The sequence below is a fragment of the Cervus elaphus genome, chromosome 19 (genome assembly GCF_910594005.1).
Source record: "Cervus elaphus chromosome 19, mCerEla1.1, whole genome shotgun sequence".
NCBI classification, from domain to species: Eukaryota; Metazoa; Chordata; class Mammalia; order Artiodactyla; family Cervidae; genus Cervus; species Cervus elaphus.
Genome location: NC_057833.1, coordinates 93,145,503 through 93,217,591, shown reverse-complemented (window position 1 = coordinate 93,217,591; position 72,089 = coordinate 93,145,503). Strand labels below are relative to the sequence as shown.

Below are 72,089 nucleotides of genomic sequence, written 5' to 3'. Positions count from 1 at the left end.
GTAACATATGAGAAATCTCTGGGTGGATGAAGCACAAGCTGGAATCAAGATTGCATGGAGAAACATCAATAGCTTCAGATATGCAGATGGCACCACTCTTACAGCAGAAAGTGGAGAAAACTAAAGAGCTTTTTGATGAAAGTGAAAGAGGAGAGTGAAAAAGTTGGCTTAAAGCTCAACATTCAAAAAACTAAGATCGTGGCATCACTTCATGGCAAATAGATGGGGAAACAATGGAAACTGTGAGAGATTTTATTTTCTCAGGCTCCAAAATCACTGCAGATGGTGACTGCAGCCATGATATTAAAAGATGCTTGCTCCTTGGAAGGAAAACTATGACCAACCTAGACAGCATATTAAAAACCAGAGACATTACTTTGCCAACAGAAGCTATGCATTTTTTGCAGACAAAGCTATGGTTTTTCCAGTAGTCATGTATGGATGTAAGAGTTGACTATAAAGAAAGCTGAGCACTGAAGAATTGATGCTTTTGAACTGTGGTGTTGGAGAAGACTCTTGAGAGTCCTTGGACTGCAAGGAGATCCAACCAGTCCATCCTAGAGGAAATCAGTCCTGAATATTCATTGGAAGGACTGATGCTGAGGCTGAAACTCCAATACTTTGGCCACCTGATGGATAGAACTGACTCACTAGTGAAGACCCTGATGCTGGGGAAGATTGAAGGTGGGAGGAGAAGGGGCTGACAGAGGATGAGAAAGTTGGATGGCATTGCTGACTCAATGGACATGAAATTGAGTAAGCTCCCAGGGCTGGTGATAGACAGGGATACCTGGTGTGCTGCAGTCCATGTGGTCGCAGAGTCAGACATGACTGAGCAACTGAACTGATCAATTTCAATTACAGAAAGTCATGGTGACCTCCCTCTATGAAAACCTTGTATTTTTGTTAGTTATGCTTCAGTTTTGTAGAATCTAAGTTGACAGCATTTGTATCCTACTGTGCATAATCAAATTATTTCAACAGTTCACAATAGTCAATAGTCTACCTATTTTTTTTTTTTTTTTGGTATTGAAGTATATTCATTAACGACATTGTGCTAGTTTCAGGTGAACAGCAAAGTGAGTCAGTTATATATATACATGTATCTATTTGTTCAAATTCTTTTCCCATTTAGGTTATTACAGGATATTAAACAGAGTTTGCTGTGCTATACAGTAGGTCCTTGTTGGTTATCTATTTTAAATTAGCAGTGTGTACATATCAGTTCCAATCTCCCAATGTATCCCTTCTCCCCACCAATCTCCCTGCTCTGTCCCAGTAACAATAAATTCATTCTCTAAGTCTGTGAGTCTGTTTCTGTTTTTCAAATAAGTTCATTTGTATCATTTTTTAAAGATTCTGCATATAAGTGATGTCATATATTTGTCTTTTTCTGACTTACTTCACTTAGCATGATAATCTCCAGGTCCATCAATGTTGTTACAAATGGCATTATTTCATTCTTTCTAATTCTACCTAAGTCTTTTGGACCCAGTACTTGTTTTCTTTCTGGTTAATTATGCATGTTTTAATATTTAAATTGTTTCTAGGTTTTTGTGTGTGTGTGTGTGTGTGTGTGTGTGGATTTTTCTCTAACCAGGTAATTACTACTAGTAACAAGAAAAATGTTTGCTTTATAGTTGAACTGTAACTTGTCAGATATGAAATGAGATCACTCTTCATTTCAGGGTTCAGTAGTGATTGTTTTAGTGCATCAGGCATTGAATGTTGCTGAGAAGTGTTTCAGGGGCAGTGTGATTTGATTCTTTCTCTTGAAAGATTTTCTTTCTCTCCATGGATGCCCAAAATATTCTCTTTCTACAGATTTAACAAATCAATTAGAATTAATATTTGATTTAACAAATGTATATGGAATTTTTCTAGAACTAAATATGCTTTTTCATATTGTAGATTAGTTATTTTAGAAAATGTTGCTCATATTATATTTATAAATTTTTATTTTTTTTTTAATTTTTGGTTAATTTGTTATGCTCTCTCTTCTGGGGAAATCAATAATGCTTCAGCGGGATCCATTTTTCTTCTATATGATTTTGCTTCTCACTGATAGATTTAATCTCTGTCTTTTTCATATATGGTTGTTGCAGTTATCTGAAATCTTTAGTCAATGTTAGCAATTTATTTTCAAATGCTGATACATCTCTTGTTATTCTAAATTTTTTTCCAGCATTTTTGTGGTGTGTCTCAGTCCTTTTGTTCACATCTTTAATCTGCCTTTACTTCTCTTTCTTTTGCTTTAACTTACCTATGTATCTTGTTCTGTTGAATTATATTATTGTTTTATATCACAAAGCACTTATGGAAAATTTATTTCTGTTTTCCATGTTTTCATTTCTCCAGACCAGGGTAAATTTTTACTCCCTTTTACAAAATACAGGTTTTTCTCTGATCATTAAAAAAAAAAGAAAAAAAACCTTTCAATTTAGAAAAATCTTGCTCATGGTATTTCTCTTTGCTCTGACATGTGGAGCAGATTCTTCTTTCCCTTATCCCAAAGTTAGAGACTAAGTCCCCTTAACCAAGACAAAGCTTGGTGGCCTGTCATTTTCTCTCTTCTCTATTTCCCTTTCATTTTCAAGACAGTGTCATGGAAGGAGGAAGAGAACTCAGTCAAGGCAGGCTCTGGCATATCTTTTCTCATCTTGTACCATTACTGTGGAAAACATTTTTGGATTTCAGGTTGTACAACTAGGAAACAGTCCTTACACAGATAGACAAGAGAGCAAAATGCTATTCAGTCATTTATTTATTTTTTCTGTTTATTCCTTGTAACTCTTTACCTTAACTTTATCCCAAAAAGCAAAAAAAAAAAAAAAAGGCTATTACTCAGTTTGCTTCACATATTTATAAAACTCATTAAGAATTATCAGTGTTTTGTGAACTTATTAGCATGACTTCTGAGGGCTATTGGTAGAGTTAGGGAAATTGCTACCTCTCAAAAATGTTTTTCTTTCTTCAAAATCTATGGACTGGCTCTGTGAATTGCTGTTAAATGTTTCTATGGTAAATACCTTGTTAAACAGTGGACAGATGTTTCCCAGTGGAAATTATTTGCTAAAAAAAAGAAATAAGGAAGGTGATTAGGAGACTGAAAAATTGCCATGTATTTGAAATTGGACAGTAAATAACCTATTTTATCAAGGGAGTATTTCTCCTAAAAATCATTTTCCATCTATTGCCAGGATTCAGGGACTGTTCTTAGTTCATCTCTTTGATTTTACATAGGACCAGTAATTCTCAACTCTTCTTGCACATTCAACTTACCTAGGGAGGATTAAAAAAGAAAAAGAAAGAAAAAAAAAAAAGTATCTCTACTCAGACCCAAACCTTGACCAAAGGAAAATATAAAATTCTATGGTGAGACTCAGGCATTCATATGTCATTCAGATTAACAGTGAGTGTTGGAATCCACCAGTGTACACAACATTAAAGCTGTTTACATAATTTCAAAATATACCTTTGAACATTAATTTGTTCTACCCAAACTAATGCTTTACTAAGTATTAGTAACTTTCCATTACTAGTATATAAGCTTTTCTTCTAAGATATGAAAAAAAAAAAAAACCCACATATTAGTTGAACCTAGCAGAAGTTCTAAGAAAAGCTAATATTACATGGCAGAGCAATTCTTTCATCGATTAAAAAATCTGGTAAATCAGTCTGTAATGGATTCCAATAATATTTTTCTGTTAGACTTTTACTTAATAATAAAAAAGAGAAAGAAAAATCTTTGATGTGCTTCAGAGAATATCTACCAACATGATATATTACTGTACAGTTTAAATCTGAATAGTGTGCACTAAAGCAATTTAAAATTTCAGTAGGGAGCATACTCTATTAGTTGCTTCTGTTGTATCACTTGGAGCTTGGAAATTATGTAAAAAATGATCCAACATAGTTTCACCCCAAGAGATTTACTAGTGGACAAGGATGTAGTAATAAGTAATAGAACAAGTTGAGAACCATGCTCAAAAGTTTATGTTTGTCAGCTGAAGAGTAATAAATGATTGTATCTGCTTTGGATCAATGGCCAGTACATTTTCTATTCTAAGATAATACTTCCAAACATCCCTTTCCAGATAGCCTAATTTAAGGGCTCAAATATTAAGCCAGAGCATTCATGAAACACACGATTGGGAGGAAACCAGTGAAATATCATAGTTTAGTTCTATGAGACCACTCAGAATCACAATTTCAAATTTATCAAGGGATTTTGACAATTATATTTTGTGAATCCTATGGGCCTATGTACCATTTCTGAAATGGAGAGTAAAGACTTTGCTTCATGACTTTTTCGTTCATAAATCCCTAGATATTGGTAGCTATTCTAGTACTGAAATCTCTTCCTGAGATTTTTTAGGTGTCTAATTAATCATAAGGTCATAGTATTTGACCTTGTCTTACCTAGAACTAGATCCTGTATGTGATACTTATTCATCGCTCAATACTGGATAACTTACTTATTCTTTTGAGACTCGGTGACTCTATGCAACTACAAAGATAAGAATACCTTCCTCACAGGTGTGTTTTCAATGCCTATGTGTTTTCTTTGTGTTTGCTTGTTTTTCTAAATAATTTAATTTATTTATTTATGGCTGTGCTCGGTCTTCATTGCTGTGTGGGTTTTCTCTAGTCATGGTGAATGAGGGCTCCTTGGAAGCTGTCATGCTAAGGCTTCTCATTGTGGTAACCTCTCCTGTTGCAGAGCGTTGGCTCTAGGCCACAGACTTAGTAGCTGCGGCACATGGAGTTAGTTGCTCCAGGGCATGTGGGGTCTTTCGAGATCAGGGATGGAATCCATGCTGCCTGCATTGGCAGGTGGATTCTTTACCACTGAGCCACCAGGGAAGCCCCTTAGGTACTGAGTGACATTATCTGTCACTCAGTAGAGGCAGAGTACCTAAAAAAAATGTAAAGTATGTTATTAACAATGTTATTAGTAATAATTACAATGGTATTGTTCTCAAAATTCACTGACCCTCTACATTAGAATTTAAGACAATTCTAATCATTTCCAAATTAGTCAGCGGGAAAAAGAAATTTATTGCAAAAAGGGAACTTACTTATTTAAAAAGTAGGCATGGTTTTGTGAAATGTTACATTCAAACAAGTGCAACATTTGGACTTTTGTCTGGTTATACTTCTTGTTGGAATCCTACATGTATTTCCATTTGCTTTATACCATTTCGTATAGTTGGTTCAGAAAATTCTTACCTCTGTAGATCAAGTTTAGGGGACGATAAGCCAATATTTTGATTGTGGTCAATTTTAGTATGGATTAAGCAATCCATATGGATCCCTTTGCTACCTGCTATAAGAGTCCCTTAGTAGATTCCAGGATTGAGAAGTATTTCTGTTATGAAGTCTTCTAAAATATCTGAGAAAATTAAACCAATATTGACCTTGTTCTGCAGGAATGCTAAAGTTCTTCTGAACAGAAAATCTCATTAAGACTCCAGCAGCTGCCTTTTGCTGCTATTGTTATTTTAAAATGTGTTTTGTACAATACTTTCTTCCCAATTAAATGGCCTCAAATGTAGAGGAATCTATGCAGTTATCTAAGACTTACATTTGGTAAATAAAAATAACTGTGTGGCAACAAAATGAACCTCACTGCCATACTTTTAGTGACTGACAGGAAGGAATCTTTAATTTGTACTAAAGCATCTGAAAATCTATAAATACAAACTGTACTTAGTTTCTTTTTTCTTTTTGTTTTTAAGGGGCGATGTTTCTGTTCTGTGTATTTTCTTTTTCTGCTCAATATAAATTCACTTAATGGCTGTAAAGCATATTCAAAGTAAAGTTAAAGATTATAAATTTTGATGATTGGAACTTATTTTAAGAAATCAAAAAAACCTAACTTTTTAGGCCAAATGTACTTTTAAATGATCTATTATTATAAGAGACAACCAAAGCCCTAAGAAGCTACAGAGGCTTAATTAATTTTCTTTTATGGATATAATTAGAATTACAGTCCTCTATACATGCAAATAGGGCTTCCCTGGCAGCTTAGCTGGTAGAGAATCTGCCTGCAATGCAGGAGACTCTGGTTTGATTCCTGGGAGGGGAAGATCCCCTGGAGAAGGGACACACTACCCATTCCAGGATTCTTGGGCTTCCCTGGTGGCTTAAATGGTAAAGAATCCACCTATAGTGTGGGAGACCCTGGGTTTAACCCCTGAGTTGGGACAATCTCCTGGAGGAGGGCAGGGCAACCTGCCTGGAGAATCTCCATGGACAGAGGAGCCTGGCAGGCTACAGGCCATGGGGTCACAAAGAGTTGGACATGACTGAGAGACTAAGCACAGCACACAGCATACATTAAAATACTGTCTTTAACTGTCATACTTAAGACTATTTTGCTATTTGTTCTTTTTAATTGTCAGGACATACGGTAGCCCTGAGGAAAAACTCATCTGAAGGGGAGACCCTATATGAGAGCCCAAAGGAACAGCTTCCCGTATGGGGTTAGTTTAGCATGAGGTGTCACTCTTTTTTGAGTTTGGGGCTACTCTTAAAAATAAACAAACAAACAAGCAAAAAGATACTATAATCTTGCCTTTCTAGGCACAGCTGCAATTCATCTGCACTGAGTAACTACTAGGAAGCATCACTTGGAGCTGACAGGGGCAACGATGAAAATGCCAACACCTCCTGGGTACCACGGGGACAGCATGCTACCCGGTTCAGCAGTCCCCCCACTTGGTGCTATGGAGCTGCACATGCACCAATCTCTATCATGTGATGAGGCACTGAGGAAGTGACAAGGTAATGGCTGTCAGTGTTTTTTCCTCTCTAGAGTAACTTTGGATTGGGGAGTGCTCATTGTAAATATTTATATCCACAGAGCCTAGCAAAGTGTCTAGTACACATCTAACTTCACTAATCTACTTAACAACTGAGTATTAAACACAAACGAGAATTCTGAGACACCAAAAAATGGGCCTTCGTGTGTTGTGTGTATGCACGTGTGTGTACGTAGGCATATGAGCTCATACATAAGAAAGACAGACAAAATGACTGACCAAAGTGATAAAAAAAAGATCGAGTTCATACTTATAGACTTCCTCATTCTTTTTTGTTTTGTTTCTTTTTTATTTTTTTAAATTATGAAAGTATGATAGGATATTTGCAGGAGACTTGGAAAATAATGAACAAAGTTACAAATAGTTCCACCATATGTTACTATTATTTTTAAGTAGGCAAATTAAGATTTATGGTTGACATTTCAATATCAAAATCTCAAAAATTAATAGAATGAACAGATAGGAAAGTAGAAGAACACAGAAAACCTGAAAAGCACTATGAGCCAATTCAGTATAATTGAGATTTATACAGTTTTCACACAACAGCAGGATACAAATTCTATCCAAATTCCCATAGTAGACTTGCTTATTTTTGCTTTGAATCATACAATAAAGCACAGAAATGGTATGGACCTAACAAAAGCAGAAGATATTAAGAAGATGTGGCAAGTATACACAGAAAAATTGCACAAAAAAGATCTTTATGAACCAGATAACCACTATGGTGTGATCACTCACCTAGAGCTAGACATTCTGAAATGCGAAGTCAAGTGGGCCTTAGGAAGCATCACTGCAAACAAAGCTAGTGGAGGTCATGGAATTCCAGTTGAGCTATTTCAAATCCTAAAAGATGATGCTGTGAAAGTGCTCTACCCAAAATGCCAATAAATTTGGAAAACTCAGCAGTGGGCACAGGACTGGAAAAGCTCAGTTTCATTCCAATCCCAAAGAAGGGCAATGCCAAAGAATGTTCAAACTACTGCAAAATTGCACTCATCTCACATAGCAGCAAAGTAATGCTCAAAATTCTCCAAGCAAGGCTTCAGCAGTATGTGAACTGAGAAATTCCAGATGTTCAAGCTGAATTTAGGAAAGACAGAGAAGCCCAAGATCAAATTGCCAACTTCCATTGGATCATCAAAAAAGCAAGAGAGTTCCAGAAAAAAGCAAGAGAGTTCCTGAGTTCTACTTCTGCTTTACTGACTATACCAAAGACTTTGACCATGTGGATCATAACAAACTGTGGAAAATTCTTAAAGAGATGGGAATACCAGACCACCTGATCTGCCTCCTGAGAAATCTGCATGCAGATCAAGAAGCAACAGTTAGAACTGGTTCCAAATTAGGAAAGGAGTATGTCAAGGCTATATATTATCATCCTGTGTATTTAACTTATATGCAGAGTACATCATGTGAAATGCCAGGCTGGATGAAGAACAAAGTGGAATCAAGATTGCCAGGAGAAATATTAAAAACCTCAGATACACAGATGATGCCACCCTTATGGCAGAAAGTGAAGAATAACTAAAGAGCCTCTTGATGAAAGTGAAAGAGGAGAGTGAAAAAGTTGGCTTAAAACTCAACATTCAGAAAATTAAGATCATGGCATCTGGTCCCATCACTTCATGGCAAATAGACAGGGAAGCAATGGAAACACTGAAAGACTTTATTTTTGGGGGCTCCAAAATCATTGCAGATGGTGACTGTAACCATGAAATTAGAAGATGCTTGCTCCTTGGAAGAAAAGCTATGACCAAACTAGACAGAATATTAAAAAGCAGAGACATCACTTTGCCAACAAAGGTCCGTCTAATCAAAACTATGGTTTTTCCAGTGGTCATGTATGGATGTGACAGCTGGACTATAAAGAAAGCTGAGTGCCTAAGAATGGATGCTTTTGAACTGTGGTGTTGGAGAAGACTCTTGAGAGTCCCTTGGACTGCAAGGAGATCCAACCAGTCCATCCTAAAGGAAATCAGTACTGATGTTCATTGGTAGGACTGATGCTGAAGCTGAAACTCCAATATTTGGCTACCTGATGTGAAGAACTGACTCATTGGAAAAGACACTGAGCTAGGCAAGATTGATGGCAGGAGGAGATGGGGCCGACAGAGGATGAGATTGTTGGATGGCATCACCGACTCAATGGACATGAGTTTGAGCAAGCTCCAGGAGTTGGTGATGGACAGGGAAGCCTGGTGTGCTGTAATCCATGGGTCACAAAGTGTCAGACACGACTGAGAAACTGTACTGAACTGATGCTTTTATATTATTTTCTTCAGAATAATATATAAGATGTTATTAATGGAAAGCAGATGTGCAAAGTGTCACTGATTGTTTTTTTTTTTGAACTGTTATAAAGCAGTGGGCTTCAAAATTAGGAACCTAAACACCCAAGGATGCACAAAGATTTTCTAGCAGGTATGTGAGCAGGACATAGAAAGCTTCTTAAAAAAATCAATTTCCAGAACCTTAACTTCACTATGTGTCCTTTCCAGAAATCAATCATCCGGAGAACATCTGTGATTTTCCCTTTGTTTTTTTTTACCTCCCCTTTCAAAATTATCCTTTACCACTGTACAAAGGGAAAAGGTACATCTCATGCACCCCACATAATGTGGAACGTTGCCACAGGTTGAAAATGCACATAGGTACCAAAAGACTATTCTATTTAATGCAATAGCTACATTGCTTTTGTAGGGAGCATCCTGATGGCAAAATAAGGAAAAAATATTGAACGGGAAACATCTTATTTCACCCAGGTAACACAGTAAGGGTACAGCTTTCTATACGTTTGATCTAACCTATTTATCTTAGAATTAAATAGCAAGGTTCCTGCTATGGAAATTAAAAAAATGATTGCATGTAAATTAAAGTTCAAATTAACATAAAGACAGATGTTTGCATGGAAATCCAGACTGATTGTAGCTAAGAGCTGCTTTTATTATTTAGGTTATATGATGGCTTTTCCCCAAATTTGAAAAGACTAAATCTGAATATTTACAGTTTTGATAACAAACACAGTAAAATCTCACCTTGCCATTATAAGTGAAGTTCAAATATTTAAGTTGCACTAAATGCAGAATTGAATTAATGCAAGCTCAACTAAATGACCAGAAGGAAGCCACTGTGAATTATGGAAACCAACAACATTCCCTCTGAGTTTGTGCTATCAGTTGGTTTCATTGTCTGTTTAAAGGAGAATCTACTCAACAAAATGTCAGAAACTTTTACTCTATATAAAATTAAGGTAATAAATTATTGATAAGTTTAAAATGTTCAAGGGCATACAGAGCTTTTTTCAAAATTCTTTTAGGAGATAAAACAAAAAAGTTTGAATATCACAGCATTATCTTCTGTCTGGTTTATAACACCATTCTTAATCTGTGTGAAAGTCTTGTGAGCTTTTATAATTGCATGGAAAGTCTTAAGTAAAATATAGCGTTGATAGCACCCTTTCCATTCCTCTCCATCTTTTGGAATTCAAGTTAGTAGGAAGTAAGGTAGTGACATCTACATTTAAAAGGGGATCTCTAAAAATTAGTGATAAATAAATTAAAGAGGTTCTCTTTGTTTCAAAATGTTTGGCAGAGTATATCAGTTGGTCTCCGTTAACTTCTGACTCAATTAAATCATTTACATCTTATGTAATTTTTTATATAGTAGGGTTTAAGTCTACATATTCCTGTTTGCTTCTGGTTGCCACACATATTTCCCCCCTTCCTTTATTCTCTCTTTCACGCCTTCTTTTAGATTTTTTTTTTTCATATACCATTTCATTTAATACATCCATTGACATTTGAGCCATGCTTCTTTGCATAACTAAGTAGTTGCTTTAGGATAGTGTTTCTCAATAGGAGTACTATGGACATTTAAGGCTGGATAATTCATCATTATGAGGAGCCATCTTGGATGTAATATATTCAGAAGCATCCTTGACCTTTGCCCTTTAGATGTCAATAGCACCACCATTGCAGGGGACCAATAGTATTTTCAGATTTTCCAAAAGTCCTGTGAGGGGAAAAAAAATCACATGTTTAGATCTAGTTGGTTACAGGGTACAAAACGTAATGATAGTTTGAAACCAGCAACTCAACGATAATATTGGCATGGCCAGAAAATTCATTTGCATTTTTCTGTAAGCTATTATGAAAAGCCTGGATGACCTTTTTGATCAGTCCAATACTCTACCCCTGTATTGACTACATTGACTACAAGAATTCCTTGAAATAAATATGATTGTTATCCCCATCCTTAAAATGAGGGAAGTAAGATACTGAGAGGTTTAATAACTTGCCCAAAGCTACAAAACTAGAATCACTATAAAGTTTTGTTCTTATAAAAATGGCATACTTTTATTTTCAATTTTCTTTTTCTCTTGAATTTTTTATAATTTGTTCAAGAATCTGTGAACTAATTCCCCAACTCCACTTTTTATTGTTTTTACAATTAACACCTTATTAACTGTGGACAGGTGTTTCCCAATGGGGGATTCAGTTCCAACCAGGTGTTAATGAAAAGAAACAAGGAAGTCTGTAATAAGACATGGGAAAATTGCCATGTATCTAAAATAGGACTGCAAATTAGCTTGTTCTATCAAGGGAGAGATGTATTTCCTTTTAAAATTGCTCCTTGCTTTCTGTCAAATTTCAATAACCTTTAGAAATTCTTTGATTTTTTACTTTAGTTAAGACAACATAAAATTTACTGATTTGATTTATATAAATATAGCCTTGATTAATGATTTTGTATCAAAATGAATGCTTTGTGAACTTCCTTTGAATATACATTGTTAAATAATATACTTTAGAGTGAAAAAATTAGCATGGAAGAAACATGAGAGGATGGAGAGACATATTAATAATGTTTCATGACAGAACTAATGACTTTTTCACAGGATATACATGTTATTTCAGTCTTTTGCTATATGCAGTCATGGAAATATGTAATATCCATCATGACCCTCAGTGAAACCAAATTCTTATGTTCAGAATTTTATGAAGGGGTTGTACTGGAATTTTCTTTGAACTATCCAAGTTAATGGAAAATTGTTAGGCATCTTTTCACAAAGATGGTGAGAGCAAGTAGGTAGAATATTTCTCCCAAACTGATTTTGATTAATTTAAACATGAGCAGCTATCTGATTTAAAATGAAAATAATGATATAGAATTTTATGCCTATATGCTTAATAAAAATGAGAAATATCTACCAATTATATAGAAGATAAAATGAGTTGTGTACCTCTACATACATCTGATGGAAAATAAATTGCTTAAAATACACCAAGGAAAGTGTTGGATATGATAGTCAAGAAAAGGGAGGGCATGATGATGCTTTAGTACATATCAAGAGATAAAATCACACATGGATGTATTTTGTTACATAATTGCATGCTTCTTAAGTAATCACAGATTTTGACAAGTTCATATTCTAATGTGTTATAAAAAGTAAAGGTAAGTAGTTGCAGTTTAAAGGAGGGTGGTCAAAATAGATCTCACTGAAAAGATAACATTCAAATGAAGACCTGAAGGAAGTAAATATTTTTTGGTTTTCTTTTTAATGGTCAGACTAATTCATTTGAAATTTGCAAAGACCAGGAGGTAAGATTCTTTTTCCCTCCTCAAAAATGGATGGTCAATACTGTCAAACCCAAAGCTAAACGTCATCTATTGTATTGCTATGCCAACATTATCCTATATCAAATACCCATATTCATGAACCTATTTCTGGGATTCTTTCACAATGCCATTGATATTTTTTTTTTCTATTGCTGACTTAAGAGCACATGGTTTTAGTTATACTATAATTTTTAATTACATGTAAATATGATTTATAATTTACAGATTTATATTATAATGCACAACATAATTATATTTTGAGGCTTGAAAAGATGCCTCAAACTTTATGTTCTTTTACTTATATATGACTTGGCTTAGATTCTTATTTGCCTATGCTTATCAGAAACATGTGTGTTAGAAATAACCTGTGTTAGGAATAATCTATAGAAGAAGGGAGATTTTTATTATATGAAACTTATAGATGACTTTTGGGAGAGCTGACATTTTATACATTAAATATATAACATACTATGTCATTTAATCTGATTTTCATTAATGTTAACTTCAAGTTTTATTCATTTATTTTTAGACATACTCTTTGCTAGTTTTAATTTTTTTGCTATTATAAATACAGTTTTGTCTATTATTTATTAATTCATTATTGCAGGCTTATTACACATGTATATTGATGTGTGTCTAACCATGTTGCTAAAACGTCTTATTAGTTACAATAATTTGTCAATTTATTTACAATCTCTGGAGAGATATTTTTATTGCCCATAAATAATGACAGCTTTCCTTTTCCTTTCTTTCTTTTGAAATATTATAGGACTGAGTATAAATGCTACAATAGTGGTAGAATTTTGTCCTGTTCTTGATTTTAATGGGAATATTTACATTGTTTAACAGTTATATATGATAATGGCTGTGTTTATAATTGAATATTTTTATCAAATATGATAAATTTTCCTTTTCATGATTTGAAAAGATATTTTGTGAAAAATATGTGTAGAATTTCATCAAAAGTTTTTCCTGTAATTGTGTTTTTGTAATTTTTATCTGTTAATGTAAAGGGCATTAATAGATTTTTAAGAGTTACACAATTTTTATCCTAGTTGGTTGTGCTTTCTTTTTATTCAATGGTAGATAAATTTGATAATATAAAAAACATTTTGTTTTCATATTTACAAGAATTTCCACCTGCTTTTTTCTATATTGAAGAAATGAATTCAGTCATCTCTCGGCTTTTTGATAGTGTATAATAACTATATTTAAGAAGCATCTACTCTTTGAAGCCTTTGAAAATGCAGATCACAACAAACTGTTGAAAATTCTAAAAGAGATGGGAATACCAGACCACCTTACCTACCTCATGAGAAACCTGTATGCAGGTCAAGAATCAACAGTTAGAACTGGACGTGGAAAAAAGGACTAGTTCAAAATTGGAAAAGGAGTAAGTCAAGGCTGCATATTGTTACCATGCTTGTTTAACTTATATGCAGAGTATATCATGAGAAATGCTGGGCTGGATGAAGCTCACACTGGAATCAAGATTGCCAGGAGAAATATCAATAGCCTCAGATATGCAGATGACATCAACCCTCTTGGCAGAAAGCAAAGAGAAGCAAAATAGCCTCTTGATGAAAGTGAAAGAGGAGGGTGAAAAAGCTGGCTTAAAACTCAGCTTTCAAAAATCAAAGATCATGGCATCTGGTCCCATCACTTCATGGCAAATAGAAGGGGAAACAATGGAAACAGTGAAAGACTTTATTTTCTTGGGTTTCAAAATCACTGTGGAGTGTGACTGCAGCAATGAAATTAAAAGACACTTGCTCCTTGGAAGAAAAGCTATGATGAGACTAGACAATGTATTAAAAAGCAGAGACATTACTTTGCTGACAAAGGTCTGTAGTCAAAGCTATGGTTTTTTCAGTAGTCATGTACAGATGTGAGCGTTGAATCATAAAGAAGGCTGATGATTTTGAATTGTGGTGCTGGGGAAAACTCTTCGAGAGTCCCTTGGACAGCAAGGAGATCAAACCAGTCAATCCTAAAGGAAAGCAGTCCTGATATTCATTGGAAGGACTGATGCTGAAGCTGAAGCTGTAATACTTTGGCCACATGATGTGAAGAGCAGACTCATTGGAAAAGACCTATATGCTGGGAAAAATTGACGGCAAGAGGAGAAGAGAGCGACAGAAGATGAGATGACTGGATGATATCATCAATTCAATGGACATGAGTTTGAGCAAACTCTGGGAGATAGTGAAGGACAGGGAAGCTTGGCATGCTGCAGCTCATGTGGTCACAAAGAGTTGGACACAACTGAACAACAGCAATTCCTTGAAGATTCAGTACAATTTATCAATGCAAATATCTGAGGCTGGTATGTAATTTTGAAGTTAAATATCAATTTTTAAATGTGTGGGTATTGGTCATTTCAGGTTTTCTAATTCATGGGATGCATTTGCTGATTACATTTTTTCTTTAAATTGATCCAGTTTACCTTATTTTCAAAGGTACTATTTCAGAGATATATATATATATATATATATATAGATAGATAGATAGATATAAATACACCTGTAAATATACATACATATATATATTTAGAGTTATTTAAGTAGATACATAGATAGACAGAAGGTAGATAGATACTGTTGACCTTGAAATAATCTAGGGTGAGGGGTCAGTTGAAAATACAAGTATAACTTGTAGCCAGACCACATACACAGAGGTGCTCCGTATCACTGGTTCCTCTGTATCTGTGGTCCTGCATCCTGGATTCTGCCAATCGTTGATTATGGAGTACTATAGTATTTACTTCTGAAAAAAAAAAATCTACATTTAAGTAGACCCATGCAGTTTAAACACATGTTGTTCAAGTATGTGAAGTTGCTCAGTTGTGTCCGACTCTTTGTGATCCCACAGACTGTAGCCTAGCAGGCTCCTCCGTCCATGGAATTCTCTAGGCAAGAGTACAGCAGTGGGTTGCCATTAAGAGTCAACTATATTTTCAAATTTTTAAATTTTATCTGTATCTCTAATTCAATTCAACTCTCAGACTAGTATATGACTTATTTGAGCATTCTAGCTTTTGTTTTGTCCACATTTGCAAAAAATGCTGTCTACTTTGGTAACAGTTTGGTCTTTTGGAATGACCAGATTTGAAGTGTGTTGATCAGTTGCATTACTGTGTTCACTTTTAAAAATGATGTCTGCTTTATTAACTTCTTTTCTTTTAGTTATTAGAGAAATTCAAAGAGATGAAAAGAGAGATTTGGGCTAGAGATCTAAGATCCAGGTGGTTCACAGAACAAAAAAGAAGTGCGTAAGTCTCAAAGGGAGTCTTAGTGGCCAGAGATTCCTTATGGCAACCCATGATGAAGCATGAGCAAAGTGATTAATGAAAGTCAGCATTGTTATTTCATTCAGTAGGCACTGGGGAGTTAGAACCAATGGCTTTTGGCCACTGCCTATCTTGTTTGGTCAGTTGTCTCTCATGCCTATGCCAGAAGGATTTGATCATTATTTGCATTATTACTCCCACTCACAAAATTAACAGTGAAAACTGGATTTTAATAAGGCAAAATAATGGATGTAGGAATTACATTTTAAAACCATCAAAAAATTAAGTTTAAATATAGTCAAATATATGTCGTGTAACTTTCACTTAATCTGAGGACAGACACATGAGTGGGTCTTTGATGTCTCCAGAAAAATAAACTATGTGAATATGATTACCATACTGAAAATATTCCTCCAAAGTTTTAATTCCCTATCACTTCTCCTCCATTTGTCTGAAGCTGCTATTTGGAATTTATAATCATTCATCTATATAAAAATCCTTTTCTTAGTTCCAGACAGTGTGAATATTTTTATTCAGAATAAAAGTGTACTCCTATGAAAATTTTAGAGGGAAAAAACTCAGAAAACAATAAAAAAAAAAAATTCCCTGAAGCCGAAAATCAGATTATAGAACTAATAAGCTTCAGTGAATTCATATGTGCTACAACTGCTGCAGAAATGTGAAAATGTCATCAGGTAAAATGCAATTTAGAAAATATTTCTACTGTCTATGTGTTTATTATTTCTCTTATATTGCATATATCTCCCCAAATTATTATGTACTGGGTAAAACTCTGAAGACCAGATTGCACAAAGATCATCATAAAAAGTATGAACTATCAAGCATAGAAAAATGCATGCAATTTCCCTCCTGCCTAACATCCCACTAGCCAGATATAAGAAAATGTATAATAAATTTGAAAATAAGAAGCTAATACATTCTACTCCCTAAAGGACTCTAAATCTTCTAATGAACGAGACATCTCCTGCTGAGTTTCTTGTCAGAAATCCAACAAAGTTTTTGTAAAAATGAACAGACCCAGAAAAGGAAATTTTCAGGTAAATTCTTTGTGTGGTTTAGTAAGATATTTTCCTCATAAGCAGCACTTAAGTCCTTCATTAAAAAGATCAATAAGGTACTCGAAGATATAGTTTAGTGCAACAGCCATTAATTAGGCCTTGAAAAATACTGTATGGCTAGAAGAAATCATCAATACAAAAGCAAAATGAAAATGAATGTCACTGGAAAATAACTTGAAAATGAATAATGGTTTCATTATGCACTTTAAAGCACGCAACACTATGGACTGAACATGTGTGATCAAAAAGTTATCAAGGAACTATGAATGAAAGATTTGTCAGATACTTTTTAGCAAGAAGTTATTTTATTCATTAGCTAGTGAAGGCTCCTCCACTATGACAAACATTAAGAATCAAACTTGAGTTTGAATAAACCAAAAATTGTTAGCATGAAGCAGAAGGGTCACATTTTCATCTGCAGCAATTAACTCAGAGCCCCACTCACACCATCCTATAGGTGAGAATTTGGAGAATACTTTCACACCCTCTTTTGAGTAAAACAAAGGAACTCTGTAATTGTAAACACATTTATTAACAATGGTTAGTTTTTATCTACAAAATAAATATGAAGCAATTGAACTAGTTTGATAAACATGCATATTCTACTTTCCTTTATTAATGTTGGAGATTTTTCAATAAAAATTGAATCTTTCAGTTAATTGTTGTTTTGTATAATTTTAACAACCTATAAGCATTTTATGTGAGGTCTAAAGGAGAGAAGCATTAAGTATGTTCTTAAATAATCTTTACACATGACTTAGCACATAATTAGATTTTTTAAATTTAGGCTTTGAATTTTAAATGTCATTTACCTAAAGTAAAATATATCCCTTACATACCTACAATGGGATCATGTGTCACACTTACCTGTTTCTAAAGTGTTTCATAAAATGACCTGTTATAAGCATTACTGGGTATAGTGATCATACCTTAAACTGATTAAATGTTTAAAATGTATCTTTTTTGACATAGCCTCCAGTAATAACTTTCTTAACACTGAGGGAAGATACACAGATAATATGAACACAATGTGAAGCTCACAGTCACAAAAGAACACAATAAGAAATCAATAGCTTTTCCCTTCTCACAGAAGAGAATTATTTTTGCTTAAAAGCTTTGAATCTAAGGAATGTTCAATACACGCACCAACCACTTCCTATGCCTGCCATTCCTTCTGTCTTAACCATCCTTGCATGGCTTGATGACTCTCAATTATAGGCAAAGAACCAAAAACAAACAAATAATAAAAACATATGAGTCTTTTGGAATTTTCTTTGTTTCTTTTTGGCATAGAAAGAACTTTTTGACGAGAAGGTCCTATACCTATCGCCTCTTTCTTTAAGAAAATGAAAGTGAATTTCTTATAATTTATTGAATTACATACCTGAACAGAACAGAGCTGAGATTCAACTATATGATAAACTGTTTAGAAAATCATGAACAGTTAGTTGCTAGGAGGAACAGTAGACATTCTCAATCCTGATTCCTTCATTTGTCATGGAAGAATTCTGAATTTCATCATGGTTAGAAGGTCTCACAGCTTTTCTGGGCAGAAAGAACTTAGGATCTAGGTGTGATGCCAAACTCAGAAGTTTTTACACAGTGCAATTTAATAAAGAAAATAAGGGATAGATAAATGAAAGCAGGATTTATAGAAAAGTTTAAACTCTCTGTATAACAAGTAGAGTCCATGATTTTGTTTTTATTTATACTAAACCATTTATTAAAAAAAAAGATCTTCATGACCCAGATAATCACAATGGTGTGATCACCAACCTAGAGCCAGACATCCTGGAATGTGAAGTCAAGTGGGCCTTAGGAAGCATCACTATGGACAAAGCTAGTGGAGGTGATGGAATTCCAGTTGAGCTATTTCAAATACTAAAAGATGATGCTGTGAAAGTGCTGCATTCAAAGTGCCAGCAAATTTGGAAAACTCAGCAGTGGCCACAGGACTGGAAAAGGTCAGTTTTCATTCCAATCCCAAACAGAGCAATGTCCAAGAATGCTCAAACTACCACACAGTTGTACTCATCTCACTCTCTAGTAAAGGAATGCTCAAAATTCTCCAAGTCATGCTTCACCAGTACATGAATTATGAACTTCCAGATGTTCAAGCTGGATTTACAAAGGGCAGAGGAACCAGAGATCAAATTGCCAACATCCGTTGGATCATCAAAAAAGCAAGAGAGTTCCAGAAAAACATCTACTTCTTCTTTATTGACTATACCAAAGCTTTGACTGTGTGGATCACAACAAACTGTGGAAAATTCTTCAAGAGATGGGAATACCAGACCAACTGAGCTGCCTCTTGAGAAATCTATATGCAAGTCAGGAAGCAACAGTTAGACCTGGACATGGAACAACAGACTGGTTCCAAATAGGAAAAGGAGTACGTTAAGGCTGTATATTGTCACCCTGCTTATTTAACTTATATGCAGAGTACATCATGAGACACTCCAGGCTGGATGAAGCACAAGCTGAAATGAAGATTGCTGGGAGAAATATTAAAAACCTCAGATACACAGATGACACCACCCTTATGGCAGAAAGTGGAGAAGAACTAAAGAGTCTCTTGATGAAAGTGAAAGAGGAGAGTGAAAAAGTTGGCTTAAAGCTCAACATTCAGAAAAGTAAGATCATGGCATCTGGTCCCATCACTTCATGGCAAGTAGATGGGGAAAGAGTGGAAACAGTGACAGACTTTATTTTCTCGGGGTCCAAAATCACTGCAGCCATGAAATTAAAAGACGCTTACTCCTTGGAAGGAAACTTATGACCAACCTAGACAGCATATTAAAAAGCAGAGTCATTACTTTGCCAACAAAGGTCCATCTAATCAAAGCTATGGTTTACCAGTAGTCATGTATGGATGTAAGAGTTGGACTATAAAGAAAGCTGAGCGCCAAGGAACTGATGATTTTGAACTGTGCTGACTCTTGAGAGTCCCTTGGACTGCAAGGAGATCCAACCAGTCCATCATAAAGGAAATCAGTCCTGAATATTCATTGGAAGAACTGATGTTGAAGCTGGAACTGCAATACTTTGGCCACCTGAATCGAAGAAATGATGCTCAAAAAGACCCTGATGCTGGGAAAGATTGAAGGCAGGAGGCGAAAGGGACAACAGAGGATGAAATGGTTGGATGGCATCACTGACACGATGGACATGAGTCCGAGTAAACCCTGGGAATTGGTGATGGACAGGGAGGTCTGGCGTGCTGCAGTCCATGGGGTCGCAAAGAGTCAGACACGACTGAGAGACTGAACTGAACTGAACTGAAACCATTTATTGTTATTAATTTTATATATGTTATATAAAATTCTTCCTCAGAGAATTTGATGACTTGGCAAGTCTACCCACTTTGCCTCACAGAATTTTGGAATTCTCCATGCCACCTATCATCAACTTTAGCTCATTTCAAGTGTAAAAAGAAATGTCAAAATAAAAAGAAATGTCAAAATTCTGAATCTTGGTTGGGTGAAGATTAAAAGCAGAAGTAGTGACGCCAAAAGATTAAACAATTTGTGAATGCACCACTCAAGACAAAAGGAGCATGTGCTGGAAAACCACCAACTCCATGTCCTCAGCATTGTGGCTAACAAATACCCAACGTGTAAATTAAAAAGAAGAAAAATCCCCTTGCAACTGAAAAGTTAAAAATTACTATCACATGTGTATCCTCAGGAAGTTTTAAAGATTTTATGAAGGAACACTATAACCCAACATGTTTAAATGAATCAAAATGTAATTACATTCAGATTGAAATGAATGTTTTTTTCTGTGCTATGCAATTGTATGGATTAAGCTGTTAGGTTTCTAATGAAATCAATTTGGTAATTACAATAGAGAGAAAACTTTTATCATGTTATGGACTGAATGATTGTGTCCCACCAAAATGTATGCATTGAAGCTCTAACCTCCAGTGAAATGGTTATTGGAGATGGGGTTCTTAAGAAGTAACTAGGGTTTTGTGAGGTCATGGGGATAGGTCCTTCTTAAAAAGAAAGGTGGGGCCCTTATAAGAAGCAACAGTAGAGAGCTGCTTCTGTCTTTCTCCTTGTGTACACATAAAGAAGTCAGTGAGCACACAATGGAATGATAGCCACCTCAAGCCAAGAGAAGAGACCTCATGATGAAACGTACCTTATAGTCACTTTCATGTTGGGCTCTCTGGCCTCCAGAAGCCTGAGAAACAAATTTCTGTTGGTTAAGCCACCCGGTCTCCTATATATTGTTATGGAAGCCCAAGGAGACTATCACATACCATATGATCAACTGCCAAGAACATATAAAATTATGAATATTCTTCATTTGCTTCTAGAGTCAGAAAATAGTTTAAAAAATAAATTAGCAAGCTTGAAATAGCTTCATTTCAATCTTTATTAATTTTATATGCTTATTTTTTTACTAATCCTATACTTATATTCACAGTTACAAGTTCTTTAACTTGAAGAATATTTTCAAATTACCTTCTGCTGACACAGATGGGAAGAAATAGCTGTTCCATTTAAAATTTTGAAACTGATCTCTGTGAAACCAATGAATTAGTCTTCCTTTTAGTGGGCACTCCCAACTCCTATGAAAAAGTCTAGTATGTTTAACTTTAGTCTGAATTTTATAGGATATATGTATATAAATACAAGAAGATTTTTTAAAATACATGGAAATGTAGCACGTGCAAAAAAAATGGCATCATCTTTCCAATAAGTCTATTTATTTATCTATTCATCATCTGTTTGTTTTAAATAGAAAACACTTGTGAAATTGCCACAAATGTATGATGTAAAATCACAATGGAAAAATTATAATAGAATGTGTTTGCAATTGAAACAGTAAATGAAACTGCAAGAAACTTAGCAGAATTCTCTACCCACAATTATTCTCTACACATAATTCTCCTTCCACAGTTATTACATCTAAATATCTGGAGAAGTTCAATAAATTTTCTACTAAATTTCAGATTTTCTGAGTCTTTTACTCTAAAACTCTAAATCAATACCTGTAAGTTAATTATTGTATTTACACTTGCTTTTCATTATATAACGTCCAAGGACAAGAACAGAGTTGTGCTAATTAGTAGGGAGCTTGCTCAACTTACCATGGGGTTACTTTCTGATAAACCCATCATAAATTGAAAATAAGTGAAAAATGCACTTAAATAAACATAATCTACTGAACATCACTGCTTAATTAGCCTAGCTTAACTTAAATATGCTCTGAACACTTACATTATCTTAAAGTTAGGCAAAATCATCTAACACAAAGCCTTTTTTATAATGAAGTATTGAAAATCTCATACAAATTATTGATTATTTTCCTGAAAGTGAAAAACTGGATGACTTTGGGTGCAGAATGGTTGTAAGCTTATCAGTTGCTCACCCTCGTGATTGTATGACTGACTGGGAACTGTCAATCAGCTGAGCTGGCTCTGCCCAGCCTCACAAGAGAGTTTTATCAAATATTGCTAGCCCAGGAAAAGACCAAAATTCAAAACTCAATGTACAGTTTCTAACAATGCAATGTGCCACTTTCACACCATTGTAAAGTAAAAAAGTCCGAAGTTGAAACATCATATGTTTGAGCACAGCCTGTTTTAAGAACTCAATATATATGTTATACAAGATTAATCTCTATAACAGTTAGAAATATATGTTACAATAAGTGAACCAAGTTAGTATTAATTCAGCCTTATAACAAGGATTTCCCTGGTGGCTCAGATGGTAAAGCGTCTGCCTACAACGCGGGAGAACCAGGTGAATCCCTGATTTGGGAAAATCCTCTGGAGAAGGAAATGGCAACCCACTCCAGTACTCTTGCCTGGAAAATCCCATGGATGGAGGAACGTGGTAGGTTCATGGGGTTGCAAAGAGTCGGACACGACTGAGCACCTTGACTTCACTTCAGCCTCATAACAAGCTTTGTCTTTTTCATGCAGTAAATAGCTCATAGTAAGTATTGGTTTGGTGAAGCAAAAATATCAAAGCCAAGGGATCTCTGATTCCCTAGACTTTCTCTTGTAGACATAAAATGACTGACTCATTTTCAAAGATCACAAATAATGTCCTGGCAGAAGGAACTAAATACGAAGACAAAGACAGGCATCAACTGAGTTTGTCCAATTTCTAGGTAGTTTCATGTAAATCAGTTCAGTTCAGTTGCTCAGTCATATCCAACTTTTTGTGACCCCATGGACTGCAGCATGCCAGGCCTCTCTGTCCATCACCAACTCCGGGAGTTTACCCAAACTTATATCCATTGAGTCAGTGGTGCCATCCAACCATCTCATCCTCTGTTGTCCCCTTCTCCTCCGGCCCTCAATCTTTCCCAGCATCAGGGTCTTTTCAAATGAGTCAGCTCTTCACATCAGGTGGTCAAAGTATTGCAGTTCCAGCTTCAACATCAGTCCTTCCAATGAATATTCAGGGCTGATCTCTTTAGGATGGACTTGTTGGATCTCCTTGCTGTCCAAGGGACTCTCAAGAGTCTTCTCCAACACCACAGTTCAAAAGCATCAATTCTTCAGCGCTCAGCTTTCTTTACGGTCCAACTTTCACATCCATACATGACTACTGGAAAAACCATAGCTTTGACTAGATGGACCTTTGTTGGCAAAGTAATGACTCTGCTTTTTAATATGCTATCTAGGTTGGTCATAACTTTCCTTCCAAGGAGTAAGCATCTTTTATTTTCACGGCTGCAACCATCTGCAGTGATTTTGGAGCCCCCCAAAATAAAAACTCTCACTGTCTCCACTCTTTCTCCATCTATTTGCCATGAAGTGACAGGCTTGGATGCCATGATCTTAGTTTTCTGAATGTTGAGCTTTAAGCCAACTTTTCACTCTCCTCTTTCACTTTCATCAAGAGGCACTTTAGTTCTTCTTCACTTTCTGCCATAAGGGTGGTGTCATCTGCATACCTGAGGTTATTGATATTTCTCCCGGCAATCTTGATTCCAGCTTGTGCTTCTTCCAGCCCAGCATTTCTCATAATGTACTCTGCATATAAGTTAAATAAGCAGGGTGACAATACATACAGCCTTGATGTACTCCTTTACCTATTTTGGAACTAGTCTGTTGTTCATTGTCCAGTTCTAACTGTTGCTTCCTGACCTGCATACAGGTTTCTGAGGAGGCAGGTCAGGTGGTCTGGTATTCCCATGTCTTTCAGAATTTTCCACAGTTTATTGTGATCCACACAGTCAAAGGCTTTGGCATAGTCAATAAAGCAGAAATAGATTTTTCTGGAATGCTCTTCTTTTTCGATGACCCAGCGAATGTTGGCAATTTGATCTCTGGTTCCTTTGCCTTTTCTAAAACCAACTTGAACATCTGTTCAACATCATGATTCATGTACTGGTGAAGCCTGGCTTGGAGAATTTTAAGCATTACTTTACTAGCATGTGAGATGATTGCAATTGTGTGGTAGTTTGAGAATTCTTTGGCATTGCCTTTCTTTGGGATTGGAATGAAAACTGACCTTTTCCAGTCCTGTGGCCACTGCTGAGTTTTCCAAATTTGCTGGCATATTGAGTGCAGCACTTTCACAGCATCATCTTTTGGGATTTGAAATAGCTCAACTGGAATTCCATCACCTCCGCTAGCTTTGTTCATAGTGATGCTTCCTAAGGCCCACTTGACTTCACATTCCAGGATGTCTGGCCCTAGGTGAGTGATCACACCATCATGATTATCTGGGTTGTGAAGCTCTTTTTTTGTACAGTTCTTCTGTGTATTCTTGCCACCTCTTCTTAATATGTTCTGCTTCTGTTAGGTTCATACCATTTCTGTCCTTTATTGAGCCTATCTTTATAAAATGTATTTCCCTTGGAATCTCTGATTTTCTTGAAAAGATCTCTAATCTTTCTCATTCTATTGTTTTCCTATTTCTTTGCATTGATTGCTAAGGAAGGCTTTCTTCTCTCTCCTTGCTATTCTTTGGAACTCTGCACTTAAATGTAAATAATGCTACATAAATTCTAGTTGCAGTGGATTGACCAGAACTAGGTCTAATATTTGTCATTGCTTGGCACTAATGGTGGCTGCAAAAAATAGTTTTGTTTCTGAGAACCTTGCTGTTTTCAATAAAATTGAGATTCTGTCAATTAAGGAGAAGAGTAGATTGGCAATTGGAAAGGCAACTCATATTAAGTCTCTTTCTCAACCACAGTGGAATGAAACTAGGAATCTGTAGCAGTAAGAAAATTGAAAGCTTTATGAATGTGTGGAAATTAAACAACATATTCCTGAACAACCAATAGGTCTAGCAAGTCAAAATGGAAGTTAAAAAATCCTGAGATGAATGAAAATGAAAACACAACATATCAAAACTTAGGAGACACATAAAAAGTAGTTATAAAAGGAATGTTTATAGCAATAAACACATTCAGACAAAAGAAAGATCTTTGGGATTTCCCTGGTGGTCCAGTGGTTAAGAAGCTGCCCTTCAATGCAGGGGACATGGGTTCTATCGCTAGTTGAGGAACTAAGATCCTGCATGAATCTGAGACTGCACTACAACAAGAGATCACGCCTGCTGCAACTAAGGATAGATGGAGCCAAAGAAAGAAAGAAGGAAAGAAAGAGATCTCCAACAAGAAACAAAACTTTGTGTTTTAAGGAACTAGAAAAAGAAGACTAAACCCAAGGTTAGCAGAAGACAGGAAATGATTAAGGTCAGAGCTGAAATACACGCCATACAAACTCCAAAAAAAAAAAAAAATTAAAAAAATCAGTGAAACTAAGAATTGGTTCTTGAAAGAGACACATGCACCCCAATGTTCATTGCAGCACTGTTTATAATAGCCAGGACATGGAAGCAACCTAGATGCCCATCAGCAGATGAATGGATAAGGAAGCTGTGGTACATATACACCATGGAATATTACTCAGCTGTTAAAAAGAATTCATTTGAACCAGTCCTAATGAGATGGATGAAGCTGGAGCCCCTTATACAGAGTGAAGTAAGCCAGAAAGATAAAGAACATTACAGCATACTAACGCATATATATGGAATTTAGAAAGATGGTAACGATAACCCTATATGCAAAACAGAAAAAGAGACACAGAAATACAGAACAGACTATTGAACTATGTGGGAGAATGTGAGGGTGGGATGTTTCGAGAGAACAGCATGTATACTATCTATGGTGAAACAGATCACCAGCCCAGGTGGGATGCATGAGACAAGTGCTCGGGCCTGGTGCACTGGGAAGACCCAGAGGAATTGGGTGGAGAGGGAGGTGGGAGGGGGGATCGGGATGGGGAATACGTGTAAATCTATGGCTGATTAATATCAATGTATGACAAAACCCACTGAAATGTTGTGAAGTAATTAGCCTCCAACTAATAAAAAATTAAAAAAAAAAAAATGACAAATCTGCAGTTAGGTTAACTAATTTTTAAAAAGAGAAGACTCAAATCAGATTATAAACAAAAAAGAAAACATTAAAATGATACCACATAAATACAAAAAGGATTATAAGAAACAAATATGCACATATATATGCCAACAAATTAGCTAACCTAGAAGAAACAGATAATTTCCTAGAAATATACATAGCCACTCTTAACAAGTCTAAGGAGGCACTTGCAATTCAAATGCTATAGAATTTCTTTTAATTTCCTCAAAATTTCTCCAGCCTCTTCAAGGCAATGCTACAAGTTCAAGGTTTTTGTTATGGAAGCCCTCTCACTCTATGAACCAATTTCTGAATCAGTGAGATTTTTCCTGCCTAACAGAGAACACCATGATCTAGCAGCTTATGACAGCAGCCATTTATTTGACTCATGATTTTGCGAGTCTGCAGTTTGGTACGGACTGAGCAATTCTTCTGTTAGTATCATCTATATATCTGCAGTCATCTGTCAATCATCTAAGAGACTCTCCTTTTCAGGGTTTGAAAAGCTATCAACTAATCAGCTGGACAAGTCTTCCAGTCTGGAGAAGACTAGTCTCACCTCAGTTCACATATCCATCAGTTTTGAGTTGGCTGTTGACTGTCACTTATGATAGCTTCACCTGGACAAGGACTTCATGTAATTTTTTACGCTCCAGAAATGTCCATAGGGTAATTGGGAAATACCAAAACCAGCAGGAGTGGAAATTATAAGCTCTTTTTTATGAATAAACTTGGAACTGTCACAGCAGCAGTTCTGCTAAGTCCCATTAGTCAAAACAAGTCAGAAACATAGCCTAGAGTCAAGGATTTGGAAAATGGATTGCACATCTTAATCAAAGGAAATGAAAAGCAATGTGGCATTTATGGAAAGTTATATAGACCAAAAAGAAAGTTGTGAACTCAGCCTGAATTTTTTCCAATTCAGAGCCTAAGGAAGGGGCTTTGCCTGCAGATAGTTTATTCTCAAAATGTTCATGAAAACAGTCATTTAAAAGATTGTATGAGGGAAAAACAGAAAGTTAATCCAAAGGTGCATTAGCAAACCAATCATTGCTGTAACTGAGGCTACCATTTGGGTAAGTTTATAATGGTATACCATAATCTGCCATGAAAAGTGAAGTCATTCAGTCGTGTGTGACTCCTTATGAACCCACGGACTGTAGCCTATCAGGGTCTTCTGTCCATGGGATTTTCCAGGCAAGAGTACTGGAGTGGGTTGCCATTTTCTTCTCCAAGGGATCTTCCCGACCTAAGGTATCAAACCCCAGGTCTCCCACATTGCAGGCAGACACTTTATTGTCTGAGCCACCAGGGAAGACATCATCTGCCATGGTCTATCTGAATTGTCCAGGAGCCACACAGATGAAGTCAAAAGAGATAGGCATACATCACTTTTGTATCCTGTGAGTTTCTGAAAAGTGCTGCGAATCTCTAATTCCTCTGAGATGCACATTTCCTGCCAACTTACTATGGAACTTGTGAGAGATTTGCTTGAACATTTCTGCAATAATGGTCTGACACCCATGATTGGGGAACCAGTGTGAGACTTCTGGCAACTGTATATACTAATTGGGGAAATAATCCGAAGTTGAGTCTTGGAATCCACTGAACTCATTGGCTAGGACTCCATACTTCTACATGGCTTCTGAAAACCTCCACTCTGAGCAGGACTCTGATGGCATATAGAAAGTGAAAGTGATAGTCCCTTAGTCGTGTCTGATTCTTTGTGACCCAATGGATTGTAAGCCACCAGGTTCCTCTGTTCATGGAATTCTCCAGGCAAGAATATTGGAGTGGATATCCATTCCCTTCTCCAGAAGATCTTCCCTACCTAGGGATCAAACCCCAGTCTCCTGAATTGCAGGCAAATTCTTTACCATTTGAGCCGCCAGGGTAGACAACTCATATCCTGTATTCAACAGCTTCAGAAAAGTCTGAGTATTCTCCTTTCCCCCAGTGTACAGTTAGATTGGCAACTGGCCACTGATCACCTTGGGAAAAAATTAGGGTGATAATTGGCTGATATATATATATATATTTTATATACCTACTGTAGCATTTTTCCTTAGGGGGTCCTTATCAAAGTTAAATTGATGTACACTGAGAATGAGAATTGGATAAAATCATGAGACTGAAGAAGGAGAGATGGAATATTTTCCGTTGTAATGGCTGACATCAGCCTTCTGCTAGTCAGTGCTTTTCCTAGTTATATAGAAAAACATATATAACTTTTTAATTTTCCTTGTTAAATAGCCTAGTTTGGCATCTTACTTCTGAGAATACAATGATGTGTTAGCCATGATATAGACTCCTACAAGTTAAAGAAACTCGGTTGCAACATTGACTTGGCTACTGATTAGTATAACTGTACCTTCATTTAAGTAATTTCACGTGGCCTCTAATAGTCTGGAATTCCAACATTCTCATTGTTGCCAAGGAGCCTAGTTACTCCCAACCTTACTCTATAGAGTGTCACCATTAATCTTTAAAATAGAGTTCTTATTTATAGTTCTTTAAAAAATATTCCTCATTGACTGGGATTCATTCTGAGTTCTTCTGAGGAATTTATCTGGGGTGTGGATACTCTGATCTGAAATAGGAAGCCTATTATAGCATCTCTGCTTCCATGACATCTTGTCAATTCTGTGTCAAAACACTCCTGGCATCTCTTCTATAAGCTATTGACCTACCTACCCAAGCTTCACTAAGTTATCCCAGCAGCATATTAGGACTAGTTCCAACAGTCCTTGCAAGGACTTTAACTCATGAGAAAATGCTCCCATATAAAAAAAAATTTTTCCCCCACTTTTAGCCTTGTAGTAACATCTCCCTGATCTAATACCCAAAAGAACCACTCCTATTTGTTTTTCCAAGTAATTAACAAGTGCAGTGAGGTCCTATAATTCTTTCTGGGTATAAACTGTTTAGTTCTAGAGTAGAGACTACATTTCCTTTGCTCAAGTTGTGCTGTAACTTCTCTCTGGTTATTCACTGGGAGATAATGAAAGGTTGAGGACACCCCCTTTGAAAAGGAAAAGCATAATCTTATGAGACACCTTCTTGAGATGATAGTTCTTTAGTGTCTCTGGTCAAAAGGAAACCCTTCCTCTATCTGGGGGTGGGAATGTTCCCACTGGCTTAGAGTATTCAGGAATGAGAGATTCTCACACTTGTCCACCGAAAATGACTTAGTATGTGACTCTTTCCCTGTAAGGTCCATAATTTTGGCATAGGAAGCCCATAGATGTAATTGATAAGTCTCTTTTGTAACTATGGTTAGTAATACTGTGTTGCATATTTGGAAGTTGCTAAGAGAGTAGATCTTCAAAGTTCTTATCACAGGAAAAAAAAAAAAAGGTCACTTCTCTGTAGGGTTTCTCTGGTGGCTCAGTGGTAGAGAATCCGCCTGCCAATACAGGAGACAAGCCCTGATCCAGGAAGATACCACATGCCACGGAGTAACTAAGCCTATGTGCCACAGATACGGAGCCTGTGCTGTAGAGTCCGGGAGCAGTGACTACTGAGGCCACGTGCCACAGCTGCTGACATCTGAGCGCCCTAAAGCCCGCGCTCTGCAACAAGAGAAACCATTACAATGAGAAGCCCACACACCACAGCTAAAGAGTAGCCCCTCCTCACCACAGCTAGAGAAAAGCCTGCACAGCGACAAAGACCCAGCACAGTCAAAAATAAATAAATTAATTAAGTTATTGAAAAGGAACTATGTATGGAGATGAACATTAACTAGACTTGAGATCATTTGACAGTAGGTGCAAATATGGAATTATTTTGTTGTACACCTGAAGCTAAGCTCATGCTATATGTCTATTATACCTTAACAAAAGCAAATGGACATTAATTTACCTAGTGATTCAAACATTTGTTTTCCATTTATTCATTCCCAGGAAGATGTTGTAGAATATGTTTCAGAAAATGAGAAAGTAAAAAAAAGAAAAAAATATTTCATGAGATCCTGGAAATGGGAAGACCAACATGGAAGAGAGAGGAAGAGAACTCTTTAAACTGATGATAAAGTGAAGACCCAGAACAGGGGCTCTGCAGCTGGCCAAGTGTATGCATTCATGCTAAGTCGCTTCAGTCTTTTCTAATTCTTTGTGACCCTATCGACAGCAGCCTGCCAGGCTCCTCTGTCCATGGGATTCTCTAGTCAAGAACACTGAAGTTGGCCGACCTGCCCTCCTCCAGGGGATCTTCCCGACCTAGGGATCGAACTTGAGTCTCTTATGTCTACCTGCATTGGCAGGTGGATTCTTTACCACTAGTGCCACCTGGGAGGCCTGCAGCAGGCCAAGTGGTCAAGTCCAATTTGAAGAAAGATAGAGGATCCTATTTGATCAGATTAGATCGATCAAACACAATAATAGTTTCAGACAGTTGGAGATAGGGTTATATATAAAGTTAACAAAATATTAGCAACTATTGACTGCAGGGAAAAAAAACTTACTAGAAATGAAATTCAGTTATAGTACCCAGGTGACTGAATTGTGAACAATATTTACCTAGTTATACTCATGAAAACACTGAGTATTTATAAGGGCAAAAATTATATCATGACTATATTAGAAGTACAAGAGGACAAACATATATGTTTGAGGGGACCAGAGAGGAGGGTCAAGTTCTCATATTTGTCCACAGAAAGTCGATAGATAAGATTTTAAATTAAAAATAAGAATGTAAGTAGTAGGATAATCATTTTATCTAAAAATACAAAAGTAAATACTAGAAGTGTCAACTAAGAATACTAAATATATTTATTTCCGTAAAGCAGGAATCTGATGAGGAGGTTTCAGGTAGGGATTTGATCTTTACATTTGTTATAAGACATACAGAAATATTATAATGCTATGCACATTATTATTGTGATAAATTAAAGTTTTAAAATTAAAAAAAAAAGAGGAAAAGGTAAGGGAAGAACATGTCTTTGCTTCAGTGAAGAATACAGTATGACTATAGTTCACAGAACAATTCTTTTATAATTAACCAGATTACCAAAATAATGTCTATGTCTTGGTCACGGAAACCATAAAAGTAGTAGTGTTAAAGAATCAACTATAGTCACATCTATGAAACATAACATGAGTTTTATTCTCAACTGTGATACTTAATGTCTGTGCGGCCTTGGCTGAGTTCCCTAGATTACTGAACCTCAGTTTCCATGTCTATGAAAAGATCACAGGACTACTGTAAGTATTTAATCAAATAATCCATTTAAAATACCGTCTGTCCCTCCCTACATTTGATAGCTACATGAGAAAATATAACCAGTTACTATTCCCTAGAAATCCATTTTTTAATTGTCAAAAATATAATCTATAAGTGAAGTTACTATGTTCATTGTATTAATGGAATTATAGTTAATCTAAAAAACTCACACATACAGCTGACTACATTGAAGTTGTTCTCATGATTTCCCAAAGTGACATCAATCACTGCATTAGTCATTTTGATGCTTTTAGCTAAGTAAGGCATTGATTCATACATGAGACTAACAATAATGAATGAAATTATTTGGTGGTAGTCTCTTAAATGTAATGAAAACTAGAGAATTCCTTCAATTCATAGAAGAGACAGAATATCTAAAGATTTCACTAAACAAATTGATGTTTCATTCGTACCTAGTTGTCACTCTCAGTGGGTATCATATGTCAGTGTTCAGCAGGTGTCAAATAGAATCAAATAGAAATACAGTTCTGTGCTTTGGACTTCTTCAATGCAGGCAAGATACCAGGAAAAATGCGTTCAATGTCAGTGTTCCAATGTAAGTGAGAAGCTGGAAACATAAAAACGCTAGTAGGAAATATAATATATGGAAATTGGTTTGCCTAACCCTACTTTCTGACAGAGAGTGATGGCTCCCCTCTATTTATCTATTTGATATCATAAACTGCTTATCTCAGCTCCAGGGCTGATACCGCTTTTCATGAAGCAGATGGTGAATCACAGTTAAATCAAAAACTGCAACTGTTTTAAATGTAAGGAAGTGCAGTTTGTTTGTCTCACAATGAGGACATTCCAGCAAATGATTTTTCCGTTCCTGTAACATCTGAGTGAAACTATTTCAAAATGCATCTAGTCAAGGGCAGATTTTTCATTATTTCTTCATCAAAGTGATTTCTATTATATTCAATTCAAAAAGAAAAATGAACCTCAGCTATATAAAGCAAATAACTGGGAATTTACATTTTACATCTATCAAATATGCCAATTTTATAGGCCTAATGGATGAGTTTTAATAGTTTTACTTTTTAAAAACTTTTTATTTTGTGTTGGGGTACAGCTGATTAATAGTGTCTTTACTGATAGCTGTTTAAAGGAATACACATGGTTTTGAGAAACACTATTTCTCTTTCTTATAGATCACTGAAATAATTTTTCTAACACTAAAAATGTCATATTGAGAGACAATACAGAATTAAGAAGAGTACTCAAAGCACGATTTTTAGCTTAGAAAATTTATTATTATTTTACAAATTTATTTGTTTTTAATTAGAGGATTACTTCAATATTGTATTGGTTTCTGCCATACATCAACATGAATCAGGCATAGGTATACATATGTCCCTCCCTCTTGAACTTCCTTCTCACCTTCAACCCCATCCCACCCCTCTAGGTTGTCACAGAGCATTGTATTTGAACTCCATGCATCATGCAGCAAATTCCCACTGGCTATCTATTTTACATATGGTAATGTATGCATTTCCACACTACTTTCTCAGTTCATCCCACCCTCTCCTTCCCCTGCTGTGTGCACAAATCTCTTCTTTATGTCTGCATCTCTTTTGTTTCCCTGCAAATAGGTTCATCGGTATCATCTTTCTAGATTCTATATATATATGTGTTAATACATGATATTCATTTTTCTCTTTCTGACTCATTCCATTGTGTATAATAAGCTCTAAGTTCATCCACCTTATTAGAACTGACTCAAATATGTTACTTTTTAGAGCTGAGTAATATTCCTTTGTATTTATGTACAACAATTCATTGCTGATGGACATCTAGGTTGCTTCCAATAGTCCTAGCTATTGTAAATAGTTCTGAAATAAGCATTGGGATACATGGGTCTTTTTTAATTATGATTTCCTCAGGGTATGTGACCACTAGTGGAATTGTTGGGTCATATGATAGTTTTATTCCTAGTTTTTTAAAGGGATTTCTGTACTGTTCTCTATGGTGGCTGTATCAATTAACATTACCACCAACAGTGGAAAATTCATTATTTTAAAGAATGGACACAAGAAACACACAGTCAAGTAAAAGAAATTGCTGCAAGTTAATAAGAAGCAAGATTTTTGATAGGTGACATAAGCAATATAAATAAAAACTAAAGAAATCAAAGTGAGAAGATGACAACCAGGTGCAGTTATCTAGTTCTTAAAAGAAGTATACAACACAGTAGTAGATGGAATGAATATTTTTCAAACATATTTTTCCATATATTTACTTATGAAAAGATTAAAAATCACTATGAATGTGGAGTGATTAGTGGCACATTTTTTTAAAATTTGAGTCCATCACTGACTATCTATTTGATTGGGCTATGTATTTACCATATTAGTTGTAAATATTAATGATTTAATTCACAGTCATAGACTTTGATTATAAAACACATATTTGTTCAAGTAAAAATGTGACAAATCTTATACAAGGTAGATAGCAATTATGTTTTGCTAATTTCCTCACTTTTATTATCTCCTCAAATTGCCTTCAGAAGTGGCATATTCTGAATTTATGCTTAAAAATGTTTTGAAGATATTTATATATGAAAAAGGAACTTATATTAGCAAACAGGTCTATAAATGTTAGACTTCCATCTATGTTCATGAATGGTTCTCCAGTCAAAGAAGTTTATCCCAGGGGAATTTGGAAATTATTGGAGACATTTTTGGTTAACCTAATGTGTAGGTGCTGGTAGCACCTAGTGAGTAAAGGACAGCAAGCAAGCTGAACATCCTAAATGACACAAAATACCCAGGAGAATCCTCTCACACAAAGAATTACCCAACTCAAAAAGTCAGCAGTGTTGAGGATGAGAAACTCTGATCCATGTAACAAAAATGGTCCCTCAGGTTTAATAAAATATTTTAAATGTAGAAACAATCCATTCATTTTTGAGAATTAGAGTTCCCTTGTAAAGTTTAGGACAGAAGAAGACAAGAATGTAAGGAAAAAGAAAAAAAAAAAACAGCATCAGGAAGTATAAAGAGAACTCAGATATTTCCTACTGAGAGACATGGGTTTACATAATCAATTCCAATGAGTGCAAAATCTATGATGGAAGTCAGCGTGTTATCTCAATGTCCCTGAGATTCTATTTCCTCAGCTAAAAAATAAGGATAAACAATGATTTCCTTTTATGGTGATAAAAATTAAATAAAAACATATATAAAATTTCTGGCTGAATTATAAGGCAAAAAAAAATGTTCAAAGAATAAAGGTTCTGATCATATAGAGATAAGGCAAAGAATAAACTGTACTCTAAAATTCATAAACTTGTCCAACATAATATGATTTTGAATTATTGTAGAAGTTAGGATTCTAACCTCAAAACTAAACAATTGAACATTTTTATGTTAGATCAAAGGGCAATGCAAGCATATTGCTAAACACTCTGAATCTCTCCTTGTCAATCACCCAACAGGGCTGGCATTTTTTTGTGACTATTTTTAATTCCTGTAACTAATATTTAAATTTCTAAGATTAATGCTATGTAGAAATTTTAGCATTGTTGACTTTCTTCATTCTGATTTTCAATTACTTCATTCATCATTTTAAGATACTGTCTACCTGCTTTCTGTTGATACACTGACTTAAAGAAGCTGACAAGGAAAATAGGAGAATTCACCAGGGAGCACCAAGCCACAGTTTAAAAAAAAAGTAAAATGCTAAAACCTCAATTCTCAATAAGCAAGAGCTAATTAAAACAAGTTCAGGTTATATTTTGTTCTAAAGAAATCTCATATGAAAATTGAAATCCATGAAGTATATCAGTGCCTTTAAAATTTCAAATTGTTCCATAGTATATGAGTCAGAGATATGTAATGAATCCAAAGAATGCAATGGAATTGGGGACCCTATTGCATATTACAGTAAATTTTCAATGATAGCTCATTACTAATAAATAGAAAATATGAACAGTTGCTACATCAGAATCCAAATACTAGTCAAAATCCTATATTATTATATTTTCTTTTATTAATATTGCATTACATGCCCAGTAATGGACACATCATAAGATGTTAAAAATCTACTTACGTAATGTAGAATAAAAATAGAATTTTCCCCCCTGTGTCTTGATTGTAACCAGAAAATATATTTGAGATGAACATACAGTATATCTGGTTATTGGGAACCTACTGTTGTGTGTGAATGTGTATAGAGTAGGTACACTTTTTAAAAATGTCTTAAAATTGCTTTTTAGATAAATGAAACCTCAGTGAATTTGAGAGATTTCATTTGGAATTCTTATAATCCTGTCAACAATAAAAATAAGACTTAGATCTACTTTATAGTTATAACCTAGAGTGAGAAATGTAACATGTGCCTATACGTAACATTGTCTTAATAAAATATTTCTTTGGTAAGTACTGAATGCTATAGGAGCTTTTAAAAGAGAAAAACATCTCTACTAGATAAACTAAGTAGAAATATTCTTCAAATTTTAAATATTGGTCTCATAAATGAGAATAGGGGCAGACAATGATTTATTCTTCTATCTGACAAAAACATTCATAGATAATCCAGAAAAGATGGGTTCAAATTTTCTCAAAGTTTAGCAATTGCAAACTAAAAATTACAAAGAAGTGAAAAATAGTCATGAGGTTTGGTTTTTTTAAGAGAATAAAAAATATCAAACTTCGTTATCTTCAAATTTACATTCTACTGGTAAGTAGTGTAGTTTATTAAGTTCTGAGAGATTGTTCTGCATGCAAAATTATTTACTCTGACAAAGTATCAGTCTCATTTAATAGCAAATAAATACTGACTTGGGATTTCCCTGGTGGCTCTGTGGTAAGGAATCTGCCTGTAATTCAGGAGCCACAGGAGACACGGGTTCGATCCCTGTATCAGGAAGATTCCCTGGAGGAGGACATGGCAACCTGCTCCAGTATTCTTTCCTGGAGAATCCCATGGACAGAGGAGCTTGGCTGGCTACAGTCCATAGGGTTGCAAAGAGTTGGACAGGACTAAAGCAACTTAGCACACAGATACTGACTTACAAGTTTAAGAACTCAGAAAATTCCATCCCCAGACCTTCTTTCAGGGAAAAATAAAAATATAGATAGATAGATAGAGATAGAGAGTATATTGTAGCAAAGCAAAAAATAGAAACAATTGAATCTAAAAATGATATGAGATAAAAGAAATAAAGAAAAAATTAATGATTTGAATTTTCTCAACTTGGAATTAAAGATCAATGATTATTTCACAGAGAGCACAATAAATGTTCCTGCACAGCATAATACAAAACAAATTAAAACCAACAAGTAAAAATAGCTTACTAAAAATAACCATTCAAAGCCCATCGGTTATATGATTTATCATCAGTACAAAAGAGATGGGGCTTCTAGCTTTCGCTTACAATATGGGGAGCTAAAAGGAGCACTCCTCCCCACTCTACAATGAAAAAGATCTGAGTTAATTTCAGATTAACTATTAATTAATTATTGTCTCAAACCCTTCAAATTTCTAAGGTCAGAGAACAGCCAACTTGCATCAACTCTTGGGAGAGACAATAGATGCAGAGAAGGAAGCACAAGGACATGGCCAGCAATGTTGATGGAACTGGACACTGGTGAAAAGAGAAGCTAGAATAGCTGACAAATTAGTAAAAACTGTGTAGCAACATGAAACCTCTGGGAGATAAGAAACTGGGGAGTCACAGGCTCTTATTCTATTAAAGGCGTCAGTTGTTCCCAGAAAAGATTGGAAACAGACCCAAGAAGTGAGGCATCCCTGACAGAAGAGAACAGCTATGTGAGAGGTCAGACAGTATGACAAAGCCTTGTCTTCTCTGTATTCGTTTGTTAGGACTCTCATAGCAACACGAAGCATATGGAATGGCTTAAATAAAAGGTTTTCTGTTTTATTTTTCTTCCTCACAGTTCTGGAGGCTAGAGGCTAGAAGTCTGAGATCTAAGTAAGTTCCTACTTTCTGCCTCTCTCTTAGCTTCTAGTGGTTGGCTGGCTGAGTTTGGCTTCCTTGGAATGTAAATTCACCACCTTGTTCTCTGCCTTCATGGAGTTCTCCCTTTGTGAATCTGTGTTTTGTATCTAAAGTTTTTCCTTCTTAAAAGGATGTGAGGACTTCTCTGATAGTCCAGTGGTTAAGAATCTGCCTACCAATGAAAGGGACATAGATTCCATCCCTGGTCCAGGAAGATCTCACATGCTGCAAAGCAATTAAGCCTATGTGCTGCAACTGCTGAGCCCAAGCTCTAAAGCCAGTGCTCTGCAACAAGAGAAGCCACCTCAATGAGAATCCCGTGCACCACAATTAAAAACTAGTTCCCACTCACTACAACTCCAGAAAGCCTTTGTGCAGCAACAAATACCCAGGACATCAAAAATAAAATTTAAAAACAAGCAAATAAATACATAAAAATTTTTTAAAAGGACATGAGTCATATTGAATTAGGGCACATTCCAATAACCACATTAACTTTTTTTTAACCTTAATAAAGATTCTATCTCCAAACACAGTCACATTCTGAGCTGCTGGGAGATAGGACCCCAACATGTTTTCTGAGGGACAAATCCAACCTACAACCTTCTCTATCTACAGCAGACAGCACAAGTCTTGATCAGTGGGAAAGGTGAGAACTGCAATCCTTAGGTCATTAGTGAAAATTCATTATGAATGGCAAAGGGAACAGGAAGCAAATCCTACTGTGGATGAGAGACATCCATGCTGAATCCACAAACATGCTAAATCCACAAACATGGCTAAGAGAGGGACAAGAGAACTGGGTAGCCCACAACTCATAGACCCAGTGACGCAATTGCATGCACAAGTCTGAGGCTTTGTCAGAAAAACAAGGAACACACCACTCATCACAAGATAACAAGAAACAGATAACAAGTAGAAACATAATATTGCTGACGAAGGGGCAAGAGAGGAACAAGAACATGTAGAGATACTGTGTTAAAGGCACTGCAAACTGAAAATCAAAACCTCAGAATCCAGCATTTCTTTGGTAAACCATCCTCTGCCCTGCCTACAAGCTATCTCTACAGAATTTTGAAATCTGATGTGCAATGATAGTAACCATAGCAACAAAAATATCAATCCTAACCCAAGTCCTAAGTCTATTAAATGAAATCCTGCTATAAAGGTCTAGTGGAAGGAAAAGTGTACACATACCCAGATATGAACATTATCTCAGTCTAAGCTGCTCCCCTAGAAAATGTCTGCCTGTCATCAAAAAATTCTGGCATAAGAAAACCAAAATAAAACAGATTCTGAAGAGACAAAATGATCATAAGAATGAGACTCATACATGACACAGACATAAAAGAATCAATAGGAAATTTCAAATAATCATGGTTAATAAGTTTAAGGCACTAATGGAAAAGGTTGACAATATGCTGTTTGTTATGCAAATTGCCACAAAAAATTAAATACTATTTCAATATATAAGAGATGAACAATTGGAATTTAAGTCTTTTTTAAAGAAAATAATACCCTTTACATTAGTACTAAAGAAGAAAAAGAAAGGAGGGCAGGCAGGGAGGAAGGAAGTTTTCCTGACTGAATTCTATCACTCTACAAATCCACATATCCAAACGCTAACTCCCAGTTCCTAGAGTACTTGGAGATAAAGGCCTTTTAAAGAGGTTCCTTGGTTAAAATGCAGTCCTGGGTTGGGCCCTAACCCAAGCTGACTGGTGTCCTTACAAAAAGAGGAAATGAGGATACAAAGGAAGGATGCATGTTTACAGAGAAAAGACCATATGAGGACACAGCTAGGAGGCAGCCATCTGCAAGCCAAGAAGAAAGGCCTCAGAAGAAACTAAACCTGCTGATACTTTGATTTTAGACTTATAGCTTCCAGAACTACGAATGAATAAGTTTCTGTTATTTTAAGCCATCTAGTTTGTGGTATTCGGTTGTGGTATCTAGAAAAACTAACACAGAGGGAAGGAAGAAAAACAGAAAAGTAAAAACAAAAGAAATGTTGAGATATAACTCCAAAAAATTATCTATAGAATGTGTACAAAGAATGATGAAACATTAAGGAAGAAATTAGAGAATATGTAAATTTATGGCAAGAGATATTGTGTTCATGAAATGGAAGGCTCAATATGATCAAGAGGTCATTTCTACCCAATTTGATTTATAGATTCAACACAATCCCAATAAAAATTCCGAGGGACAGAGAAAAAGTCCCTCACTGAATGAGTTTTAAAAGTTCAGTGGAAAAAAAAAAAAAAAAAAAAGTTCAGTGGAAATGAAAATATGTTTAATTCTGTCAGGATTGCTTGTTTAAATAATCAGTCATTTTGTCATTTAGTATTTATATTGATATAAATACTATAAATGAAACCAAAGAAAAAATTAAAAAATAGCCACTGCTTACAAGAGAAAATTAAAATTCATTCAAATTCATTACATCAAAAACATAAATTTTTTGAAGATATGTTAAATGGTAAATTCTATAGTAATGAAAATTAAGCTTAATTTAAAATACCCCCTAAAACTGCCTAGACACATAATAGAAGTTGATTAAGACATAGCTCATTAAATGAGCATGCTACCTTTGGAAATATGAGAAGGAGTCAAGGAATTCCTCAGATAGATAACCTGTATCTCCCTAGGAAAGAATACTTTGGTTCCCTCCTTTGTATCCCTTGTGCAACTCATAAGAAGGGAGATTCTACTTGTAGGGGAAAAAAGTGAAGAGAATTCCAGGACAAAGCCATGGTTATCTAAGGGTGAAACACTTAAAAAAAAAATTGGGGGGAATGGAAAATAATGCAATGAGCTAGGAATTGGAGTTTGGAAAGTGAAGTAGTAAGAGAAGAGCTGACCTTCAAAAAATAAAGAATACCACAAAGATGGGGGCTAAATGAATTATATGTATTCAGAATGCAACTGACTCCTAAGGGCATATTGAATTAGAGTGAAAATAGAGACTGAATTCCAGTCAAGGTTAATAAACTGTCAAGTTTTCCAAAATGACACGATCATGAAGAAAAACAAAATCCATAGATAAAAAAATGGAAATGTGGATTTGATGTTCAAGATACAGATCTTAGGCTAGGAAAGTAGGTATCAGTTATAACTGAAGCAATAAAAATAGCTGTCATTAACAAGTACATTTTATAGACGTAAAGGGAACGGCACATAAGTAGAACTTGGGGGCACACCAGCATATGAAGTACTGTCAGGACAAGGGAAGACAGATTAAGAAATGAAACTGAGAGAAAGCAATCAGCACAAAAGCCAAATGTGAGAACATCAAAGAAGGTCGGATTCAACTAAAAGATCAAGCAGAGGAGAGATAGACCAGGTCACTGAATTTGGCAATTCAAAGCTCAAGTGTAATTTTAAAGAGAATATTTACAAGGACTTAATATCCTCAATTTAAACTAGATGAACTGGGACTAGTTGAACTTTAGTGTTCTTTCCAGAAATAACAATTCTGTTATCTTGGATCTTGGTTCTGAATCTGGAATGTCTTAGTTATATTGTTTTCCTTCAGTTGCAAAAGTGATATATTTGAACATTCATTCATTCTAACTACAGTAATTGACGGTATGTGCATGTCTATATCTATGTACCTTCAGAAAGTTTAGTTTACATAAAATTATTTGGGGGAGTTTCGAGGATAAAGCAAGTCACAGTGTCACTATTTTTATTCAAAAGATCTCAACCAATAATCTACTTGGCATTCACTATTTGTCATTTTTTGGAACACAGAGATTGGTAAGGAATAAGAAGTATGGTTAGTTTTACTTAAGATAATCTTTAGTAACTTTTATAAAATTCGTTGTTCCTAATAATATCTAACTGTAGAGAAACAAGTTCATCTAAAAAAAAAAGCATTTACTTTATTTCCCAAATTACATCTGTGTAGTTATCATGATTTTGAAGACTGTGAAACTATAATTTAAGCAGTAACTTACTGTGTCAGGAATTGGTTATACCATTCTGTATTAATAATCTGATGCTTCCTACTCAATTCATTTCAACAATAAATAGTTATTTTCCATTACAAACAGCTAATTATAATTACTTATTAGTATCCTTTGCTAATCTCATAAACATATTTGTGGTACTTACCATAGCTATTAAGCATATTTAGCAAAAGCAAGATGGATTTTAAATGTTTCACATAGAAAAACTCTGAGAATTGGACAATCTCTTTATTCTTGGAATGATTAATTATAGAGTTTGTGTGTGCTAAGTCACTTTACTCCTGTCTGACTCTTTGTGACCCTTCGAACTGGAGCCCACCAGGCTCCTCTGTCCATGGGATTCTTCAAGCAAGAATACTAGAGTTTGTAGCCATGCCCTCCTCCAGGGAGTCTTCCCAATCCAGGGATTAAACCCATGCTTCTTTTGTCTCTTGCATTGGTAGGTGGGTTCTTTACCACCAGTACCAGCTGGGAAGCCCATTATAGAGTTTACTCTGGGATAATTACCTTCGGCATTTTCTGGTATATTTCTCATTTATATGTGTAGATTTTTAGTAGGTTGCTGCTACTGCTGCTAAGTCGCTTCAGTCCGACTCTGTGCAACCCCATAGACGGCAGGCAGCCCACCAGGCTCCCCCGTACCTGGGATTCTCCAGGCAAGAGTACTGGAGTGGGGTGCCTTTGTCTTCTCCATTTAGTAAGTTATCCTACCATAAATAAATGAATGTTTTAACAAACTATAAAACCTACTGTATGTATGAGAACTGTTTTTCTCCTGTTGTCATCTCAATTGAAGGATTATGAAATCTACAGTATTTTTTTAACTACTTTGAAGTATGACAGATTTTCATAATAGTATTTCTAATAAGTGTAGTTCCTTGATAAGGCTTAATATAGAAAAATTCCCTGGCAACCTTTTCACTAAAATAATTATGGACATTATTGCTTCTTGGAAAACAAGTTTATAGTGGAAATTTATTTTAGAGATACAGAAGTAAACATGTAAAATTCCTTCCAAGTAAGAGCAAAGAATAAAGATTTCAAAATAAGCTTTGAAATCTCATGTAAAACAACAGTATCAGTTCATAGTTCTAATTTTCAAGAAATAATATATTCTTATATGTGACATGATATATTCTTTTTATATACAAATTTTGATCTACAAAAATCTGTTAAAATTATACAAATAAACCCCAAAGGTAAGGTTTGCTACTAAAATATGATCAAATTTTAGCACTTAGGCTATTTTTCCTTTAGTTTAAATTTTAAATCAGCTGAATTCTTTTATACATCTGAAAATAAAATTTTTTATTATTTTAATGTATCTACACATAACAAACATCAGAGAGATTTTTAGAACATATTTGAGGTTCTCTTGCATGCTAGAAAGAATGTAATATTGGTTTGAAGAACTTCTGCTTCTACAACTAAATGGTTGTGTGATATCTAGGAATGTGTTCACACTTTCTGAGAGTTTCTGTGTTATTAAATGAAGTGATGATAAAGATACTTATCTGATAAATCACATAAAAGGATTAAAATGACATAACATTTAAACATGCTTTGTAAAGTACAAAATGCCAAATAAAGTACTAAAAATTTTATACTCAAGTCCAGTATGGAATCTTTTAAATGGAAAAAAATGTATCTGAAATTTGGAATATTCAGAAATGTATAGCTATAGATTGGTGAGTTAACAGAAATCTGTGGAGGAGTCGGACCAACAACTGAGCAAACAAAAAAAAATTCAGAATGAAAGAATTGCACTTAATTATGGAACATAAACCTCTAGGGGCTCAGACAGTAAAGAATCCACCTGCACTTCAGGAGACCTGGGTCCGATCCTTGTGTCAAGAAGATCCTCTTGAGGAGGACAAGGCAACCCACTCCAGTATTCATGCCTGGAGAATCCCACAGGCACATGAGTCTGCCAATCTACAGTCCATGGGTTGCAAAGAGTCAGACAAAACTGAAGCAGATTAGCATGCATGCAATTTTTATATGGTAAGTTACAGTTTTCTTTAGGCATCACAATAATGGATGAGTAAAAGAAGATGATCTTCTTTTAAGACGCCATCTATCATCTTCACTCAATAATCAGGACAAAACAACATTGGAAATGTATGCCCATGAAATAGCCATAATCAAGAATATTTCAAACAAAGCCTAATGGCTGTGCCTAGATTCAAAATCATGTGACATACAGGGCTAGATGAAGCACAAACTGGAATCAAGATTGCCAGGAGAAAGATCAATAAACTCAGATATGCAAATGACACCACCTTTACAGCAGAATGGAGAAGGAAATGGCAACCCATTCCAGTATTCTTGCCTGGAGAATCCCATGGATAGAGGAGCCTGGTGGGCTACAGTCCACAGGGTTGCAAAGAGTCGGACACGACTGAGTGACTACACTTACTTACACTTACCTACAGAAGAAATCTATTGCTGATTCATGTCAATGTATGACAAAACCCGCTGAAAAAATAAATAAATAAATAAAAAATAAGAAAGCAAAGAGGAATTAAAGAGCCTCTTGATGAAGGTGAAAGAAGAGAGTGAAAAAGTTGGCTTAAAGCTCAACATTCAAAACATGAAGATCATGGCATCTGGTCCTATCACTTCATGGCAAACAGATGGGGGAAACAACAGAAACAGTGACAGACTTTATTTTGGGGGCTCCAAAATCACTGCAGATGGTGATTGCAACCATGAAATTAAAAGACGCTTGCTCCTTGGAAGAAAAGCTATGACCAACCTAGACACCATATTAAAAAGCAGAGACATTACTTGTCAACAAAGGTCCATCTAGTCACATCTATGGTTTTTTCCAGTAGTCCTATGGATGTGAGAGTTGGACTATAAAGAAAGCTGAGCACTGAAGAATTGACATTTTTAAACTGTGGTGTTGGAGAAGACTCCTGAGAGTCCCTTGAACTGCAAGGAGATCCAACCAGTCAATCCTAAAGGAAATCAGTCCTGGATGTTCACTGGAAGGACTGATGCTGAAGCTGAAACTTTGGCCATCCAGTCAATCCTAAAGGAAATCAGTCCTGGGTGTTCACTGGAAGGACTGATGCTGAAGCTGAAACTTTGGCCACCTGATGGGAAGAACTGACTCACTAGTAAAGATCCTGAGCTGGAAAAGATTGAAGGCAGAAGTAGAAGGGGATGACAGAGAATGATGAGATGGTTGTATGGCATCACCGACTCAATGGACGTGAGTTTGAGCAAATTCCAGAAGATGGTGAAGTACAGGGAAACCTGGCATGCTGCGGTCCACGGGATCACCAACAGTCAGACATGACGGAGCGACTGAACAACAAAAGCATATTCAAAGTAGGATCAGACCCTGATTCTCCATTGTCTGGTAAGGAAGAGGAAGAATTTGATTTGTAAGCATTTTTTCAAGCCACACTGTCTCTTTAAAATATTTTAATTGGGAACATGAGAGAAACTGACACCTTTTGTAAAAAAGGTGAAATGCCAGTTTGAAATTTATTTGAAAAATCATAAGGTCTAGTGTGGTCACACTGAGACTACTCTGCTCGCAGCTGGAGTTGAGAAGGCAGGGAGTCTCCAGCTGAAGATCCCCACCCAACCTAGTCTGTTTACTTTACCCATGTAAACTGCCAGTGTAAACATTTAAGTTTTATGTTTGTGAACCTTGATCAAAATTCATTTATGTTTACTTTGAATCTGACTTTATCCTTGAAAATTTACTCCTATTTTAACTTGAGAGAGAATTTGTAGTTTGAAAGTCTTTGAGAAAATATGTACTCAGACCTAATATATGCTGCTATTAGATAAATTTTACCTGAATTCTGCCCTTCTCACTAACCCTATAATAAATGTACCTTCTTTTGTTTCATGAGATGTCCTTGAATTCCTCTGAAACGCAGTTTTTCTTGCCACCTTGTATTAATAGACCTATATTTAACTTGCTTCAAGAGGTATTTATTATGAACCTATTGAACAAGTGTATGATGAATTGTTGGACGAACGTAACTGGGCAGTAATCAAGTCAAATAATTTTGCTGTTAGTGTATACCAACACATGGAGAAAAAAGTACTTGAAGACAACAGCAAAAGAAACTGACAGATTGTGATCATATATTAAAATCTCCTGCAGTGAAACTATATTTAATCTATTTGCCACATCCTATCTATAGGCTGGTGAAAAAGTTCCATTTGAAATTTTCATAAAACATTTTGCTACAATATAGGCATAAAAGTTACATAATCATCACCATAATAATAAATTCCCAGTTGTTGAAGGGTTTCTTACATTGCCTTAAATTTTTACTACAAATTTTAATCTTCTGTGATTCAGTGGACTCCCTTATTAAAAGCACTTTCAATCAAAGTCAATACATCTCTCAAAGGACATTTGGAAATGTACAGAATATTTAGGAATTCTGCTGGGTGAGCAAGGGGCACAGATACATAATACATGCAATGAGTAGGACAATGCCCAAAAGAAAGCAGTATCATAACTCAAATGCCAGAATACCTTCCTATATAAAACACTGAACTGAAAAGGCATGGGCTTGTCTTCTGATACCAGCTTTGTAATGTGGCAAGTCACTTTCTCTCTGAGTTTTAGCTTTCTTCTGTGTCCTAAGGAGGCTGGAGTTAAGAGAATCATTTCTAAGCCATCTTTCTACTCTTACAGTCCTTAATTGGCTTTTCCAGCAAACACTGATCCCCATTTCTAAAGGCCTATAATAGAGTTATAGCAACACTGCTTAGCATTCAATTATAAATCCCAAACTAGATTTTTTGACATCTTGGGTATATAGATATAGAAAGCCATATATATATTATTTTTTAAATACCTTAGGGGCAAAAATTGTTGGCAACCCTAAGTCCATAAATAGTCAAGTGATCTATTTATGCATTCTCATATTTAATATCATATGAGTATTATCTGTTCCTTTAATGGAGAAAACCATATAATTTTATATAATATCACATTTTCATTATTTCTTCATAGTTTTTCTAAGTGTTAAAATAATTATTACTTGGAAAATGATTTATGTTTATAAATCTGTTATTTCTATAAAATGATAGTGTACTGAGATTGGAAATTCTTTGTTCCAAGATTAGCAAGAAAAGACAATTTTTCATTAGATGATGAAGAATCCATCTTCAATGCAGGAGACACCAGTGTGATCCTTGGGTCCAGAAGAACCCCTGGATAATGGAATGGCTACACACTCCAGTATTTTTGCCTAAAGAATTCCATGGACAGAGGTGCCTGGAAGGCTACAGTCCATGGGGACGCAAAGAGCTGGACAAAACTGAGTGACTAACACTTTCACGTTTTCTCTATGGGAGTATAGTTTAAAAAATCCTTTTAGTCCATGAGTCATATAAATACTGAAGAAGGCAATGGCAACCAGCTCCGGTACTCTTGCCTGGGAAATCCTGTGGATGGAAGGGCCTGGTAGGCTACGGTCTATGGGGTCGCAAAGAGTCAGACACAACTGAGTGACTTCACTTTCACTTTTCACTTTCATGCACTGGAGAAGGAAATGGCAACCCACTCCAGTATTCTTGCCTGGAGAATCCCAGGGACCAGAGCCTGGTGGACTGCTGTCTATGGGATTGCGCAGAGTCGGACACGACTGACTTGACTTAGCAGCAGCATATAAATACAAAACCCATTTAGTTAATTTTTTAACCCATGTTATCATTATGATATTCTCATTTTGTAAAGACACCACAATATCCTAAGAGATTAGATCCATTGATATATGCTTCTTGTAAACTTCTACCATCTGATTAAATTCAACACGAAATTTTCTCTCCTCAAAACTCTTACTTAGATGTGGTCTACTTATATAAACAAAGTTGTAATCTTTATATTATTTTATTGTTTTTTTTCATTTATTTTTATTAGTTGGAGGCTAATTACTTTACAGTATTGTAGTGGTTTTTGCCATACATTGACATGAATCAGCCATGGATTTACATGTGTTCCCCATCCTGATCCCGCCTCCCCCCTCCCTCCCCACCCGATCCCTCTGGGTCTTCCCAGTGCACCAGGCCTGAGCACTTGTCTCATGCATTCAACCTGGGCTGGTGATCTGTTTAACCCTTGATAATATACATGCTTTGATGCTGTTCTCTCAAAACATCCCACCCTCGCCTTCTCCCACAGAGTCCAAAAGTCTGTTCTGTACATCTGTGTCTCTTTTTCTGTCTTGCATATAGGATTATCATTACCATCTTTTAAATCCCATATATATGCATTAGTATACTGTATTGGTCTTTATCTTTCTGGCTTACTTTACTCTGTATAATGGGCTCAGTTTCATCCATCTCATTAGAACTGATTCAGACGAATTCTTTTTAATGGCTGAGTAATATTCCATGGTGTATATGTACCACAGCTTCCTTATCCATTCGTCTGCTAATGGGCATCTAGGTTGCTTCCATGTCCTGGCTATTATAAACAGTGCTGCGATGAACATTGGGGTGCATGTGTCTCTTTCAGATCTGGTTTCCTCAGTGTGTATGCCCAGAAGTGGGATTGCTGGGTCATATGGCAGTTCTATTTCCAGTTTTTTAAGAAATCTCCACACTGTTCTCCATAGTGGCTGTACTAGTTTGCATTCCCACCAACTGTGTAAGAGGGTTCCCTTTTCTCCACACCCTCTCCAGCATTTATTGCTTGTAGACTTTTGATAGCAGACATCCTGACTGGCATGTAATGGTACCTCATTGTGGTTTTGATTTGCATTTCTCTGATAATGAGTGATGTTGAGCATCTTTTCATGTGTTTGTTAGCCATCTGTATGTCTTCTTTGGAGAAATGTCTGTTTAGTTCTTTGGCCCATTTTTTGATTGGGTCATTTATTTTTCTGGAATTGAGCTTCAGGAGTTGCTTGTATATTTTTGAGATTAATCCTTTGTCCATTGCTTCATTTGCTATTATTTTCTCCCAATCTGAGGGCTGTCTTTTCACCTTGCTTATAGTTTCCTTTGTTGTGCAAAAGCTTTTAAGTTTCATTAGGTCCCATTTGTTTATTTTTGCTTTTATTTCCAATATTCACAACTGGTGCTGGGAAAACTGGCCAACCACTTGTAAAAGAATGAAACTAGAACACTTTCTAACACCATACACAAAAATAAACTCAAAATATATTAAAGATCTAAATGTAAGACCAGAAACTATAAAACTCCTAGAGGAGAACATAGGCAAAACACTCTGACATAAATCACAGCAGGATCCTCTGTGACCCACCTCCCAGAATATTGGAAATAAAAGCAAAAATAAACAATGTTAATTTAGATATTTCTGGCAGGGTGGGAATAAATATAGCTTAGATATGTTATTTAAAAATATATGTATATATATTTTAAACAAACTCATAACTTTGATCATTACTCATTTCTTTCATTTTTTATTTTGTTTGTTTTTTTGGTGGAAGGGCTTTAGGTGTAATTCCATTAGGATCTTTAGTCCTGAAGATTAACAACACTCAAATTATTCTAGACTGCTCTTAATGAGCCTATTGAAACACCTCTTGATCCAAGAAGCATTAAAAAATTATTACCTAGTTATTTTGTTTTTGACTTATTCAGAAGAATGTTAAGCTGTTTAAAATAACATTTGTTTGAGTTATAATTTAGCCTTCCACTAAATTTGAGCAATGAACTGTGTAACAACACTGTAGCAATAAATAGAGAACAAATACATAATTTCTGACAAAGCCTATCAACATGTCCTTTAATTGTCAATTGGACTTTCCTGGGCAGCATGGATTATGCCATTATTGCTTTTTTCCTTAACATAACATGCTGTCTTTCTTGAATGAACTGTCTGAGAGAACTTAATATTTAAGCCAAGTACAGAGAAGTATACAGATTAGAGGTGGCTGCAATATTATTGTGAATCGTTTCAAAAGCATTAAGAAGTACTGAATGTAGAGGTCCTTCTAGAAGCAGCTAGCTAATGATTAACCTGGAGGAAAATTCCTTGAGCAGAGTTTTTTTTTTTTTTTCTTTAAGAAATAAGTTTAGGGTCATCCCTGTTGGTTCAGTGGTCAAGGCTCTCTGCTTCCAATGCAAGGGGCATGGGTTCAATTCCAGATTGGGGAACTAAGATCACACATACAGTTTGCAATGCCAAACATAAGTAAATATTTTTTTTAATTAAAACGCTTTGATTAAAAAAAGAAAAGAAGAAGTTTAAAACAAGAAAATCCTGGAATCATTATTTTAACAGAATGATTGGTATAATAAAAATTCACTTTGATAGGCCATCATATAGGAAAAGTAATTATTATTCTTTAGCTAGTGCATGCAGTAAATAGAAAAGAAAATGCTTCACTAATGCCTCTGTTTTTAAAGGATGCCATTCTATCTTGAAATTTAAACCCGGGGGTAAAAATAGTATTGAGACTAAGGACCTTTATGTTGGCAATCCATTAGAAGCTTTTAATTTCAATTTTGTTGCAATATCCCACTATATCTGACACCTTTTATAAATTCCATCTTGATAAAGACCACCACGAACTAACCTGTAAAAATTTATAATGTTAAGCTAACAGGTACTGAACTCATCCTAAATCCCAAATAGCTCACTATATCCTGACAACTACCATGAGATAGATACAGTTCCTATTTTATCAGTGAGAAAACCATATTACAGAATATGTGATATTAATTTAACAACTAAGCACTTCTTGTTGGTGAATTAACTTTTTTCTTTTTTTTCACTTTGAGAGGGTAGGTACAGCTGAATTGACAAATAAGGTGAACAAAACTACCCATCACTATACATTAAGGCAGGCAAATTGGCTGTCTCACTTCCAGGTATGGATTAACAACTGGTGACTTACTCATGTGAACTAAATGACTAAATGATGACATATCATTAGTGAAACCTAATGACCCAAAAAGAAAAAAAATCTACTTTAATATCAAAATGTACTGTTGTCCATTAAGTAAAAGATTATAAGGGAAAATGTGAAGGATGAATTTAAAATTTGTGGAGTACAGCTTGAGTTTGTGATTATAAAGATCTTTCATGTTGGAAATTTAGTATTTAATGGGAAATCCTTCTCACATCTTATAATTTTACATATTACAGAATAATAATCAGAAAACAAATGGGATAATTTAATATCAATCAGTGTCTTGACAATTAAGGAATACAAGATTTTTACAGTCCATTGAGAGTTGCATTACTAGATTTATTTCACAAAGTCTGCTGTGAGTAACTTATTCAACCACTCTAATCAGTCTAGATGGAACTGGATTAATCTGCATTCTAGTAGCAAAAGAAAAAAAAATGGAAGACAAAGTAGCAAAAACCAGTTAAAGCTTCAACACAAGCACACTAAAAAGATATTGAATTAAACAGCCCCCAAATAGGTAATAATGTGCAGCTATTTAGCATGATGCTCTGGTTTCTAAAAATCTCTCTCAAGGAAAGCACTTCTGTTACCTATGGGTCAAATATAAGAAGGAATACACAAGAATTAAAGCATTATAAAATTCAACAAAATGGATAAGCCTTTATGTACTATTTATCTGCATTTCCCTCTCTTTCCTCCTTTCATAAATTATTTTAAAAGATTATTTGACATTAATTATTTACAAAAATATTTTCTTCTTTGTAAATTTACCAACACTACTGCTCCTTCCTTCTTTATGCAATTTTAAAGCATTTCAAACTATCATTGCCTATTGAAAATTTTAAGTTTTGCTTTTGTTGAATAATCTACTATGTTAGGCAGTATTGCATAAGCTGTCACAGTGCTTGGCTAGTTTAGAAGCAGAATTTAAGCCTATGGTGTAAGAACTTTGTTGCTTTCCTCTGCGTAACATCTAGAAAAATGCCTAACACATAGTGTGAGTTCACTGAGTATGTACGGCTTAAATAAATGATGAGGAAGAGAATAAATAATACTGGAGATTAAGGAAACAGAAAAAGAGTTAATATAAGAGCAGAAAATTGGGTAGGGTAAGGTCATGGGAAGCTATATAGATCTTGATAAAAAAATATGGATTTTTACTACAAATTAACTGGTAAATTGTGGTAAAAATAATGCCAACAAGTCTGGCCAAAAACAAACAGAAAGAGTGAGGTTGAAATTAAATAGGAAAGTAAATTTTTATGGTGTTTATATTGGATGTGAGAGCTGGACTGTGAAGAAAGCTGAGCGCCAAAGAATTGATGCTTTTGAACTGTGGTGTTGGAGAAGACTCTTGAGAGTCCCTTGGACTGCAAGGAGATCCAACCAGTCCATCCTAAAGGAGATCAGTCCTGGGTGTTCACTGGAAGGACTGATGCTGAAGCTGAAACTCAGGTACTTTGTCCACCTGATGCGAAGAGTTGACTCATTGGAAAAGACCCTGATGCTGGGAAGGATTGGGGACAGGAGGAGAAGGGGATGACAGAGGATGACATGGCTGGATGGCATCACCGACTCGATGGACATGAGTTTGAGTAAACTCTGGGAGTTGGTGAGGGACAGGGAGGCCTGGCGTGCTGCGATTCATGGGGCCGCAAAGAGTCAGACACAACTGAGCGACTGAACTGAACTGAACTGTTATTAGCCAATGTTTTTAATACTAACACTTACATCGACAAGTATGCATGGTAACAAGCTTGTTTGTAAAGTTCTGATGCACTTTAAGAAAAATCTATTTCTAACTCTGACATTCAGGATAAGTCAAAACTACAGAGAGAGTAAAAAGATCAGCGATTGCCAGAATCTTTCAGGGAGGGAGAGGTGAATAGATGAAGCACACTGGATGAATTTTTAGCACAGCGAAATTTTTCTGTATGATATTATAGTGGTAGTTCCATAATATTACATATTTGCCAAAACTCATAGAAAATTCAATGCCTTGAGGGAACCCTGATGGAAACTGTGGACTTTGGGTGATAATTATGTGTCAATGTTGGTTCATTGATTGTAACAAATGTACCACTTTGGTGGGAGATTCCATGGTGAACTGTGTAGGGGGAGGAGTAAATGGAACTTTCTGCTTATTTTTGTTGTGAACCCAAAAATCCTCTTTGAAAAAAGTCTCTCTAAAGAAAAAAAAATTGCAACCTTTTTATAGTTGTCAATTTGGCATCAAGTTGATAAAGTCCTTAAAATATTCATTTATTTTTATTTGGGAAATTTACTTCTACATCACCCTCCCACAAAATAATCAAAGAGTTTTTGTTAGAAGTTTTTATCTTATCTGTTGGTGGTGTTCAATCACTCAGTCATGTCTGACTCTGTGACTCCATGGACTGCAGCACACCAGGCTTCCCTGTCCTTCACTATCTCCCAGAGTTTGCTCAAACTCACATCCATTGAATCGATAATGCTATCCGGCCTTCTCATTCATCCCCTGTTGCCCCCTTCTCTTCCTGCCCTTAATCTTTCCCAGCATTACGGTCTTTTCTAAAGAGTTGGCTAGGGTGGCTAAAGTAATGGAGCTTCACCTTAAACATCAGTCCTTTCAGGGAGTATTCAGGACTGATTTCCTTTAGGATTGACTGGTTCGATCTCCTTCTGTCCAAGGGACTCACAGGAGAGAGTCCAGCACCACCCTTGTACAGTCTTCTCTGTAAGTAGAAACTAGAACTTGCTTCTATCCAGTAGTCATGGCAAAGATAAAGGGATGTCATTCCCCTGGTCATATTTTGTTATACAAAAGATTTTGTCTTGCTAGCTGACTCATTCTAGAATCATGCTTTCCATGGCTGGCTTCAAGGAACACTAACCCAATATGAATTCACCAAAAAATGAATTTCTAACAACCTGAGTGAGTTTGGAAACAAAATCTCCCCAGTAAAATCTCCAGAGAAGAACCCAGAGTAGGCTAACTCTAATTGCAGTTTTACAGGGGACCTGGATAACTCTGTGATTGTAACCTCACAGAGCACTCAGTCATGCTGTGCCCGACTCCTGACTCACAAAAACTTTAAGATAATAATTCAGGCTATTTAAAAGCTGTGATGCTTGTGGTAATTTGTTACACAGCATAGAAAACTAATATACTTGCCAAACTTTCCTTTTATTAACAAGTTAATTCTGATATAGTCTCATAGATTTTTTTATTCCTAATTTATTCAATGAGTTATAATTTACTACTATCTATATTGATTTTGATATTCATATAGTGATTGATAGATAGGTCTGGCCAGTGGCATTCACTTTCACTTTAATATGTCCCCATTCATCTTTCAGCACTTTCTTATTTTCTGGTAGAGCATTGTATTTTAGACTCAGCTTGCATGTTCTTGCCCCAGCCTTAGGAATGAGCCATCTTCCCATTCAACACCAGTTTATTTTACTGGAGAATATTTAGAAGACAAGATCTGTTTTCTAGATGTGATTATTGCTAGAGGGTGTTCCTCACTACAAAGCATAGCGAGGGACACACATACATATCTATATAAAATATGCACTGCAGTTGTTGTTGAGTCAGTAAGTCATATCCAACTCTTTGCAACCCCAAGACTGTAGCCTTCCAGGCTCCTCTGTCCATGCAATTTCCCAGGCAAGAATACTGGAGAGGGTTGCCGTTTCTTTCTCCAGGGGATCTCCCTGACCCAGGGATCGAACCCATGTCTTCTGTTTGGCAGGCAGATTTTTTACCACTGAGCCAGCTAGGAAGCCCCAAAATATGCATATGTGTATATATTTTATTCATTGTTGTTGTTCAAATACATAAATACATGTATATCACTGGAGAAGGAAATGGCAACCCACTCCAGTATTCTTGCTTGGAGAATCCCATGGACAGAGGAGCCTGGCAGGCTACAGTCCATAGCGTCGCAAGAGTCGGACACGACTGAGCGACCAAGAACATGGATACCAGTAATGCATTCTGTATCTTTTTTTTTAATTGTCTTAAATTTTATTTTTTTTCATTTATTTTTATCAGTTGGAGGCTAATTACTTTACAATACATGTAAATCCATGGCTGATTCATGTCAATGTATGACAAAAACCACTACAATATTGTAAAGCATTCTGTATCTTTTAAAAGACATGTTTGCTCACATGCTTCTAACACAGTCCCACACCACAGAGTTCATGCTAACTTTATCCCTTTTTATATTTATAGTTCCCTTCTTAGACAATTAGAAAACTAGTATCTGTTATTCTTCATGTGTTTACTTATTTGTGCAAATTCCAGTAAGAGAACAATTTCTATTCCCTACTAAACAACTCCTCCTACTTCAGACAGGTGCCCTCTTCCTCTACTTTGGACTAAGAAATTTCATGATGAGCCACTGTCATTATCCCACTGTTTAAGGAACCTCTCTTCATCCTGCTTAGGCTTTAGTAGTCCCTGCCAGTTAGTTCTCTCATACAAAGACTCTCCCCTTGCTGGTGGGCTCTGATACCATACAAAGCTGTGCTTCTCTAAAATTTGCCACCCCATGGTGGATGACCCCCACCTTGGATATCCTCTTCAACCTGCTTGAGTTCTGTCATCCTGCATTAAGCTGCATTTTCAGGGGGACTTCTCTCTTATTTGTCTCTGGCTCACATACTCTGTGTGGGAAGCCTTTCAATACGGCTGCTTTCCTTACCACACTCAGACTCTGACGCCCCCGTGCCAGGCTGCGTACAGTCTCTGAATCTCAAGGCAATGTGGCCAACTATTCAAACTGAATTATACTAGCTCTACTCTTCTAAAAAAAAATAGGAGGTTGAGAGACTAAAAGAGGCAGAGAGAAAGAAAAAGAAAAAAAAAAACAAAACAGAAACGCACAGTGACATTTTTAAAATGAACTAATGGAAATCATATGGTGTACCATACAATGTACAGGAGGAAAATTGATCATAGCTTCAAAATGTAAAGTCACATAACTTGCTCTAGAAAGCAATGCTTTTTGATGCAGCATGTTGTAAAGTTTCAGCTGTCATATTTTTCACATTTTGCAATTATAACATTTTATATGTGTGTGCATATATAAACATCTATACATACTCAGTTCTCTCCATGTTAACAATTTAAAGTCTTGCTAAATATGAAATTATTAAGCATTAAAGGAAAGTTATGACCAACCAAGACAGCATATTAAAAAGCAGAGACATTATTTTGTCAACAAAGCTCCATCTAGTAAAGGCTATGGTTTTTCCAGCAGTCATGTATGGATGTGAGAGTTGGACTGCGAGGAAAGCTGAGCGCCGAAAAACTCATGCTTTTGAACTGTGGTGTTGAAGACTCTTGAGCATCCCTTGGACTGCAGAGATCCAACCAGTCCATCCTAAAGGAGATCAGTCCTGGGTGTTCATTGGAAGGACTGATGTTGAAGCTGAAACTCCAATACTTTGGCCACCTGATGCTAAGAGCTGACTCATTTTAAAAGACCCTGATTCTGGGAAAGATTGAGGGCAGGAGGAGAAGGGGACGACAGAGGATAAGATTATTGTATGGCATCACCAACTCGATGGACATGGGTTTGGGTGGACTCTGGGAGTTGGTGATGGACAGGGAGGCCTGGTGTGTTGTGGTTCATGGGGTCGCAAAGAGTCGGACACGATTGAGCGACTGAACTGACTGAACTGAAACTTAAATTTCTTTTTTATTAAGGTTTAAGGATGTATATTTGACTAACACTCTAAAGAGAAAAAACAATAGACACATATGCACAACAATAAGTTTATGTAAAAGAAAGTAGCTTTGCATAAGTTTAGAAATATGAGCAAAGCCTCTTTAGAGAAGTTTTTAAATTTATATTTATGTGTCTAAGGACTAGTTCCAGGATCCTTATTAAGAAATAGCAAAGAATATATAAACTGATTCACCAGTGGAACTAGGTGGGACTGGTTGGATCATTTGTTTCACCACTGAATTTGTGAATTCCTGTTTTTACATCATCTCTTTCTAGAAGTTATTCTGCTCTGGCTCTGAGTCGCCGCAGTCATTTGACTTAGAAAGTGCCCTTTGATGGACCTTGTTCACTACTGCATTTTTCAATGAATTAAAGTTTGTCTGTTCTTAAAAAAATAAATAAAAATAAAAACACCTCTGTTCCTCCTTGTGAGATCATAATTTCAAACAATATGCAGTCTTACTGTTACACTAATAAATATTAATTTGCTAAATATCTATAAATTTACATTTATAAGTGTAAATTATGTATTTAAATCATTATGAAAACCAACAAAATACATTTTGAAGTACTTTGAAAGTTGCAAATGAACTTAGAATTCAGTGATAATGTGATATATACATTAAGTCCCTGCTCTCCAGAATTCAAATTTTGTTCAGTGAGGCAGAAAGTAAATAGTAGATGATTACAAAGCAATACAAGACTTTGAAAAATTACAATAAAATAAGGTATTGAGAAGAAAATAGGAAAGGAATAATCATGACTTTGGAAATAATCTTTCAGTGAGTCTAAGAATGAGAAAAATCTAAATGACTTCCCCAAATATTCAGTGCTAGAGATGAGACTGGAATGATCAATTTCCTTATATGTCCTGGGTTCTTTTTCCTTACTTTCCAATATGTCCTAGGAAGTTTAATGTCAGACACATTTAGGTGTGGAATATCTTAGAATATAGTTATTTTTATACTAGATAAAACTACTTCATAAACAAAATTATCTAATGTTCAGTAAATTATTCTGTACCTAATAGTCTTATTCTTCATATTGTGACTCACATAAATGATGGAGATATAAATTACATGCATAACTATAAAACATTTTATTTAACACACACAATGACACACACACACACACACACACTGAGGACAGTAGAGAACTGGTTTGCAGCAAAGCGTTTAATAATAAAGACATGTAACTTCTGCAGAGCCAGCATATCCATATCTAAGATGCTAATGAGGTGGAAAATTAAAAGAAATAACAGCACTTGGGTCTTGCAATGTTTTCTAAGCCCTTTAGTCCTTTGGTGCTTTCTTTCTCCCTTTTTTGCTGGATGATGTTTATTGTGGTGTTGATATAAACATTTATCATTGTGTATGTGAGAAGGTATAAATTCCTACTGATTCCTTAGTTCAACTGATACCCACTGGGAAGATTAACAGAGATTGATTTTTCCTTTTTCTTTTTACAAATGTCTTTCATTCAAGTTTTCAGAACTGATTTAAAAAAAAAATCTCTATTAAACTTCTCTAAGTTTTAAAATTAATTAAAGTATTTATTTATTAATATTTTTGCCTTCATTAAATGGTCTATAAGGTTTTAGCTCAATGTCAACTAGATTTTTTTAAAAAATGGGGCAGGAAAAGAAGCCAAATTGAGAATAAAAAAATGTTGGTAAGTAGGATGAGAGGACTTAAGTAGTTTCTACTGAATTAAGCCTTTCTAAAATAATTATGTTGCAATAAATTCCATCACCAAATTCTAGACTGAATAAATACAAACGTGAAAATCTTCTGCAAAGCTCTGGATACTGACCGCTACACTGAGCAGAGGATAATGATGCATACAGATTAACATCATTTAGAATCAGATTTTAGATTTATTAAAGCCAGAGCTGAGTTTTCATTGCTTAGTTGTTTACCTTTTCAGCATCATAATTGCCTAAGTAGCTCATGTAACCTAAAAGAGGCAATCATAAAAATATAAGAAAAATAGACTGGCAACATTTAAAAGATAAATTATGTTTCCTTCAAACAACAAAAACAGAGAAAGATAAATTTTCCTTAAAATTTTAACAGATTGTTTCTTAATTTCCATTACAGAACTAAATAATAAAACAGAAAATACTTTATATTCAATTTAATTTATGACCCCAGATCCACCACATACTAAAAAACAGTTAACAAAGTATCATACATAATAACAATGCGTTTTATGAAGAGTATACACACAACACCCTGTATGTGAGTGTATGGATTATATGTAAGTCTATGAAAACATGTAAGTATATGAAAAATATCTAAGTGTATCTATGATCTATGATTGTATGAATAGCATATATAAGTTGACTCTCTAGCAAAATTGAAGTTGACCATCATTTTTTGTTTAATTTTATGGCAAATTTGGAAATTGTTTAAGCTAAAATGATATTTATTTCTTCCTTCTTTCCTCACTTGGAACTCAGGGAGGTTAATCGTACACTTTTTTTAAGGATGCACTCTCATTTCTGCATGACTGTCATCCAATTCTACTTTCCCTGACCCAGATAACCATTATCCCAAATTCCATTTTTATCTGTATTCTTCATTTTTTACTTTTTATTGAAGTATAGCTGATTTACCATATTTTGTCAGTCTCTGCTACACAGCAAAGTGACTCAGCTATACACATATAGACATTCTTTTTTTTAATGTTATATTCCATTATGCTTTATAATAGAATATTGAATATAGTTCCCTGTGCTTTATAGCTGAGCCTTGCTGTTTGTCTGTTCTGTATATAATAGTTTGTAGCTACTAATTCTGAACTCCCAGTCCTTTCCTCCTTTCCCTCCCTTCCCCCTTGCCATTCAGCAACCTTATTCCTGGGCATATACCTGGACAAAATTATAGTTCAAAAAGATACAGGCACCCCTATTTTCATAGTAGTGATTTAATTTCGAATTTACACTGAACCTGCTTCTGTGACTTTAACCCTTGAAAAATGAAAGTGTTAGTCATTCAGTCATGTCCAACTTTGTGATCCCACAGCCTGCAGCCCACCAGGTTACTCTGTCCATGAAACCCTCCAGGCAATGATCCTGGACTGGGTGGCCATTTTCTTCTCCAGACTTAAACCCTTATCTTGCCACTTTGTAGGCCTACATTATGGCCTGCTTCAGGGAGATAACGTGACCCCAGCCACCTGGGAAGGATTGTGAGATTTCTTGATCTGTGTGGCAAATGGTGCAGCCCTTGGTGCCCCTTGTCTGCTGCTTACAGGCGCAGCCCAGAAGTTCACATTTGGGGAGGCTGGAATCACAAATAAATGTGACATATTTGTTTGTTGATATGACAGGAGACATTCCATTTAGCAGTACCAAGGAAATGACTGTAAGGAACTGAAACTAACACTTCTCCCTACCTGAGGCTTGCCGTTCTAGGAGATATTTGCAGGAATTAAATGGTCTTTTTACTTTTTTCCTCACCTCTCCCCACCTCTGATCCATAAGAGAATCTGACATCCAGGCCCCAGCAGCATGGTTATTTTGAAGAAATAGCCTGCCATCTTATCAGTCAGCTGGCTCCCAAATAAAGTCCCTTCATAGCCTCAACACCTTGTCTTGGATTCACTGACTTATTGTGTGGCAAGCAAAGTGAACTTGGGCTCAGTAACAAGTTGTGGAAATAATTTAAATGTCCATCAACAAATGAATGGGTAAAGAAGATGTGGTACACATATACAATGGGCTATGACTTAGCCATCATAAAAAGAATGAAATAATGACACTTTAGCAACATAGAGATCATACTAAGTGAAGTAAGTCATAAAAACAAACAAATACCCTAAGTTATTACCTATATGTGGAATCTAAATTATAGCACAAGTGAACCTATCTACAAATAGAAACAGACTCACAGACATAAAGAACAGACTTCTGGTTATATACCTTTTTACATAGTACATAATTTCAATCTTTTGCGGGTAATGATATTTATTTATTTTTATTTTGCTATATGTTACTTTTGGGACTTAACTTTGGTCATTCAACCACACATTACTGATGAGAAATACTCTGTAATGGCAAAATAAGGACCTCTAAAAATCAACTCCCCCAGAAAAGCAATGAGAGCACTAAAATGTCAAAATCAGCATTTTCTGAATCCATAAAGTGTTATTGAAGGGAAGAAACTGAATGTTGTTTAAAACAAAACAAGTCTATGGCAGTTTTAACTAGTCTTGTTCCTATACCCTCACCCCAGCTCATCATGAACCTTGAAAACACACTTGCAACCATGGCAGTCACAGTCAAAAGCAGCCTAGTAGTACTGGAGGGGGAATAATGGGTTTGGAGCTCCCCAAAGCCCTATCCCTACAGAATTGTCATTTGTATCCCTGGCAGCTTCCTAGAAAAAAATCCCATTCACAGAGCATGTCTTTATTTCTTTTGAATCTGAACATACTTGATGAAAAATGCCCCATCCCCAGGGCATTTGACAAAAAAATAAAATCAGCAGCAATTCTTTGACATCACAGATGCCTACAGTGTCAATAAGAATTGATGCAAACAAGAGGCTGGCTTGAAAATGTAAAAATAACTCTGGGGTATAAGTTGTCTTTAGAGGACTTCCAGTTTCTGGTCTGGCATGTAAGAAGCTTAGAAGCTGCCACTCCATCCTAGTAAAAAGTAAAAACCTGAACAAACTGAAAAATCTACAGATCTTCTTAGATCTGTCAGAGAAGTTAAGATAACAGAACAAATGCTACCCCTCAAACTAGAGAGACCTGCAGGCAAATGCAGAGAATCACAACTTTTTGGAGCAGAAACCCTCTAGCTGAAACTTCTGTAGGTATGGAAAGCTGAATGGTAATTGATAAATTGCTGGAGGCTCAACCTGAGAGAAGTATGAGAGATAAGAAACTCAGGGGGATTCAGTCCTTAGGGGGGACCCCATATCTTTGTGATTTTTAAGTCCTGGAGCTCTAGCAGGTCCTCACAATGAATCTTTGGAAAAAACAAAACATAACAAAACCCTCCTGCCTCCAGCACAGAGAAAATCAAAAGAACAATTTTGGAATACACTGGAGTATTCTGTTTTGTTTTGTTTTTTTCCTTTTTTTAATTTTTTTAATTAGTTGGAGGCTAATTACTTCACAACATTTCAGTGGGTTTTGTCTGTTTTTCTTAACAAGGTCTGACATCTGGCTTAACATACTAGGATTTATCAGAGCCTAAGTGACCTAAGGGAAGAGAAACACACACCTTAATCCCCCTCTAGCTAAACTATCTCACCTGAGTGGAGGAGAAGACAAGAATGAGAAATGCATGTGAAGTTCACAGTCCAGGGTCAAACTCACATGAAAGACTGAAAGTTTAAATCTTAGGACTATAAATTGTTTGCCTCCCCCCAACACACACACACATCTTATCATCACATTACTAATGGCCTATTTATAGCAATTTCTTTTACCTAGTACATCTCGTCTGATGTTCAAAAAAATTACAAAACATACTAAAAAGAGTACAGTTTAAAGAGAACAACCATCAGAATCAGATTTACATATGACAGGGATGGTGAATTATCAGATGAGAATTTTTTAAATTAAAATTTTAAATTCAAAGTATGAATATGATAAGGGCTTTAATGGATAAATTAGACAGTGTGCAAGAACAGACGGACAATGTAAGCAAAAACAAGGAAATTCTTTAAAAGAACCAAAAAGTAATATGATCAAATTGCTTTAATAGAAAGAAAAACGTCTTCAATGGATATATTAGAAGACTACATAGGACTGTGGAAAAAAAAAAATGTTTAATCTTGAGGATATCACAATATAAGCCTCCAAATCTAAAAGCAAACAAAAAATAGAACTAAATATGCATGATCTGTGAGACAGCCACAAAAGTGTAACACATGTAATGGGAATACCAGAAAGAGAAGAAAAGTAACATAAAAAAAAAATACTTGAAATGATCATGACTAAAATTTTCCATAAATTAATGTCATACATGAAATCACAGATCCACAAACCTCAAAAAACACCAAGCAGAATAAATTCCAAACAAGTTCACTACATTTGGCATATCATTTTCAAAATATAAAAAAAAATCAAAGATAAATTATGAAAGAAGCCTCTTCAAGAAAATCAAAGATACCAAAGGAATGTTTCATGCAAAGATGGGCACAATAAAGGACAGAAATGGCATGGGCCTAACAGATTCAGAAGATATCAAGAAGATGTGACAAGAATACAGAGAAGAATTATACAAAAAAGATCTTAATGACTCGGGTAACCACAATGGTGTGGTCACTCACCTAGAGCCAGACATCCTGGAGTCTGAAGCCAAGTGGGCTATAGGAAGTGTTACTACAAACAAAGGTAGTGGAGATGGAATTCTAGATGAGCTATTTCAAATCTTAATAGATGATGCTAAAGTGTTGCACTCAATATGCCAGCAAAATTGTAAAACTCAGCAGTGGCCATAGGACTGGAAAAGGTCAATTTTCTAACAACAAAATGGGCAATGCCAAATAATGTTCAAATTACCACACAATTGCAATTATTTCACATGCTAGCAAGGTAATGCTCAAAATCCTCAAGATAAGCTCCAATAGTATGTGAACGAAGAACTTTCAGATGTGCAAGCTGGATTTAGAAAAGACAGAGAAATAAGAGATCAAATTGCCAACATCTGTAGGATCATAAAAAAAGCAGGTGAATTCCAGATAAATATCTACTTCTGATTCACTGACTACTATGCCTTTGACTGTGTGGATCACAATGAATTGTGAAAAATTCTTAAAGAAATGGGAGTACCAGACCACCTTGCATGCCTCCTGAGAAATCTGTTTGAAGGTCAAGAAGTAAGAGTTGGAACCGGACATGGGACAACAGATTGGTTCCAAACTGCGAAAGGAATATGTAAAGGCTGTATATTGTCACCCTGCTTATTTAACTTCTATACAGAGTACATCATGTGAAATGCCAGGCTAGGTGAGGCATAAGCTGGGAAGATTGCTGGGAGAAATATTAACAACCTCAAATATGCAGATAACGCCACTCATGGAGAGTGAAGAGGAACTAAAGAGCCTCTTGATGAAGGTGAAAGAGGGGAGAGAAAATGCTGACTTAAAACTCAACAGTCAAAAAACTAGATCATGGCATCTGGTCCCATCACTTCATGGGAAATGGATGGAGAAACAATGGAAACACTGAGACTTGTTTTTCTTGGGTTCCAAAACTGCTGTGTATGGTGACTGCATCCACGAAACTGAAAGATGTTTGCTCCTTGGAAGAAAAGCTTTGACAAACCTAGACAGCATATTAAAAAGAAGAGACATCACTTTGCTGGCAAAGGTCCGTATAATCAAAGCTGTTTTTAATTTTTTTCCCCCCATAGTCATGTACAGATAGGAGAGTCGGGTCATAAAGAAGGCTTAGTGCCAAAGAACTGTTGCTTTTGAACTGTGGTGCTGGAGAAGAATCTTGGACTGCAAGGAGGTCAAACCAGTCAATCTTAAAGGAAATCAGTCCTGAATATTCATGGGAAGGAGTGACGCTGAAGCTGAAACTCCAATACTTTGGCAACCTGGTGTGAAGAACTCACTGGAAAAGACTCTGATGCTGGGAAAGATTGAAGGCAGGAGGAGAAGGGGACGACAGAGGATGAGATGGTTGGATGGCATCACTGACTTGATGAGCATGAGTCTGAGCAAGCTTCGGGAGTTGGTGATGGACAGGGAAGACCGGTGTGCTGAAATCCACAGAGTTGCAGAGTCAGACACAACTGAGTGAATGAACTGAACTGAATACAGTCACTATCTTATCCAAATAGTCTGCAGCATAAACACAAAAGTGTAAATTACCCACAAACAACTTAATTTAAAATAATAAGGGAAGGTGAGAGAAATAAAATACATAATATACAAAAAGTATGTATATAGTATGCAGAGGGAAGTATGGATAACTATCACATCATTGTTTCTGTAACTGGTCTCAAGGCCACAGTTTTTATTTAACACTTCCATCTTTCAATCCCTGTTCTACAAAGTGTCAGGTAAGCAATATATGGATCCATGAAAGACTCACTGGCATGTAAAATCTAAATTCAGAATGTGTTTTTTTCAATTTTCCATAACAAAGAACAGAAATTAGAGAAGTGTGCATAGGAGACATTTCCACTGAAGTCATTTGCATCACAAAGCCTGGCAGATAAAGTGTGACTAATGATCCTTTTTCTGTTTTCTCCCTTGAGTCATTATGATGATAGTGGAAGTGACACTAAAGTACATTTCCATTGAATTTGTGCCTATTGAGATAGAGCCTTAATAGTACTGGGGGTTTCCTACCTTTTAACATTTGAGTATATTATTATTTAGTGTAGGTCACTACATTTTGCATTGCTACCTTCTTCACAATAAGCCATTCATTCTTGGTGTTCTTTCATACGTAAGGCAGGGATTCATAAACCTGTCATTAAGTGCAAAGATGACAAATGAAACAAGTTAGAAGGGCAAAGTGCAAAACTCTTAGCATCCTACAAAATGTCCCAGACATTCAAAGTATTCAAAGTAATGACTGAATATAAGTTATATGATTGTCAAAAATAGATACAGAATGTAAGTAATAAACTATCCAGTATACATTTTGCTTTGCAGTAATTGAATGGTTAGGCAGAGAGGGTGGGGAAAGAGATGTGGACTGGCTCTGAGGAAAAGACAGCCCATGTCTTGAAATAATCATATTCTAGAATATGAAGTTGGAAGAATCTTCATTACTTAAGAAATTTAAATAACACTTCAAGGATAATTCAAAATGGGAAAGAGGAAATAAAATGTCAGCACACACGAACAACTGTCAAGGGGGGAAAAAAAGGAAAGTTAAACAGTTTAAAAAAAACAATAAAAAGTATTTCCATGAATGTATTATACATAATGGGGATTTCCCAGGTGGTGCTATTGGTAAAGAACCCGACTGCCAATGCAGGAAACTTAAAAGATACAAGTTTGAACTCTGGGTCAGGAAGATTCCAGGGAGGAAGGCATGCAACCGCTCCAGTATTCTTACCTGGAGCATCCCATAGACAGAGGAGCCTGGTGGGCTACAGTCCATAGGTTCACAAAGAGTTGGACCTAACTGTAGCGACTTAGCATAATACATAGTAAAGCTAAATACTAGTATACATTTGGCTCTTCACAGAAAAAAATAGTTAATTACATGTAAAACAGTTTTAATACAACATCTACATTGTAAGAGCGTAATAATTTTAGTAATTATTTGATATAAACCATCTGACTGAAGTTTCTTAAAACTTCAACCAGTAGTTCTTCAGATCTAATCTGCCATCTTCCATCCTTTCAAATAACAGAAATGGACCAAGAGTGATGCCCTTCTTCCTGTCTTGCAAAGGCAGAGTCATTTCATTCCTTCATTTCCTAGTCCTAATCCTAAACCAAGCTCAAAACCTAGCTCTTTTTCTTTCATAATCCATCACTCATGCATTACTGAATTTTTGGCATCGTGTGAGGCATGCTTTTCTAATCTCGCATTTTATAATTAATCCTTTATATGCACATATCTAGATATCAGCAAGTCAGAAAAATCTGTCCAACTACTTTCTTATCAATCTCAAACAAAATCAAAATTTGCTTATCTTTCCATGTTCCATTGAAACCTAATGTTATGTGCATTCTAAATCAACTAGGTACTTTTTCACATATTATCTTTTCAACTAATTTCAAATAATTACAACTTCCTCACTGCAGAGTTTTCTGATGTCAGGCTATTTCTGTAGCATGGTTTTTCATTATTCCTGAAGTCATGCCTCCAGTCTGCTTCTCCAAACTCCCAACAATTCTTCTTGGAGAAGAATGGTCCAAAGTAAGAACAGGGAACTAGTACCCAAAGAGAATCCACAGATCCTTTAGCTGGGATGTCAAATCAGGGATAAAGGGGGATTCTGAGAGATCCTGGAGCCTACTACAGACTGGAAGACTGACCCTGCAGGTATAAATAGGCAAGGTTTTAAGATGTGGTAGGGTAGCTGATAAATTCTGGAACTCTCATAGTCTAGCTTCCTGAGGGGAAAAAAAAGTAATATCACAAAGGAAAAACATAAAGTTTTGCATTTTTAACAGTTAATAATTCTTATCCAACATGAGAAAATTAATCTTTGTTTTTGTAAACCTCTCTTTAGAAAAAGAATTATTACCTTGGAGATTTATGATTTCTGCAAGGCAATTCAGTGAAAAAAAAAATATGATGCTCAGAGGACAAGAGCTTAGAAATGATTTTCTACATGGAACAAACACCCTGCAAGTGTAAAAGGTAAAAATGCTAAAGTGAAATTTATACTGGTAAAAATATTGAAAGGAAATTTCATTTTGAACCTCTTTTTAAAAAGCAGATTTACATAGTATAAAATGTACCTACTGTAAATGTGCACAGTACAAGGAATTTCAGTAGAATCATAGTGCTGTGCATTGATCACCATTGTTCAGACTTAGAATATTTTTATCAGATGTTTCCAATCTGAAACCACAGACATTTCCAAATGCCATAGGTTGGTAGTCAGGCAACAATTGGGCAAAGATTGTGCTCAATCACCAGAGCCCATAATGCTTCCCTCTGGAGACTGATCTATGTGTACATTGAGGAGTACATTCAAAGTTCAGGAAATTTTAATGCTTCCATGTCAGATTTTTCTTTCTGTCTGGCTTCTCTCGTCCCCCATCACACATGTACATAGTTTACCAATCAGCCAGGGATACATGAAGACCTTGTCTAGCCCTCATATGAACCCTTCCTTTCCTGGATCTTCATATTAAATTTCGATGTGGTCCTCCACTTGTCTCAAAGAGCACAGCAACCTCAAACTAGTTGAGCTATGGCTCTCCATATTTGTTTTCTAACAAATTTGCCATTCTTAATGAAAACTTTACTAGACAGACATTTTCCCTCTACTCCACTGGACACCAGTTCCCTCTGAAAGCAAGTTCACTGGCATTCAAGGTCAGCTCTGCTTTCATTAAGTTCCTTCATCCACAGAGCTGTGGAGCTGATCTGGGCAAAAACAACCAGCACTCCTGTTATTCTTACCTGGAGTTTATGAATAAATTGTTCTCAGCTTGTCAGCCTTTGGTCAACTTCCAAAACTCTAATATGTTTGTAACAATTTTGTCCAACTTTATGCTTTGTGTGAGAGAGGTTTGCCAGCTTCTTAATTCCTCTATTCAGTTCAGTTCACTTCAGTCTCTCAGTTGTATCCAACTCTTTGTGACTCCATGGACCTCAGCACGCCAGGCCTCCCTGTCCATCACCAACTCTAAGAGTTTACCCAAACTCATGTCCATTGAGTCGGTGGTGCCATCCAACCATCTCATCCTCTGTTGTCCCCTTCTCCTCCTGCCTTCAATCTTTTCCAGCATTAGGGTATTTCAAATGAGTCAGCTCTTAGCATCAGGTAATCAAAGTATTGGAATTTCAGCTTCAACATCAGTCCTTCCAATGAACACCCAGCACTGATCTCCTTTAGGATGGACTGGTTGGATCTCCTTGCAGTCCAAGGGACTCTCAGGAGTCTTCTCCAACACCACAGTTCAAAAGCATCAATTCTTCAGCACTCAGCTTTCTTTATAGTCCAACTCTCACATCCATACATGACTACTGGAAAAACCGTAGCCTTGACCAGATGGACCTTTGTTGGCAAAGTAATGTCTCTGCTTTTTAATATGCTGTCTAGGTTGGTCATAACTTTTCTTCCAAGGAGTAAGCATCTTCTAATTTCATGGCTGCAAAATCACCATCTGCAGTGATTTTGGAGCCCCCCAAAATAAAGTCAGCCACTGTTTCCCTATCTATTTGTCATGAAGTAATGGGGCTGGATGCCACAATCTTAGTTTTCCGAATGTTGAGCTTTTTCACTCTTCTCTCATTTTCATCAAATTCCTCTATAAATTCCTCAAATGTATCCTTTTAATAAATTGACATTATGTATGTGAACTTATCAACAGAATAAACATATAATCTAAAATATAAAAATTTTATAAACTTGCAAATATGAATAATTCCAGGATAACAAAGTGTTGTGCATTTTATGCTGAAGTGGTCACAACAGTTTTAGAATAGTATTAACTAATTTCTCTATTATAGACACATCATTGGGGAAAAGATGTTCCTGCTGTACTGGAGGCAACTGTGATAAAAGAGGAAAAAAAAGACACATTTTAATTTTCCAAATTTAAAAAAAAATCACCTGAAATAATTTATTTTCCCTGTAGTGTTACTTTAGGGAATGAAAGATGAGACCTTAGGTAATAGCAAAAAGCTTCCCTGGTGGCTCAAGTGATAAAGAATCTGCCTGCCATGCAGGAGACCCAGGTTCAATCCCTGGTTTGGAAAGATCCTGTGAAGTAGGAAATGGCTACCCACTCCAGTATTTTTGCCTGGAGAATTTCATGAACAGAGAAGCCTGGTGAGCAACAGTCCATGAGATTGCAAAGAATCTGACACAACTGAGTGACTAACACCTTCTCTTTATGTAAGAGTGAGACTCAGCTGACATCCACAACTTAGCTTTCAAATAACTGCAGTCAGTCTTCTACTCCCCAGGGTAAAGTCAGGAGGATTTCTCTCTAGGGAAACTGAATAGCCAGAAATAAATTTCCTACTGATTCTGACATTTCGGTTTCCCTGTGAAATGATCAGATCATCTGTAGAATAGTTCAGTCATGTAAAAAAAAAGCTTCCCATCAGCATCTTAATGTTGTTTTATTCAGTTGCTAAGTGATCAAGTCCAACTCTTAGCACGCCAGGCTTCCCTGTCCTTCACTATCTCCTAGAATTTGTTCAAATTCATATACATTGAGTCAGTGATGCTGTCTAAACATCCCATCCTCTGCTGTCCCTTCTCCTTCCTTCTATCTTTCCCAGCATCAGGGTCTTTTCAAATGAGTCAGTACTTCCCATCAGGTGCCCAAAGTACTGGAGCTTCAGCTTCAGCATGAGTCCTTCCAATTAATATTCAGGGTTGATTTCCTTTAGGATTGACTGGTTTGATCTCTTTATAGTTCAAGGGACTCTCAAGTCTTCTCCAGCACCACAGTTCTAAGGCACCATTCTTTGGTACTCAGTCTGTTTTATGGTTCAACTCTCACATCCATAAATTACTACTGGAAAAACCATAGCTTTGATTATATGGACTTTTGTTGGTAAAGTGATACGTTTGCTTTTTAATACACTGTTTAGATTTCTGTTAGCTTTCCTCCCAAGGAGCAAGAGTCTTTCAATTTCACAACTGCGGTCACCATCCTCAGTGATTTTGGAGCCCAGAAAAAAAAAAAAAAAAGTGTCACTGCTTCCACTTTTCACCAATCTGTTTGCCATGAAGTGACAGGACTAGATACCATGATCTTAGTTTTCTGAATGTTTAGTTTTAAGCCAGCCTTTATACTCTCCTCTTAATCTTCACTTAGCATCTTAATACGTCAGTTTAAGATATTCAGTTTTTAAGACTTGATGAAACAAACAAATGGAGAAAAAGAATAATAAGTTATTTAAGTCTCTAAGCATACAATTTTAAAAACAAAATAAGAAACAAACAGAAAAAATACAAAAACAACCAGCTAAAAAATAATTGGGGAACATGTGGGCACATTATGTTGGAAGCAGAAGAAAACTTAAAAAATCAGTAATCATGATTAATAGCTTCAGAGAGATGAGAAAGAAGACATTGTATCAGATAAAGCAAGAGAAAAAAAAGGAGATGAAAAATGTGAGAGCAAAGAAAAGAAGTCTAGAAAATTAATGCAGGCTGTCTAATACACCAAAATAGCAAAATTACCAAAATTATATATATATATATATATATATACACATACATATAAAGAAAATTCCAGAGAGAAATATATATATATATTACATGATGACTAGGGAAAATAATATATATTTTGTAGGACTGAAACAGAGGCATTGCTTCAGAAGGAGCAGGAGATAAGGTTGAAGGTTCTCAGAGACCCAAGCAGAAGGAACCTTGTTTGCTAAACTAAGGAGTTTTAAATTTACTCCAAAGTACCTGTGAGTTGCAGATCTGATGAAGTTAGAATAGCTGTTCACTTAGTTTTATTTAAAAAAAAAAATCTCTCCCTTTTCATAAAATTTTAGAGTTACTATTTCTACCAAGGAGAAACACTCTCAGCATACAGGCTGAGAGTTGGTTCACACCTGCATTAGGAAGGTGGACTGAGGCTTGACGCAGAGGTGATAGCAGCAGGTAAGGGGCAGCTGAGGATGCAAGGGCTCCAGAGAAGAGCAGGAAACTGAATCCTCTCAGGAAACATAAAAAAAAAACAAAAAACTCTGATTTCACAAACCTCAGCAGTAAGGCTTTCTTCAAATGAAGTGAAAGGATGAGGAAATGGGGGGAATTATTCTAATTTGCTGAGAACATACGCAGTTGAGCTACACTTTCTGTTTACATTACTATTTCTAGTCACTGGAAATGAATTGGAAATAAATTTAACTCATGAGATGAATTGTTTGTAGCCAAACTGGGGAAAAGCTTTGGGGTTTCAAATATTGGCACCAACAGTTGATGGAAAAGGTGTTGGCCTGGACTGCATCCACGTGCTGGGGTTCCCGTAGGGATTTTTGTGGATGATCATCTGACACCCAGTTGTCCTATAGAATCCTCTCCAGGTCTTCTGAAGGGAGATCATTACCAAGGCCAACTTTACCCTTGTTAACCTGAAGACAACGTTAAAACTGGATATGAAACATAACCTGAAAACAAGATATGCTAATGGGTGACTCATTGTGTTTTTTCAACTCCTTCCAGACCCTTAGTCCAGCTCTTAAAAGGTCTTACCATTTTTTTTTCCTCATAGCTATTGCATTTCATTTTTTCTTCTGATATCTTTTGAAGTTATTTTAGTTAAGTGGAAAATACAAGTTAATATTAATAAAATTAAAGGAGTGGTCTTCTTAGTACTAATATACCACTGACTAAGCTCCATAAAGGGCCTTCCCTTGTGGCTCGATTGTTAAAAAAAAAAAAAAAAAAAAAATCCATCTTCCAATGCAAGAGACATGGGCTCGATTATTAGGTTGGGAAGATCCCCTAAAGAAGGAAATGGCAACTGACAACAGTATTCTTGCCTGGGAAGTCCCATAGACAGAAGACCCTGGCGAGTTACAGTCCATGGGTTCACAAAGAGTTGGGACCAGCTCAACCACTGAACAACAACAAAACTACATAAACTACATACAATTTGAGGTTTAGAGGAGATCATTTTATTTTGTAATTTTTACCTATGCCACAAATCAAAATAGTTCAGTACAATGTGCTGGCCTACTTGGTTGAGATGTCAACATTAATTTTCTGAGCTATGTTATGCCTTAATACAGTTGCCTATACTTATGTACACTCTATCTTAGAAGTTTGTCTATAGTAATATAGAAAAAAATTTGTTGAGTTTTCCATACATCAAAGCATACGGTTGCATGTATACTGCCAATCACAAAACAGCTAATAATGTAGGAACCAGCAAACATATTAAAAAAAAATTGAGATAATATAATTTAAGCTATAAGTCTAAAACAGAATTATAATAACCCCAAAGAAGATAATACATTTAGTTTAGAATTTGTTTTCAAACACATTAAATGAAATATATCAATATATGTCATTTTAACAAGTATGAAACCTAATTATACTAGATATTATTATTCTCATCTGAAAAATTAAGAAACAAGATGCTAAAAATTTGAGTAAGCACCAATGTATACACAATTGAAAAGAGCAAATATGAGACAATCCAGGTTTTCTAAAGTCGATTTCCTATTTGTTGTACTACATGACATTATTTCCCCACTTGAATCCAGATTATAAAATTACAATAATGCCATATGTATAGAATCATACCATGCTACATAAACAAAACTCGAGCTACATGGAGAAACAAACTTTCATGTGTTGAGCTGTTTCATATATTCATCAGAGATTAAAGTTAATTTTAGAAGGTAGCAGAAAAGATCCTAGCTGATAATGTTCTTTTATGAGATTTGAATCCTTCACACCTCACTCAATAACAATATAGAGAAATACCTGCTTTCCATAATGGGATGGATGCATAGAGCATGTT

General features: G+C 35.8%; 1 long non-coding RNA gene across 1 annotated transcript; it reads right to left on the bottom strand.

The window, feature by feature from the left end:
• Positions 1-44,054: 44,054 nt before the first annotated feature.
• LOC122675701 lies at positions 44,055-63,330 on the bottom strand. The gene is made up of 2 exons (XR_006335322.1): positions 63,262-63,330; positions 44,055-44,136 (listed from the first exon to the last, which is right to left on the bottom strand). It is a non-coding gene; the product is annotated as an uncharacterized LOC122675701 (long non-coding RNA).
• Between the last annotated feature and the right edge of the window lie 8,759 nt (positions 63,331-72,089).